This window comes from Heterodontus francisci, unplaced genomic scaffold (assembly GCF_036365525.1).
Source record: "Heterodontus francisci isolate sHetFra1 unplaced genomic scaffold, sHetFra1.hap1 HAP1_SCAFFOLD_419, whole genome shotgun sequence".
In the NCBI taxonomy this organism is placed as follows: domain Eukaryota; kingdom Metazoa; phylum Chordata; class Chondrichthyes; order Heterodontiformes; family Heterodontidae; genus Heterodontus; species Heterodontus francisci.
In genome coordinates, this window is record NW_027140453.1 from 1,102,059 (window position 1) to 1,174,147 (window position 72,089).

Below are 72,089 nucleotides of genomic sequence, written 5' to 3' on the forward strand. Positions count from 1 at the left end.
AATGTCCTCCTCCTGCTCCTGTCCAACAGACTCGAGAGTGGCTGAATGTCCTCCTCCTGTTCCAGTGTAACAGACTCGAGAGGGGCTGAATGTCTTCCTCCTCTTCCTGTGTAACAGACTGGAGAGGGGCTGAATGTCCTCCTCCTGTTCCTATGTAACAGACTGGAGAGGGGCTGAATGTCCTCCTCCTGTTCCTGTATAACAGGCTCCAGAGGGGCGGAATGTCCTCCTCCTGCTCCTGTCCAACAGACTCGAGAGTGGCTGAATGTCCTCCTCCTGTTCCAGTGTAACAAGCACGAGAGGGGCTGAATGTCTTCCTCCTCTTCCTGTGTAACAGACTGGAGAGGGGCTGAATGTCCTCCTCCTGTTTTTGTGTAACAGACTGGAGAGGGACTGAATGTCCTCCTCCTGTTCCTGTGTAACAGACTAGAGAGGTGCTGAATGTCCTCCTCCTGTTCCTGTGTAACAGACTGGAGATGGGCTGAATGTCCTCCTCCTGTTCCCGTGTAGCAGACAGGAGAGGGGCTGAATGTTACCCTCCTGTTCAAATGTAACAGACTGGAGAGGGGCTGAATGTCCTCCTCCTGTTCCTGTGTTTCAGACTGGAGAGGGGCTGAATGTCCTCCTCCTGTTCATATGTAACATACTGGAGAGGGGCTGAATGTCCTCCTCCTGTTCCTGTGTAGCAGACTGGAGACGGGCTGAATGTCCTCCTCCTGTTCCTGTGTAACAGACTGGAGAGGGGCTGAATGTCCTCCTCCTGTTCCTGTGTAACAGACTGGAGAGGGGCTGAATCTCCTCCAGCTGTTCCTGTGAAGCAGACAGAAGAGGGGCTGAATGACCTCCTCCTGTTCCTGTGTAACAGACTAGTGAGGGGCTGAATGTCCTCCTCGTGTTCCTGTGTAACAGACTGGCGAGGGGCAGAATGTCTTCCTACTGTTCCTGTGTAACAGACTGGAGAGCGGCTGAATGTCCTCCTCCTGTTCCTGTGTAATAGACTGGAGAGGGGCTGAATGTCCTCCTCCTGTTGCTGTGTAACAGACTGGCGAGGGTCTGAATGCCCTCCTCCTGTTCCTGTGTAACAGACTGGAGAGCAGCTGAATGTCCTCCTCCTGTTCCTGTGTAGCAGACTGGAGAGGGGCTGAATGTCCTCCTCCTGTTCATATGTAACATACTGGAGAGGGGCTGAATGTCCTCCTCCTGTTCCTGTGTAGCAGACTGGAGACGGGCTGAATGTCCTCCTCCTGTTCCTGTGTTACAGACTGGAGAGGGGCTGAATGTCCTCCTCCTGTTCCTGTGTAACAGACTAGAGCGGGGCTGAATGTCCTCCTCCTGTTCCTGAGTAACAGACTGGAGAGGGGCCGAATGTCCTCCTCCTGTTCCTGTGTAACAGACTGGAGAGGGGCTGAATGTCCTCCTCCTGTTCCTGTGTAACAGACTGGAGAGGGGCTGAATCTCCTCCAACTGTTCCTGTGAAGCAGACAGAAGAGGGGCTGAATGACCTCCTCCTGTTCCTGTGTAACAGACTAGTGAGGGGCTGAATGTCCTCCTCGTGTTCCTGTGTAACAGACTGGCGAGGGGCTGAATGTCTTCCGACTGTTCCTGTGTAACAGACTGGAGAGCGGCTGAATGTCCTCCTCCTGTTCCTGTGTAATAGACTGGAGAGGGGCTGAATGTCCTCCTCCTGTTGCTGTGTAACAGACTGGCGAGTGTCTGAATGCCCTCCTCCTGTTCCTGTGTAACAGACTGGAGAGCAGCTGAATGTCCTCCTCCTGTTCCTGTGTAGCAGACTGGAGAGGGGCTGAATGTCCTCCTCCTGTTCCTGTGTAACAGACTGGAGAGGGACTGAATGTCCTCCTCCTGTTCCTTTGTAACAGACTGGAGAGGGGCTGAATCTCCTCCAGCTGTTCCTGTGAAGCAGACAGGAGAGGGGCTGAATGACCTCCTCCTGTTCCTGTGTAACAGACTGGTGAGGGGCTGAATGTCCTCCTCGTGTTGCTGTGTAACAGACTGGCGAGGGGCTGAATGTCTTCCTCCTGTTCCTGTGTAACAGACTGGAGAGCGGCTGAATGTCCTCCTCCTGTTCCTGTGTAACAGACTGGAGAGGGGCTGAATGTCCTCCAGCTGTTCCTGTGAAGCAGACAGGAGAGGGTCTGAATGTCCTCCTCCTGTTCCTGTGTAACAGACTGGTGAGGGGCTGAATGTCCTCCTCGTGTTCCTGTGTAACAGACTGGCGAGGTGCTGAATGTCTTCATCCTGTTCCTGTGTAACAGACTGGAGAGCGGCTGAATGTCCTCCTCCTGTTCCTGTGTAATAGACTGGAGAGGGGCTGAATGTCCTCCTCCTGTTGCTGTGTAACAGACTGGCGAGGGGCTGAATGTCCTCCTCCTGTTCCTGAGTAACAGACTGGAGAGGGGCTGAATGTCCTCCTCCTGTTCCTGTGTAACAGATTGGAGAGGGGCTGAATGTCCTCCAGCTGTTCCTGTGTAACAGGCTGGAGAGGGGCTGAATGTCCTCCTCCTGTTCCTGTGTAGCAGACTGGAGAGAGGCTGAATGTCCTCCAGCTGTTCCTGTGAAGCAGACAGGAGAGGGGCTGAATGTCCTCCTCCTGTTCCTGTGTAACAGACTGGTGAGGGGCTGAATGTCCTCCTCGTGTTCCTGTGTAACAGACTGGCGAGGGGCTGAATGTCTTCCTCCTGTTCCTGTGTAACAGACTGGAGAGGGGTTTGAATTGGCCTTCTCTTGTTCTTGTGTAACAGACTGGAGAGGGGCTGAATGTTCTCCTCCTGTTCCTGTTTAATAGACTGGAGAGGGGCTGAATGTCCTCTAATTGTGCTCCAAAGGTCTAACTAAATTTCAGCACCTCAGTCTCAACTGCCGTCACCAGGTGAAGACCTCGGGAGCACTTCAAGTGGCGGCGACATGTAAGTTTTGCGTTCCTATTTTTTGTGTGAGTGTCTATCACTGTGGGAACAGCAGGGACACGGTGATAAAATCCAATGCAACCTCCGTACAAAAACCTCGCTCTACACACCTGGTGGAGGATCAGCAGAAGAGCAGTGACAACAGAGTAAACGAGTCAACATGGCCCTGGATTATAACGGGAACTGGGCCCTTTTCATCTTAAAGATGTCTCAGAGTGGTCCAGCCTGAAAACCTAGAACAATCCTGAGGAAAAGAGAAGAACTGTGTGTCATTTGTGTGGAAATGTGATTACATTTGTGTGGACGACGCTGGCCCTTCTTTCTGGTTTGCAAAGACCAGTCCAATATGACCCTGGCCTGTGAACCACCCCGCCCTGTCTCGTTCAGTTACAAGGGGAACATCTCCCGGGTCTGTTCATGACTGAGTTTGGAGCATCGTGCAAAAGACATAGCTTACTTCGGCGATGGGACCAAGTTGACAGTGTTGGGTAAGGTGACTCTGTATTTCTGTTCCTCCTATCGATCAGAATCTATATCTAGTTTAAAAATCACCAGGAGTAATGTTCAGATATTAGATACATTAAAGGGTTAACTCATGAGGACTGGTTACTCAGACTAAGCTGACAGTCCCTCGAATATAGAACATTAAGGGCTGATATAATGGAGGGGTTTGAGGTGTTGGATAGATAGAGAGAGAAGCTGCTTTCTCAGGTTGGGGCGTGTCCAGAACAATTTAAATTATCACCTTTCAGGGGTGATATCAGGAAGCACTTCTTCACACAAAGGGTAGTGGAAATCAGGAACTCTCTCCCCCCTCCTTCCCTCCCCAAAACAATCAGTTGAGACTGGGGTTCAATTGATAAATTCAAATCCAAGATTGATCGACCTGTGTAAAACAAAAGTATTGAGGGTTGCAGAACCAAGGAGGGATGATGGAGTTAAGAGTCAGATCAACCCTGAACTAACTGAATGGTGGAACAGGCTCGAAGGGCTGAATGGCCACCTCCTGTCCCCATGTTCCTACGACCTTTACGGTCATTTACATAATAGGAACTTCAATGGAACAGACTTAACAATCTAAGGGGATTGAAGGGGATTTTGTGACAGCCCCATACCAGTGTGCTCCAATACCGAAGCATATTTTGGAGATGGGACCAAACTGGTGGTTTTAGGTGAGTGAATGCATTCCTAATACTGGAAAAGTTGATTCAATTTGGGAATTCACGTGAGGTGGTCGAGGGGGTGAAAATATAGAAATTTGGTGAATTAATTACAATTCTTCAGCTTACAAATGGAGACCTACAACTGCCGAATTCGTTTCACTGTAGGGAAGGGGTTTGAGTGGATACATAAGGGAGGGTCTCTAAAATAAACAGAACAAACAGCAATGTAGATACAAATAGAATGATTGCGCTTGTAAGAGAAGAACAAGAGGACACAGACATAGAACGAAAAATGTTAGATTGCATCGTTCAGTATGCAGTTCTGGTCTGCATATTATAAAAGAAATGATGTAGAGGCTCTGGATAAGGTAAGTCAATACAGATTAACAGCTGTGCTGCCCAAACTGTTATAACTATTGGGGAAGGTCGGACAGACTGGGACTCCGTTCTCGAGAGCAGTGAAGTTTGAGGGGTGACCTGGTAGAGGTCTGTACGATTTTGAAAGGGGTTTCGATCGGGTAGACACACCGAAGTTTTTTCCACTTGTGGGGAGACCAGAACGGGGAGAGCATAAATGTCAGACAGTCAGTAATAAATTCAATAGGGAATTCAGGAGAAATTTCTTTACCCAGACAGTGGTGCGAATGTGGAACTCAATACTACAAGGAGTGGGTTTAAAAAAGTAGATTGGATAAAAAAAAATTGAATTGAACGAAGGGGATGAGAGGAATCTCAAGTGGAGTGTAAACACTGGCATGGAGCAGATGGGCTGAATGGCCTGTTTGTGTGTTGTAAATTCTGTATAATTCTATCTATTCCCTCTTAACCTCGAGCGGCAATGAATGAAACCGTTTTGAGACCCAGTATTTTCAAGTTACTAATCGAACTGGTGAGCTATCCATATCCAGTGGACAATGAGGTGTCAAGGGCCCCATGACCTTTCCTCATTCACCCAGGATAATAACGGAATTGAAAGAGTTTAATTTATGACGATGTGTTGTTTAAAGTAGGATTGCAGTAAATTGAGAATTTGAGATTCAGGGGTGATCCAATTGATGTGTTTAAGATAATGGTAGGATCTGATATTTCCTCTGGTGTGATGGGTCCAGAACAAGAGAGCAAAATCATACACTGATAGCTAGACCATTCAGGAGTGATGTCAAGAAGGACTTGTTTCCAAAATGCCCCGTGGAATCCAGAAATCTCTCCCACAGAAAGCTGAGGGGTCAACTGAAAATTTCAAATGTGTGGTTGATTATTTTTTGATCGGCAAAGATGCTAATGGTTATGGAACCAAGAAGGCAGGTCGATGGGGTTATGGTACAAATAATTTATAATCTAATTAAATGTCGGAATAAGCACGAAGGGCTGAATGGTCAACTCCTGTTCCCCAGTTGCTATGTTCCTATGGACAAATTTTCCTTATACTTGTCGGTTCTCCCTTATTATGAGGGGCTACTTCGGGAAAGGGCTCAAAGACAGGTGATGTTTTAATACATGAGTTTATCATTGTGCTCTGGTGACATTTATTATTTCGGAGCTGGGACTAAACTCACTGTTTTAGGTAAGATTATGTTTGCACATGTATATATTTATCTATGTAAATACATCTTTTCATCTGTAAGTCTATCTATTTATCTATCTATCTATCAATGTACCTATCTATTTGTTGGACTGTGGATCCATCTGTCTGTCTGTTTGTCCACCTATCTATCTATTTGTTTGTCTAGACATCTGTCTACCCATCGTTGTATTTTGGTATTGTTGTTTAGTGCAGTGCGGGCGGGTATACCAACCTGCTACATTTTGGGGACGTGTCCACGTTGACGATTTTGGGTGAGTTCAGTTTCTTTGTTTTCAGTGAAGCAAGGGTCACCTGTAAACATCTTGCAAGAAGGATTGAATGAATAATTGTGAGGGACTTAGAGAAAATCTCCTATTGTCAGGATTGCCACGGTGGATAACTGATGAACGGGTCCACATATAGACGGGGCAGACAGTCTTGGGAATTCTGTTAGTTATAACTGCAAACTGCCTGGTTAGTCCACGAGTTTACATTAACTTACAGTTAGCTTGCGTTAACCAGAGGCCACTATCAAATATTAAGGAATGGCCCAGTGAGTTTCTTTTCTTCCAGAAGAGAGTTGGGGAATGTTTTTGTGATGTGAGGTGATGATGTGGGAGCAGGGAGTATTCAACCTATGTATTTTGGAGATGGCACTAAATTAACTGTCCAGGGTAAGTGAGATGTTAGTCAAAATACGTCTCTTACTAGCATTGAAAACGTCGACTAGTTTACTCTCTTCAATTTAAAGAAAGGCGAGAGAATGTGAAAACAGGCAAAAGAGTAAGCATTGCATTGAAGAAGCAAGAATGTAAATAGCTAAATGTAGGAGATTGGAGGAGGGCTGGTGAGAGAGGAATTTGCAACCAGAGATCATGGCTGATCTGATGTTGGCCTCGATCCCTCTTTCCTACCTGTTCTCCATAATCCTTGGCTCCGCTCTCTATCTCAGTTTGAATGCATTCACGGGCTCAGTCTCCACAGCGCTCTGGAGGAGGGAATTCCAAAGATTCACGACTCCCTGATCGAAGACATTCCTTCTCCACTCCGTCCTAAATGAGCGACCCCTCATTCTGAAACTGTGCCCTTTAATTCTACATGGGAACATTCTCTCAGCCTTTACCCTGTCAAGCGCCCTCAGAATCTTAGAATTTCCCAGAAGATCATCTCCCATTCTTCTTAACTCCAGATGGAGAGCAAACAGCAGACAAAACTGGAGGGAGATGGGAAATTAGATTTAAAACAGTGAAAAAGAGACAGAGACAAGGAGATCAATTGTAACAGAATATAAGATAAAGAGCAATAGGGTGGAATAATGAATATAACACAAGGCAAAATGTTCCAACTATGTTCATTAACTATTGTGTATCGAGTTGAAGAAACGTGAGTTCTGATACAAAAGTGTAACATTGCGTCAGGCAACGATGGTTATACTTTTGGGGGTAATTCAAAACTCATGGTTTTAGGTAAGTGAGATAGAATCGAATTAGCTCTTTAAAGGAAAGTGGAATCAGAGGGATGTCTAGTTGAAATTTAAAATTATTCAAACCTAGTTGCGGAACTGAGAACCTTATATATAAACATACACCTTGTATTCGTGTTCAGACTTCATGCATTACTTCCGAGCCCCATATGGAATATTTCCTGAAACAAACTAGAGACGTATTGTGCATGTGGAAATCGACATGTGATAAGTACCTTGGATATCAGAGGTTGAATGGCCTAATCCAGTCCCTAATGTAGCTAAATCGGCGTAATGCGAGTTGATGATAGGAGTGAGGTACAGGGACAAATACGTGACAATCAAGAAATTTAGAATAAAGAGTTGAGGAAGCTGGAAAGTACCTTCGTTAAAGAAGGATTGACGAGGAGTTGAGCAAGGGAGTTAAGCTGAACCTCGATGAATCGCTGGTTAGGTCCCAGCTGGAGAATTGTGGGTGTCACATGTTAGGATGGATGTCAAGGCCTTAGAGTGGTTGCACGAATGATTTATTCGACTGGTTCCAGCGATGAGGGTCTTCAGTTGCGTCTAGAGACTAGAGCAGAGAAAGTTTAGGGGGGATTTGACAGAGGTGTCCAAAGCAATGAAGGCTTTGGACACAGTACATGCTCAGAAACAATTTCCAATGCTCGAAGCGTTGGTAAACAAAGGGCACAGAGTTAAGGTAATTGACAAAATAAACAGGGGTGATATGAAGAATAAAACAATTATGCGGTGTGTTGTTATCTGGAATGCGCTGCCTGAAAGGGTGGTGCAAACAGACTCAATAGTAACTTTCAAAAGGGGGACTGGACAATTACTTGAAGGGGAAATTATTTCTACTGGTGGATGGGTCAATAAACAAAGGTCAGATATTTAAAATCATTGACAAAAGATCTACAAGGACAATTACTAGATTCCTTTTCACTCAGAGTTGTCAGAATTTGGGACACTCTAACTGAAGCAGAATGCTGACTCTATGTTTAAATAGAAGTTACAGGAACATAGGATCATCGGTACACAGGAGCAGGAGTAGTCCATTCGGCCCCTCGAGTCTGTTCTGCCAATCAATGCGATCATGACTGATCAGTGACCTAACTCCATCTACCCCCATTGCCCCATAATCCCTTAATAGCTATGGTTAACAAAAATCTATCAATTTGAGATTTAAAATTGACAATTGTTCCAGCAGAAGAGAGTTCCAAACTTCTACCATCCTTTATGTGAAAAGATGTTTTCTAATTTCATGCCTGAAAAGTTCTGGCTCTAATTCTTAAACTCTGTCCCGGAGATCTAGACTGCACAACCAATGGAGATCGTTTCTCTCCATCTACATCATGCATTCCCCTTAATATCTTGAAAACTTTGCTCAAACCACCCTTTAACCTTCTCTTTTCCAAAGAATAGGAAATGTCGAATCTTTCCTTGCAATTTAACCCTTGGCGTCCAGGTATCAGTCTGTTTAATCTACATTACACTTCCCCCAAGACCAGCATATCCTTCCTAATGTCTGGTGCCCATAAATGCTCAGAGGAACTCCAGATGTGGTGTAACCAGGGCTTTGTATAGCTGAAACAAGACTTCTACCTCATTCTACCTATTAACTATTTTGCTTTACTCGTAACTGCTTTCTGAAATAGCCACGCAGTTGTCAAGGGCAACTAGGGATGGGTAACAAATGCTGGCCTTGTCATCGACGCCCACATCCCATGAAGGAGTTTTTTAAAAGCGCCTCAACCTCCTCCAGCACCCTACAACCCTCCCTATCCCTGTAACCTCCTCCAGTCCCTTACAACCCTCTCTATGTCTGTAACCACCTCCAGTCCCGACAACCCTCCCTATGTCTATAACCTCCTCCATGCCCCTACATCCCTCCCTATCTCTGTAACCTCCTCCAGCCCCGACAACCCTTCCTATCTCTGTAACCTCCTCCAGCCTCTACAACTCTCCGAGATCTTTGTGATCCTGAAATTCTGGACTGTCCGATTTCCATCAATCCACCATTGAGAGCTGTGCACTTAACCACTCAGCTCTGCACCTTTCTTTCCATCCACCTTGACGATACGAAGATACATGATCTTTTTGCATGTCGGATCCTACTCGAAGGGCTGAACGGTCAATTTATGCTCTCGTGCTGCTGTCAGCCAATATTCCTGTACTTGTCGGTTCTCCATTGTTGTGAAAGGCTCTCTTGGGATAGAACCACAGAGAGTTGAGAGGTTTTATTCAGGGATCTAGGTTTTGCTCTGCTGAATCGGAACTGGATCTAAGTTTTAGGTAATATCCCATCTACATAAATGTGCAAATATCCATTGTTCGATCGATCCACAATGTATCTGTGCATCCATCTTTGTGTTTAGATATAGATACATTACTTGTTTGAGACTGTACCTGTCTACCCAACGCTGTGTTTTGGTACTGTTGTTTAGTATAGTGTAGGCGGGAACATCCAGACTCTACATTTTGGGGAAGGCTGGACTCTAACAGTTTTGGGTGAGTTACATGTTTATTCGATTAAGCCAGGATGGCTGGTTTCATATTGCCTGTGTCATGCAGATGTTCTGTCCATGGCTCTGTGCTCCTTTTCTCCAGCAGGAGAGATGAGAATGACAAGGGAAAAAGGTAGGTAAGGCGGTTTCCCGTTACTTTCGTCAGAACAAGACGATAACTGAACCCCTGCTGTTGACCTTGCTCTGAATCACACGTGAACCATCTAGCTAACTGAACTAATAGGTCCCCATCCTACATGCACAACTTACTTAATAATTATGACGAACTCCAAGTAAAATTTTCCAATATTGTCAGAGCTGTTTCTGTGGACATCTGACGAACTGGTCCATACATTGATGCAGAGCCAGTATTGGGAATGTTGCTAGTTTTAATTGCCAAACACCCTGGTTAGTTTATGAGTTTACTTTGGCCTATGTCACTCAAAGGCCCATATCAAATATTAATGATCGGGACAATGCAAATAAGCAGGACACTGTTGAGTAATGTTGTGACATGGTGATGTGGGAGCAGGAAGTAACCATCCATCATATTTTGGAGATGCCACGAAGTTAACGGTCCTGGGTGAGTAGAATATTAGATTAGAGATACAGCACTGAAACAGGCCCTTCGGCCCACCGAGTCTGTGCCGAACATCAACCACCCATTTATACTAATCCTACACTAACCCATATTCCTACCAAACATCCCCACCTGTCCCTATATTTCCCTACCACCTACCTATACTAGTGACAATTTATAATGGCCAATTTACCTATCAACCTGCAAGTCTTTTGGCTTGTGGGAGGAAACCGGAGCACCCGGAGAAAACCCACGCAGACACAGGGAGAACTTGCAAACTCCACACAGGCAGTACCCGGAATCGAACCCGGGTCCCTGGAGCTGTGAGGCTGCGGTGCTAACCACTGCGCCACTGTGTCGAAATATATCAGTGGCCTCAATCAGCACTGAAATTGTTGGGCAGTTTGCTCCCTTCCGTTTGAAGAAAGGGGAGAGAACATGAAATTTGGAAAAATAAACAGTAAGCATTACAGTAAAGAAGCAAAGGTTAAAACAATTAAACATAGAGGAAAGGCGAGGTGGAGAGTGGAAGAAGGCTAGGGAGGCAACCATATGCAGAGAGGCACAGATTGGGAGCAAAATACAGACAAAAATGAACAGGAAAAGTCATTGTTAATTCGTGCTGGGATGCATTTATTGCCCACCCATAATTGCCTTCTGAGTGGTTTGTTAGGCCATGTTTTTATTCTTGTCATGGGATGTGGGCATCGATGGCAAGGCCAACATTTGTTGCCCATCCCTAATTGCCCTTGAACTGAGTGCTTTGCAATTTCAGAGGGCAGTTAACAGTCAACTGCATGCTGCAGGTTTGCAGTCCCATAGAAGATGGTAGATGGGTTTTTATGACAATCGACGACAGTTTCATGGCACCCTGACAGATTTTTATGAATCAGCTGAATTTAAATCCCATCTGCGGCCATTTGAATTCACACAACCAGAACACTAGCCCGGGCTGCAGGATTACTAGCCCAGCAACATTATCATTTTGCTGGCGTCACGCCTGCGTTCAATGTGTTTTAGGTATTTCCACAGTGTTGTTAAGGAAGGAGTTCCTTTTTTGACCCATTTTCTCAGAGGGCGGATTATTCATTTTCAAACATTGCTCGAATCCCCCCAGAAATGTGTCATCAAGCCAGTGGTGATACTGAACACGAGCCTCCTCTCCCCACCCCCACCCTACTCCATCTAAACTTCTATTCCTTTCTCCCTGATGTCAGGTGCATGGCGATGGGGGTTGGTGTGCAATGAGATCTGCAGGAATGATAACAGCACCGCACACATCAACACGACACCTGGGAAACTTGCACTAGTTTGGCAAACATGGGTCTCTCTGAGTGATAAGATAAGAGATAGCAGTGTGAACGATTTACTGTCTAGAGTAAGTGGCTTCTGTTTGAGGTCCCGTGGCCGGTATGTCCTGAGGTCCTGCACGTTGTACAAGAGAGAATGCGGATCATGAAGCGGGTAAGGGATGGGGGAGGGGGAAGGGGAGAAGGGGTGCAACAGAGAGATGGAATGGAGAGAGAGAAAGCAAGAGAGAAAGCAAGCAAGAAAAAAACCATGAAAGGAAGGAAGGGAGGAAGGACGGAAGGACGGAAGGGAAGGAAGGAAGGAAGGAAGTAGAGGAAAGGAAGGAGGCTTGAGTGGATGAATGGGCCTGTTACTGTGTAAGCAGCTCAAGAGGGGCTGAATGGGCCTCCTCTTCTTCCTGTGTAACAAGGTCTAGAGGGGCTGAATGGCCTCTTGCTGCACCTGTGTAGCAGGCTGAGAAGGGGCGGAATGGCCACCTCCAGTTCCTGCTAACAGTTTTGAGACGGAATGAACGGCCTTTAATTATGGTCCAAAGGACTAAAAAACTTTCAGCAGCTCAATCTAAACTGACTTCACCAAGTGAAGCCCTCGGGAGTCTTTGAAGAAGCAGGGCCTTGCAAAATTCGCGTTCTTTTTTGTATGAGTGTCTATCACCGTGGGGACAGGGGGGACACTGTGATAGAATCCAATGCAGCCTCCGTACAAAAACCTCGCTCTACACACCTCGAGGAAGATCAGCAGAAGAGCAGTGGCAACAGAGTAAACGAATAAACATCTCCTCTGGATTATGGCGGGAGCTGGGCCCTTTCAATCTTGTAGATGCCTCAGAATGGTCCAGCTTTATAACCTAGAGCATTCCTCTGGAAAAGAGAATAACTGTGTTATTTGTGTGAAAACTGGTTACTCTTTTACCCCTGAAACACCACCCCGGTGTCTTGGGACCAATATTGATCCCTCAACCAACATCACAATGATCTGCTCATTAATTTCACTGCTGTTTGATGGGACTTCCTTGGTCCAATATCAGTTGCTCTGTCTCCCTGTGGTGACCACTTCCTAAACAAACTGCTTCATTGGCTGTAAGCTGCTTTGTGTGTCCTGATTGTCTTGACCAGTGCTTCCTAAATGCTGAGCAGGTCACTTTTAGCAAACTGTTTTCGACCGGGTTCGTGTAACATGATTTGCTGATGTGCGACAACAGCACCACTCAATTTCGGGACCGGCACCAAACTGACGGTGTTAGGTAAGATAAAGGGGTCTTTTGTTCTCTCTACCTTCATGTCTAGCTGTGTGCATTCCAAGCTTACTGCCCCCCCCCCTCCTCCCCGGACAGTTTAACGAGTTAGGCAGCCGGTTAGATCTGTCTCATGACCGCCGAGAATTGCGCCTAATTTCCCTCCTGCCACAAGCATCCGTTTGTCACTTTGGCGCGGTGTTTCTCTCCCCGGGACGACACTGGCCCTTCCTTCTGGTTCGCAAAGACCAGTCCAACGGGACACCCGCTTGGTGATGTGTTCCACGGTAAACCGCCCGGCACAGACCCGTTCAGCTGCAAGGGTAACAGTTCCCGGGCCAGTTCATGACTGGGTTTAGGCCACTGTGCAGGAAACATAGCTTACTTCGGCGACGGGACCAAGTTAACAGTTTTCGGTAAGGGACTCTGTTCTTCCTATCAGATCAACATCTAGGTTTATATGCGGGGAGTAAGTTCAGATATTAGATGCAGAAAGGGGTTAAATCATGAGGACTTGGTTACTCAGACTAAGCTGACAGTCCCTTGAATCGAGATCATTAAAGGGCTGATATAATCGAGGTGCTTGAGGTGTTGGATCGATAGAGAGAAACTGCTTCTTCAGGTTGGGGGGAGTCCAGAACAATTTAAATTCGAGCCGTTCAGGGGTGATATCAGGAACTCTCCCCGCACCCCCCACAACAAAATAATATGCTGTTGAGGCTGGGCGTCGATTGATAAGTTCAAATTCAAGATTGTTAGATTTTTGTTAAACAGAAGTATTGACAGTTACAGAACCAAGGTGGGATGATGGAGTTAAGATTCAGAACAACCCTGATCTAACTGCATGGTGGAAGAGGCTCGAAGGGCTGAACAGCCACCTCCTGTCCCCCTGTTCCAACACCCTTTACGGGCCATTGAAACAGTCAGAACTTCAATGGAATAGACTTAACAATCTAGACTAGAGGGGGATTTTGCGACAGCCCCATACCATTGTGTAATGCTAGAGAAGCATATTTCGGAGATGGGACCAAACTGGTGGTTTTAGGTGAGTGAATGCATTCCTAATGCTGGAAAAGTTAATTCAATTTGGGAATTCACGTGGGGTGGTCCAGGGAGTGAAAATATGGGAATTTGGTGAATTGATTTCGACTCTTGAGCTGCCAAAGGGAGACCTACAACTGCTGAATTCACGTCACTGGATGGAAAGGGGTTTGAGTGGGGACATAAGGTAGGGTCTCTAAAATAAACAGTGTAAACAGCAATTGCAGCTGCAAATGAGAACAGAACAAGAGGACACAGGCACAGAACGAAAACTGTCAGATTCAATTCTTCAGTATGCCGTTATGGACTGCATATGATTAAAAAAGCAGAGGCTCTGGATAGAGCAAAACAAAACATATTTACAAGTGAGCTCCCAAAACTGAGAGGATATAACCACAGGAAAGAATGAAGAGGCTGGTGCTGTTTTCTCTAGAAAAGAGAAGGCTGAAGGGAATAACCTGATCGAGGTATTTAAAATTATGACAGAGGCAAGATGATTCTACTTGTTGGGGAGACCAGAACCAGGGGACCATCAATATAAGACAGTTACTAATAAATCCAATATGGAATTCAGGAGAAGCCTTTTCAACCAGAGAGTGGCGAGAATGTGGACCTCGCTACCACAGGGAGTGGGCTGAGGCGAATAGCAGAGATGTATTTAAGAGGGAAGCTGGATAAACATATGGGGGAGAAAGGAATAAAAGGACCTATTGATGGGGTGAGATGAAGAGGGTGTGAGAAGGATAATGTGTAGCATTTAATCGGCTAGGATGTAGTGGGCTGAATGGCCTGGTTCGGTGCTGAAGTGTCGATATGATTTGATGTATTCCCCATTAACCTGAAGCGTTTAAATGGATGAGAAATATCAAAAGGGATTTTTTAAATTTGTGAATGGAGACTGGGTGTAGAATGCACATTGAACGGCCTGGGAAACGTGAGCTGAAAGTCCAGGGCAGATTGCGAATGATCTTTCCTCATTTACCAGAATCATGCCGGAATTAAATTGTGGGGGCAGGTTGCTTAGAGATGTTGAGCATTGGAGATTAAGGATTGATCCAACTGATGTGTTTAAGATAATGAGAGGATTCGATAGGGCAGATAGAGCTGCAATTTACGCGGGTGTCAGAGCCCAGAACAAGGGTGAGGGTGGAGGGGAGCATTAGCTTAACATTAAAGCTTGGCCGTTCAGGGGTGATGCCAGAAAGGACATAACTGAACAAACGGTGGTGGAAATCTGGGCCTCTCTCCCCTATGAAACTGCTGAGGCCACAGGGTCAATTGTCACTTCCCAATCTGAGAATGATAGAGCCTTGTTAGGAAAAGGGTTTGGAACACAAACAGGCTGATGGGGTTACAATACAGATGAGTCATGACCTCACTGAATGTCGGAACAAGCTCGATGGGCTGAATGGCCTACTCCAGCGACAGCATTTCTATGTTCCTTTGTGCCAATACTCCGGGAGGTTCTTTCTAGTTGTGAAAGGCTCCTTCAGGACATGAATCAGAGAGAGGTGAGAGGTTTTGATGCAGGGATTTAGCTCTGTGCTCTTCTGATATTTACTACTTCGGAGCTGGTACCAAGTTAACTGTTTTAGGTACGTTACCGTCTATATAAACATCTATTGTTCCATCATCCATAATGTATCGGTCTGTGTATCCATCTTTATGTTTATCTATCGACGTAGCTACTTTTCTGTCGGTGTATATGTCTATCCAAAGGTGTGTTCTTTGGTACTGTTGTTTAGTATAGTGCAGGCGGGAGCTACCAGCCTTTACATTTTGGAGAACGTTCGGCTCTAACAGTATTGGGTGAGTTAGACTTTCATTCAATGAAGCTAGGGATGCTGGGTTCATCTTGTCTGTGCAGGCTGGTGGTCATCTGATGGACTGGCTCTCTGCTCCTTTTCACCAGCAGGAGAGAGGAGCATGAATGGGGAGGAGTGTCTATGAGGAGGCTTCCCCTTGCCTTCCCCAGACACGGTGAGAAATGAATCCGTTCTGTAAGCATTTTTCTAACTGGCACGTTCGGCACCTGAGCTATCTGGTCCCCAACTTGTGTGTAGAAGTTAATTAATAACTATGAACAACTCCATGTAAAATCTTCCAGTATTATAAGCACTGTATCTGTGGACATCTAACATATTCACAGATGGATAGATAGACGGTACTGTGAATGTTGCTAGCTTTAATGGTCAAGCCCCCTCTCCCCCACCTCCCCACCCGGTTATTTTATGCGTGTACTTTGTTGTATGGTCAGCTCATGTTAGTCAAAGGGCAATATCAAATATTAATGAGATGGACACTGAAAACTGGCAGGGCGCTATTGAGGAATGTTTTCGTGTTGTGACATGATGATGTGGGTGCAGGAAATACCCAGCTATCATATTTTGGAGACGGCACTAAGTTAACAGTCCTGGGTGAGTGAGATATTTGTTGAAACATATCAGTGGTCTCAGTAAGTATTAAAACTGTCGGCCGGTTTGCTCCCATCAGTTTGAAGAAAGGGGAGAGAACGTAAACTTTAGAAAAAAACAAAGAGTAGCGAAGCAAGAGTTAAAACAAATAAACATAGGGGAATGGCGAGGTGGAAATGGAGGAAGGCTAGGGAGGCAAACCATATCTACAGAGAGACAGATTGGGAGCAAAATGCAGGCAAAAGGGGACAGAGAATTAGAGAGAAAAAGTTTGGAGAGGTAGAGACAAAGACAAAAGAAATGACAAACAGAGGTAAAGAGGGAAAGGGCGGGGTAATGAATGCCACCCAATACAAAATGATGCAACTGTGCTTAATTAACCGGCGTGTAGAGAGTTAAAGATTCCCTAGCTTTGTTACAACTGTGTAACATTGTGTCAGGGAACAATGACTACACATTTGGCGATGGCACAAACCTCGTGGTTTTAGGTAACTGATTAACGTGGCGTCAGTGAGAATCATTCCGCACGGTCTGATATGGTATAGTCTGATTGAAATTTACAAGATTAATATATGAAGATAACGCTAATCATATTTCCTATTCAGGTGACATCCGTTTCTTAACAATGACCGATTGTGTGTGTGGAAATCAACAAGTGATAGCTATCTGAAAAAGCAGACTCTGAATGGCCTACCACTGCCCCTAATGTTACTCTATCAGTTTAATGCGAGGAGTGAGATAGAGAGAGAGCTAGGTTAAAAAAAGAGACAAGATGTTTGAAATGACCAGTTGATGATTCTGGAACGCACCATCATTGATTAAAGATTCACGAGGAGTTGAGTAAGGAAGTGAGGATTAACATTTACAAATCACTGGTTCGGTCCCAGCTGGAGTATTGTGTTCAGTTCTCGGTACCACACTTTATGAAGGATGTCGAGGCCTTAGATTGGGAGCAGAAATGATTCACCAGAATTGTACCAGAGATGAGGGACCTCAGATAGTTGTAGAGACTGGAGAACCTGGGCTTGTTCTCCTTTAAACAGAGAAGGTTAAAGGGAGATAGAATAGAGGTGTTCAAATTAATGAAGGTTTTGGATCGAGTTAATAATCAGAAACTGTCTCCATTGGTAGAAGGGTCGGTAACCAGAGGACACAGGTTTTGAGGCAATTAACAAAAAGGACCAGAGGCGGGATGAAGAGACATTCTCCCACAGAGGTAGTTACTGTGATCGGGAAGGCACATCTGAAATGGTGGTGGAAGTTGGTTCAGTCGTGACTTTCAAATGGGAATTGGATAGATACTCGAAGGGAAATATACTGGACTATGGGAAAACTCTTTCATAAAGTCAGCACAGGACCTTCGGGCCGAATGGTCTCCCCTTCTGCGCTGCATATTTCTATGATTCTATGAGCTTGTTCATTGAGCCACAAATATAAATTAGGAGATATATAAATTAAGGAGATGTGATCTACAAACCCTTTCGAGGACAGGGTCCAAGTGTGATATAGGCAAGACCTGCACCTCGCCTTCTGAGGTTTTGTTACAAGGGTCTCTCACTGTGTTCTGGCAATCAATATTACTTCGGAAGCGGTACCAAGTTAGTTGTGACAGGTGAGTCCAGGAATGTTAGGCCAATTCTGAGAATGCATGTTGTCTGAAATGGTCGGAAAGATGTTTAAGGCTCCGGGTTCATTGGTGAAAGACATTTTTCCAATGCATTTAAGACACAAACAGAGACAGAGAGAGAGAGAAGGAGAAAGACTGATTCTTGAACTGGATCTGTGTTTAAAGAAGGGAAAATTTCTCCCATTTAGCTGATCATGGACAAACAAACAAGAGCTGTATTATTCACTCAAATATTCGGCAACCTTTCAGGGACCAGTATAGTTTAGTAACAGGGCTGAAACACTGTGTTCTGGAAGCTACGAGTATTTCTTCGGTGACGGGACAAAACTGACTGTGTTGGGTGAGTTGGACGTTCTTTGAAAAAAAAATGATTGTAGCTCACGCTGTTTCTGAGTTTCAGTTTGCAACTGAAATGTTGCATTGACAAATAACAAAAAAATTTCAGGCAGCATTTCCAATGTGCATAAAAGGCAGAATAGATGGAAAATACTAAGATGCACAGGGAAATACATTTTTTTAATTCGTTCGTGGCATGTGGACCAGAATTTATTGCCCATCCATAATTGCCCTCTGAGTGGTCTGCTAGCTCATTTTTTTTCATCAGATATGGGCGTCGCTGGCAAGGCCAAGTTTTTCTGCCCAACCCTAATTGCTCTTGGACTGGGTGGTTTGCTGTTTCAGAAGGCAGTTGAGAGTCAACTGAAGTCTGAAGTCACTTATATGACAACAGGCGGGGTTTTCTGACAATTGACGATAGTTTCATGCAGTTAAACCAGACTTTCATTTATCAGTTGAAGTTTAATTCCTCTAGCTACCCCCGGGATTTGAACCAGAACATTACTAGCACAGTGACATTATCACTTTGCAACCATCGCCCCTGCACTCAATGGGGTGTAGGTCTTTCCGCAGTCCTGTCAGGGAGGGAGTTGCAGATTTGTGAACCGTTTTCTCAGAGGGCAGATTATTTGTTTCCAAAAAATGCTGTCATCGTTCTTCCCCCAGAATGAGTGAAATAAAACATCATAATTACATTTAATTATATAGAATTTACAGTGTGTCAGCAAGCCAGTGGTGAAACTGCACACGAGCCTCCTCTCACCCTTACATCATCTAATCTTCTATTCCTTTCTCTCCCATGTCTTTTTCCAATTTACTCCTTGAAAGCATCTCCAAAATCCATCTCAACCCATTCCCTGTGGTAGTGCATTCCACATTATTACCACTATCTGAGTAACGAACTTCCCTTTCTATTCCTCACAATGATTTTCTAATTAACATTATAATGCCCTTAACATAAAGAGTCAAATCTCCAGTGCATTCTGTGTGAGGTTTTGCATCAGTGCACCAGCTTCATTGCTCTTCGACCTGTAGTTATACTATTGTCATGTAACATTGTGTACAGGAAATACTCTGTATTACTTCGGTGACGGGACAAAATTGATTGTTTTAGGTGAGCACAGAACTGAAGCTTTTGTTGTTTTCGTTAATGAGGATCCCTGAGATTCTCAGACGAAATTAGATGCTCTAAAATACATCATGTTCTCGGTCACAGGATCACCTCGCCGATTTATATTGGCAGCCGGACCTGCAATATCTTGGTTTAAACATCTTTCACCTTTGTTTTCAACTCACCCCAAGGCCTCGCTGTCTCCCTGTCCCTGCAACGTCCTCCGGCCCCTACAAACCTCCCTATCCCTGTAACCGCCTCCAGCCTCTATAACTCTCCTTATCCCTGTAACATCCTCCAATCCCGACAAATCTCGCTGTCTCTGTAACCTCCACCAGGCCCTATAACTAACCTTTTGTTCTCCTGTCCAATATCTAGGGTGCATTGCCGCTGTCTTTACATCACACATTAATAGTATGTAAATCTACAATTTGAGTACATCATTTCGAAGACGGTGCATTTTAGCATTTCTAACTTGATGGGAGTTTTAACACTGACAGGCATCACTGTGCTCAAATAACTACGATTATACTTTTGGCGATGGGACCAAGTTAGTAGTTTTCGGTAGGTGAACGGTTTCAGCATTGTATTCATTTTACAGTTTAATTGCTATTATGTTGCCTCCAATGGGGAGTGGCGAGGGTTTAGTTAATGATTTGACCCAATCTCCAGCCTGCCTTTAAAAGAGATTAATTTGCTTCTCTTTTAGAGTAACACTATTGTTAAATTGTTCCATTCACTATCTACTGGGATAGTCAAACTTGATAAAGCCATTTGTTGGTCTATTGTTATATTCTGTGATTGCCCACAACTCTCCATTATTCTAGTTATCAATGGGAATATTAAGAATCTCATTGTAGCTTTTTATGTGAAACTAAAGCCGTACTGGGATGTCGAACATCAGATATTTTGATGGAAAACCCTCTGATTTCACCTCTCGCAGAGGAATCCGTAGTAAAAGTACATGATAATAATTGATTGTAAAAGATCTCTGGAACTCCCTCTTCAACAAAAAGCTGTGAATCCTGGAGGGCGATTAGACCTGACAAAATTGAGATGGAAATAACTTTGTTTGGGGAGGTTATCGAGGGATATCGAGATCAGAATGGTAAATGAAGTGAGGTACAGATCAGCCTTTGAATAGAGGAGCAGGATAGAGGGGCTGAATGGCCGCCTCCTGGTGCAATAGGTTGTCTGGAGGGTAATAGTTTTGTAATGGGAGTGTAACACTGTGTTATGGAAAGACCGAACCATTATATTTTGGCCAAGGGACCAAGCTCACAGTTTTGGGTATGTAAATGTTAAAGACTTTGTTTGTCTAACTAGTCCTTGAAGCGGCCAACACTCCCAGCTTATACACACTACTGAGTCAGCGGCGCTTGAGATGGCTTGGCCATGTGAGCCGCATGGAAGATGGCAGGATCCCCAAAGACACATTGTACAGCGAGCTCGCCACTGGTATCAGACCCACTGGCTGTCCATGTCTCCGCTATAAAGACGTCTGCAAACGCGACATGAAATCGTGTGACATTGATCACAAGTCGTGGGAGTCAGTTGCCAGCGTTCGCCAGAGCTGGCGGGCAGCCATAAAGACAGGGCTAAATTGTGGCGAGTCGAAGAGACTTAGTAGTTGGCAGGAAAAAAGACAGAGGCGCAAGGGGACAGCCAACTGTGCAACAGCCCCGACAAACAAATTTCTCTGCAGCACCTGTGGAAGAGCCTGTCACTCCAGAATTGGCCTTTATAGCCACTCCAGGCGCTGCTTGACAAACCACTGACCACCTCCAGGCGCGTATCCATTGTCTCTCGAGATAAGTAGGCCCAAAAGAAAGAAAAGAAAGAAGAAGGGATAGTCTATCATCATATTCTGTAGTTTCCCATTAGTGTCCAGTTTTCGAATTATCAACCAGCACATCGACAATCTTATTATCCTTTCAAAAATATAGAAAATGCTGTGTGACATTAAACCGACAGAGAAGTGCATTGGGTTGTCCAACGTAGAATGTTATGTTGGAAATGCCTTCTTGTGATTGGCTGAATTGTTTTGGAATTGGGAGACATTCCTCAGGCTCTTTTCTCAGGAGGGTTATTGGGTGGAGTAGAATCCAGGATAGACATGGCTGGAAAGACATGACCCTAATACTTTTGTCAATCCATACTTTATGGGCTTGCAGCCAAAATTAAGTCAACAATTCTGAGCTGTTGCCGCATAAAATTGTTAACCTCACACTAATTAATAAAAATGACCGCTTCGATTTTGTTTTAGAAGATTGTGCTTTGCCTTCATCCGTATAAAATTCAATCCCATTCTGAAACAGAGTTTGTTCAGCTTGTTATGATTAACGTCCTGAAACAGTGATCTTCTGGAATGAATGCTCACTGTTGATAATGGGACAGACTTCTAAAAAAAACAGTTGATGGAAATAATTCGACAAGTATGCATGTTGGACACAAGAATACCACTCGGCCCATCTTACTCGAGTCGGCTGTTGGGAAATGTTCTCCAATTCGCCTCCCTCACCCCTTTTCTTTCTATACAGCCCTGCAATTTTCGCCTTTTTGAACTATGCTCCAATTCTTTTTTGAAGTTCAATATGCAATCAGTATCTATCACATTTTCAGGTAATGCATTCCATATCATAACAAGTCGTTGTGTAAAGAAATGGCCCCTCAATAAACATCTGGATCTTTTGCCAATTGCCTTAAATCTATGTTCTCTGGTTGTGAAATCTCCGGCCTGTGGAATCAGTCTCCCCCTACTGACTCTAACAAAGCCCTTCGTGGCTTTGAAATCAACTATTAAATCTCTCCTTCACCTTCTCTGGGAGAACAATCCCACCTTCTCCAGTCTGTCCACATAACTGAGTCCCTCATTTCTAGGACCATTCCAGTAAATCTCTCTCTGCACGCTCTCCAAGACCTTGACATCCTTCCAAAAGTGTGGTGCCCTGAATTGGGCACGAGACTCCAGCTCAGGCGTAACTGAGGGCCCTGGTAGTTTTACAACTGGCCTGTGATATTGTGTGCAGCTGGGACCTCGATCTCTTACTTTGGCTCTGGGATTACGTTCTAGGTAGGTGAACAAGAATAGATCTCAATATTCAAATTTAATTCCCTCTAAGTGTTCATTCATTGCTTCGTAATTCTGCCAAAACTCACAAACCTGGCCACATACTGGAAAACTTGAGTAAATTTGTATCCCAAGATGCACAATTTTGCAAAGACAACGTTACCAGACTTCTCTGTGTCTACCCTCTGGAACCCCCCAACCCTTTCATAATCTTAGACGCCTCTTTCAGGTCACCTCTAAGCCTTCTCTTATCTATCATAAAGGCTATTCAGTCTTTCCTGATAGGTAAATATGTATGAAGACGAGAACTGTGCACAGTGATCCAAGTGTGGTCTAACCGAGGGATATGGAGACCAGAACTGTGCACAGAGCTCCAAGAACGTCTAAGCAAATTTTACCATAATTTCTCTGCTTTAAAATGGAATGGTGGAGAAAAGGACAGACAAATCTACACATTGCAATTGGTTGAATTATAATTGTTCAAAGGTGTCAGAGCATTCGATGAAGTATCGTGTAATCATTGGTCCCCAGCAGTTTTAATACTGCTTTGTAACACTGTGTTCTGGAAACAGCACACCTCTCCGCTTTGGCGATGGGACAAGATTAACAGTTCTGGGTATGTAAAACCGAGCGATGTGTCCCCCCAGTGGTCAATGTAAAAGCATTAATCTTCACCAATGTAAAAGCAGAGAGGCAAGGCTCAACTAGTAGTGATTATCTTAAAGGCTGAACTCAGGAAGGGCCACTGTCGAGTTTATAACAGATGCAAACCCGAGTCAACGATTTTGAAAGGACTCCAATCAAACACAAGAAGCCACAAAGGACCATTCATCCCTTGAGCCTCTTACACCATTCACTTAAATCATGGCTGAGTTTTATCTTAGCTCCAGCTACCGTCTTTGGTTCCATAACCTTTAACACACTGACCCAACAAAAATGATTGAATGTAATAAACAAAGACTAGATCTAGTCAAGGTTGTAGAAGATTAGATACTAAATGGCAAACTCACCTAGTCTTCCTTCAAGAAAATAACTAAATTGAGTGCATAAGGAATTGACTTACATTTATGCTGAAACACTATTTCAAATCAGAATTCAAAGTGAGAGGTACTTGGCAATGTCCAAACAGTTTAACAATTTCACTACTTGCTTTCTTGGCATACTAAATAAATATAGGGAACAAGCTACTGCATTGGCAGTCTACGGGAACTGTTAGGCAATCCTAGTTTTCTGATCGGAATGTAGCATTGTGGATGTAACTACTAACTTTCATTTTGGCCCCGGTTCCAAATTAACAGTGTTGGGTAAGTTTTAAAAAATGTAACGTTTTGAGTGCGTCAATTAAGTTAGTTGCATATTTACCCATGGCATTGCACTCCAGTACATAACTGCACAGTGCTGTATGTCTGACCCTGCTACCCAGATTTCCCTCGTTGCCCCACTTATTACCAAATTATCGTAATAATTATTATATTTATTTCGCAATATTTCAGCAAGATGTATTCTGAAAACAAGTAGGATAAAGCAGAGAAGATTAAGTGGTGGTGGGAGGATTGATACCAGGGAGAAAGGATTTCAGCTTTGTAGAGAGACTGGAAAAGCTGAATATTGTTCTCCTTGGAGCAGAGAAGGTTAAAGAAGATTTGCCAGTGTGGTACCAGGGATGAATGACTTCAATTGTGTGGAGATACTGGAGAAACTGGGGTTGTTCTCCTTAGAGAAGAGAAGGTTAAGGTGAGAATTAATATCATATTCAAAATGTCCAAAATCATATGGTTTGTAATAGAGTAAATAAGAATAACTCATTTCTGCTGGGAGAAGAGTCGGTAAGCAAAGAGAACAGATTTGTGATTGGCAAAAGAAACAAAGAGGGAGATGAGTATTTGCTTTTACACAGCCAATTGTTGTGATGTGGAATGCACTGCCTGAAAATAGCTCAAACAATGCATTTGATGCATACTTGAAGGCGAACAAATGTAGGGTTATGGTGAAGCAGCAAGAAGCTCTGGGTGTTCGCAGAAGATTGAGCAACCTGAAGGCTTAATTCTAATTGGTATCCCCTGATGCAGTGCGACATAGTACTTGTCTGCATCTTTAATATTGACTAATATCCAATAATAACAGCAAGCATAGCACAGGGCTTCCTTTGCAGGGGATTAGCTAGCATTCCAAAGCACAGAAGTTACATGAAACTTATATAGAACTTTGGTTAGATTGTTGCAATTTCAATGAATTTCGATGTAAAATCCCCAGCACCAACTCCATCCATCTGGAGGGGAGAGACACTCTTGTTAGTTTTAGTGTAGGGTTGTAGCATGGTGCTTCAGGATATGAACAGTATTCTGGAGGGGGCACGAAGCTAAGCGTTTCGGGTGAGTAGCTGACAGTACAAGAGGTCTCAGTTAATGATGGATGGACAGAAGTCTGCTGTTGTTATACGGATGCAGTTCTCTAATTGTGGGGAGGGATTTTAGCAGATGAACACGAGGATTCATTTCACGTGTAGGGGACATTTACGCGGGATTCGTGCATTGTTCTGTCAGTGAGGCGGTGGCTCCTTATTTCTGTAACTTCCTCTGGACCTAAAAGAAACCCTGATGATTTCTCTGTGCTCCTCCAATTCTGGCCTCTTGTGCATCCTGCCCTCCCTCGAACCCACCATTGGCGGCTGTGCCTTCAGCTGCCTGAGCCCTAAACCCTGGAATTCCCTCCTTATACACCTCTGCTTCTCTCCCTCTCTCCTTCTTTGAGAAGTATCTTAGAACCTACTTCTTTGACAGGTCACCTGTCCCTAATATCTACTTCGATAACACGGTATCAAGTTGCTGTCTGAGTTGCTCTGATGGTGTGATTTTTCACTGCATCAACGGTGCTAGTTAAATGCAATTTTTTGTTGTTATTAATCACCAGGTAGGCCTCGCCTGGAGTATTGTGACCAATTCGTGGCGAACACACTTTAGGAAGGATGTCAAGGCCATAGAGAGGGTGCAGAAGATGTTTACTAGAATGGTACCAGACATGGGGAGGTTTCACTTGTGTTTAGAAATGGGAGAAGCTGGGATTGTTCTCCTTGGAGCAGAGAAGGCGAAGGGGAGATCAGTGTTGTTTTATTAAACTTATTCTTAAAATAAAGACACATTCGCAAGTAACCAGGAAAAGCAGACAAAATATAAAGGGAAAATTAATTGAAGACAAACAACAGCGTGGTGAATCCCGGAGGGAGGAAGTCCCAATAAAAGTACAATTGTTAAGACCAAAATTAAACTTGCGTTCAGCCCCTTTGCAAACAGGCAGATTTTGGACAGCAACGTGCGCAAGGCACTTTCGTGTATTGCAGCAAAGGTACCAAACGAACGAGTGCTTGGTAAAGACGCACCATTGTCAAACTGCATCTGTCAATTGCAGCTCAACTGGTTGAGAAAGAGACCAGATCTCAAAATACAGCTTGGGTTTAAGTATTTCAGTGAAGTTACACAGTGGTGACACTCTTACCTCCGAGTCAAAAAAAAAAGCGAATTCCACATTCTCACTATTCTCTGGGTGAAGAGGAGTCTCCTGAAATCTCCATTGGTTCAATATTCAGAACAAAAATGTAACAAAATTAGGCATCAGTCATTATGTTAATGATTGTATCATTTTAATATTCATGGCATTCTCACAGAGTCTTGACTGTAAACCCAAACCTGTTCAGGTATTTCTTTCGCAATATTACGCTCATAGAGCTTTAGAGTTAAAGAACTGACTGTGGAGTGTAGTCACTGTTGTAATGTAGGGAAAGGTTTCAGCCAAAATGCGCACAGCAAGATCCCACAAGCATCATTGCACTAAATGACCAGATAACCGGAAATGGTGGATGTGAAGTGCTGAATGAGGGATAAATATTGGCTCGGACACACTCCCCTTATTTTCTTTGAGCCAATACATTGTTTCTCAAACGGTACAATTTTAAATTGGGTGCAGGAACAGAGAAACCAGGGGGATGTATGTTCATAAATCTATGAAGGTGGCAGGGCAGGTTCAAAAGGCTATCAAAATGCACACTGAATCCTTTTGGCTCTGTAAACAGAGGCACAGAGGGCAAAAGCAAAGCTGTTATCATGAACATTTATAAAACACTGTTTAGGCCTCAGTAGCAGCATTGTATTCCATCCTGGTGCCACCCTTTGGAAAACAGGTTAAGTCCCCAGAGAGAATGCAGAGTAGATTGACTGGAATGGTTCCAGAGTTGAGGCACTTCAGATATCGTGAAGAGATTGTAGAAGCTGGGATTGTTCTCCTTGGAGCAGAGAAGGTACAGGGAAAATTTTAATTGAGGTGCTGAAACTCAGGAAGGCTTTTGATAGAGTTAAAAGGGAGAAACCTTTTTTTCCAGTGGGAGGAGGTTCGGTAACCAGAAGGACACAGATTTAAGGTCGTTGGCAAAAAAAAGGGGGATGAGGAAATATTTTGTTTAAACAGCGAGTTGTTGTGATTTGGAATGTAATGCCTGACATGGTGCTGAAAGCAGATTCAATAGTAGCTTCACTTCAATAGTAGCTTTCAAAAGGGAAATAGAGAGAGTTTGAAGGTACATAGTTTACTGGGTTATGTGAGAAGAACAGGGTGGGGAGTAGGATTAATTGGCTAGTTCTACCAAAGAGCTGGAATTCACACAACAGGCCGAATGGTCCCCTCCTTTCATGTGTGAGTTTATGGTAGCACTAATTATTAAATATTACATTTGGGGGAAGAGACAAGAGTAGGATTAGAATCATAATGCAGCACACAGGGGGGCCATTCCGCCCATCGAGTCCATGCCAGCTCTCTGTCTGGCAATCCAATCAGTCCCACTCCCTCGCTCTATCCCTGTGGCCCTGCAAGTTAATTTGCCTCAAGTGTCCATCCAATTTCCTTCTGAAATCATTCATTGTCTCCGCTTCCACCACCCTTGTAGGCAGCGAGTTCCAGGTCATTACCACACGTGGCATAAAAGTGTCCCTCCTCACATCCCCCTGCATCTTTTGCACAGCACCAGAAATCTGTCTCTTCTGGTCCTTGCACCAACAACTAATAGGTGACGCATTTCTTTGTCTACCTTATCTAAATCCGTCATAATCTTGTACGCTGCCATCAAATCTCCCCTCAATCTCCTTTGTTCCAAGCAGAACAATCCCAGCTTCTCCAACCTAACCTTGTAGCTAAAATCCTTCATCCCTGGAACCATTCTGTTAAATATCCTCTGAACCCTTTCAAGGACACTCACAACCTTCCTCAAATGTGGTGATCAGAAGTGGCTGCAAAACTCTAGTTGTTTCCGAACCAGAGCTTTAGAAATGTTCCCCATAACTTCCCTGATAGGAAAGGGCTCTAGATAATGGGACAAGGTGAGTGATAGCCTGGTTATTGAGAACAGGCTGGCCCAGAGTTCAGGGTAACACTTTTCAGATAGACAGGAGAACCTCTTTCATAGTGAGACAGACTTGTACTTCACTCAATGACTAAGAGGTTGAGATGATCAGTTTCTGCCACTTTGGGTTAAAATGTACAAAAGCAGGTCGAGGTTGCAAACTGATTCTACGTTTTATGACTGATCGGTGTTCGGGAAACAGAGAGGTTTATTCTGGAGTTGGCACAAAATTAACTGCTCTGGCTAGAATTGAAAGGTTGATATTGTTTGGTGGTTTAAAATTCTCAAGACGGGTTTCATACTCATCCATATTCTCTCCATTTACTTTTCCTGCAGGCGAAAACGATACGATTAGGCCTGCCAAAGTTACTGTCTTTGAGCCCTCTCCCGAAGAGATTAGAGAAAAGAAAAAAGCCACTGTGGTCTGCCTCGTAAGCGACTTCTACCCCGACAACATCAAGATCCACTGGCTTGTCGATGGCAAGGAGAAAGATGCCAATGACACGAACATTCACACTGATCTCAATGCCATCCTATCAAAAGAAAATACATCTTACAGCATCAGCAGCCGGCTGAGATTCGACGCCCTAGATTGGGCTCGGTCCAAGAACGTTGAGTGCAGAGTAGATCTCTACACTAACGAATCAGTGCCTACAACAAGCAGTTCAACATTAGCTGTCAAAGCAGGTAAGCACACTAGTGAGACCAATACCATTTTATTTCAGCTTCAAAGAAATCAGAAAGTTGCATTTATATAGTACCTGTGCTCTTATGAAAGTACGAATAAGCAAGTAGATGTATCAGTAAGTCAATAAATAATTAAATAATTCATGAAATAGAACAATATTGTAGTGCAAAGGGGAAGATATGGTTAAACACTCAATTAAAATGACTCTCAATATATTAGAGTACAGTGCGGGACTCAATTGTGATAATCTACATTTACACAGTGATTTCATAAAATATTCTGATGCTGAATGTTTATTGATTTTTCTTTCTTTTCCCAGAAATGTGCGGTATAAGTAAAGGTGAATATCTATCTGCTTCTATCTGTATCTGGTCTCCACACTTTGTAAAGGAGGTGAAGGTCCTTGAGAGGGTGCAGAGGAGATTTACCACAATGGTTCCAGAGATGAGGAATTTTAGCTACAAAGTTACATTGGAGAACCTGGGTTGTTCTCCTTGGAGGAAAGGAGATTGAGGGGCTATTTGACAGAGTTGTACAAGATTATGACAGGTTTACAATAGGTAGACAAAGAAAAGTTGTCCCCATGAGTTGCTGGCATAAGGACTGTGGGGGGGGGGTCACAGTTTTCAGGCTTTGGGAAAAAGATGCACTGGGGGGGGATGTGAGGCAGAAGTGTTTTATGCAGCGAGTGGTAATGACCTGGAAGTCACTGTCTACGAGGGTGGTGGAAATGGCGATAATGAATGATTTCATAAGGAAACTGGACGGACTGTTGAGGGTAATTAACTTGCAGGGCAATGGAGATGGAAGGGGAGAGCTGGACTGATTGGATTGCTCTGTAGAGATCCTGCATGGACTCGATGGGCCGAATGACCTCTTTCCGTGCTGTAATGACTCCATGACTCAAAAAATATTCACCAATAATTCTGGAATTATTACTGTGTCAGACATTTCATGTATATACTCATTTCAACATTTCCAAGCTGTAGTTTTACAGTTATACATACTATCATGCACAACGAGTTTATGAGAAAACTCCTCTGGGAGGGAAAGGCCGTTGGAATTTCGAGACCAGCCTAGTCGAATGATATAACCTCACGGTCCTCTTGGGTTCACGACCTCAGGGAAATATGTTGCCCTGTGATGAGGGAGAGGGGACGCCTGGGGATGGGAGGGGAGGGAGCTGTGTACACCTGTCTTAAAACGTACAATTCCTTGGGAGTTGATAGTGTGAATCTGGCGTGGAGATAAGAGGGACAGTTCCACTTCCCAGAGGTTAAATTAGTTTAACACATCATCTCAAAGAAGGTTCCTCCAAAGTTGCAGTGCAGCACACACGCTGTCTGCTGGCACTGGGAGAGTCAGTCTGGATTATGGGGTTCATGTCTTTGGACTGGGGCATGAACCCACAATCGTACGACTCAGACAGGAGAGCGTTACCCACTCAGCTAGAGCTGATACATACGTGAGCCATAGCTGACACATAAGTTACAGCGGCCCCAATTCAGATCGGCCATATTGCTGAACTCCATTTGTAGTAAGGAATACCCCAGGGCTCCTTGCGTCAAAGGGAGATCAGTTCTGCTTTCGCAGCTCGACCCTTACATTGGGCTCCTTCACTGACACACATTACATTTTCACGCAGTAGCATTTCTTGCCTTGAGAGAACAGAGATTGCAACATTTCCTGTTACATTTATTTTACAGAGGCGAAAATCCAAAGCATGGCAACAGCAAAACTGACATACCTGATCCTCATCTGCAAAAGCATCTTTTATGCAATTTTCATCTCAACAATTGCTTGGAAAACTAAGGTAAGATTAAAATTACTGAAGTTCTTAACATAGGTATTGTCATGGTGAAACTGGGTAAAGAAGTTTCTCCTGAATTCCAGACTGAAATTACGAGTGACTATCCGATATTCACGAGCCCTAGTTTTGCATTCCTATTGCACGCAGATGGAATACACCAATTCACTTTCCATTCATTCCTGCGCCCACAACACTAACCAACCAATTTAATCCATTTGAACACAATTGTCAATGTTCTGGAATTTCCCTTGGAAAATAATTGAACTTATTGTAACTTTACAAGACTTTATATGCAAGGTTAGGAATGCATGAGCAGGAAAGAGCATGTGCATGGTTCGTCTCGATTATTCATGCACATGATGATCTGGTCAGGACAGTGATGTCGAGTCATTGGAGAGGGTGAAGGGGCGATTTACTTGAACGGTAACAGTGTTGAGGGACCTCAGTGATGTGAGGAGAATACGGAAGTTGGGATTGTTCTCCTTGGATCAGGGAAGGTTAAGGAGAGATTTAATAGAGGTGTGCACAATGATGAAGGGTTTGGATAGGACAGCGAATGGGGTAACAGCTTCAAAGAGGCAGCAGGATTGCCCAACCAAGGACACAGCTGTAAGGTGATTAGCCAAGGGAGCAGAGGGGCAGGTGAGAAATATATTTTGAGCCAGCGAGTTGTTGTGGTTGAGAATGCACTGGCTGAAAGGGCGGTGGAAGCTGATTCAGTAGTAACTTTCAAGAGGGAATTGGATGAATACTTGTTTGAGGGGGTGGAGGTAGTGGGGGAGGGAATAGTCTCAGGGCTATAGGGGAAAGAACTGTGAAATGGGACTAATTGGACAGCTCTTTCAAAATGCCAGTATAGGCACGCGGGACGAATGGCCTCCTTCTGTTCTGTATCAGTCCATAATTCCATGACGATAATAACTCCCTCTTTTTTTTATCATATACCAGACGTCTTACAGCAAAAGGTTTGACTGATCGTCGCAAATTAATGAACTCAAAAGATGGATAAGCAGCAGAACACACGAGGGAGCAAGGGGAGAGAAAATACGATTATTGTGAATATCTCGGGGGTGAATTTCGTCTAAACCACTCCCGCTGTACTCGCGTAACTTTGGCGGACAACCCTAAATACCCATCACCACTGCGGGAAACGAACAGAGGAAATTTTAAGCCCCAGTCTGTCTTTTCCACTCGAATAAGTCCTTTCATATTCTCGTCAATGTATTAAATTCCTGTTGTCTCAGTAGGTGAAGCTTTGAGAAACGTGCAAACTTTTTTTCCAGTTTATTTTGTCTGTTTATTAATTGTTAGTCTGTGTTGTTTGAAACGTTATAAAGAAACATACAACCTTACAGGACGAAAGGAGGCCACTTGGCCCATCGTGCAAGTGCTAGCTCTTTGAAAAAGCCAGTTGTTAATGCCAAGGCGATCAATTCCAGCTTTGCTGATCTCTCCATGAAACTTAAGTCCCTCATTCCGTGCAATTCTAGTAAAGCTGTGTATAATATTAAGCAGTAGTAAACAAATTGTAACTTCAAGTTCTGTTTAGTGCAACTATTAATGTCTTTTTTCCCTTTTCTGTTAATGCAAAAATGTTATTACTATTTGTATCAGACACCTCATCGATTGCAGATGGAAAATGCGCTCATAATTGTCCATTATTTGTCGTGGGGTTCTCAGTGGATCCAGTATCGACAGCTCGCTTGTGATCTTCTATATTTTTTTTCTTTTCTTGTTCACTGGTTAAGAAATAAATAGAATATTTCGACAAAGAAAACCGTTTCTCTCCACTATTATTTCAGTTTTACCCCACGCGCTTGGCACAACATTTCCAAACAACATTAAAATATGCAGGTAGACATTAGATTAATTTTATTGGGTAACGGGATCAAGGGATATTGAGCAAAGATGGGGAAATAGGGTTGGTGTGCAGATCTTCCATGATCTAATTGAATGGCGGAACATGTGCCGGGGTTTAATGGACTCCTCACACTATGCCTATGTAATAGGCTCGAGGGGCTGAATTGGACTCCTCCTGTTGCAATGCAACAGGCTCTCCTGGTTTGAATGACCTCCTCCACCCAATTCTATGCAACAGGCGTGAGAGGGCAGAATCGCTTCCTCGCTCTACGTGGCAGCTTCGAGTGGGCTAAATAGTCTCCTGTTTCCCTGTTGCTATGTGTAACCCATCCCTGACAGCCACTGAGAAGGTGTCGATGAACTACTTTCCTGAATACAAATGAATGTCTTTCTAGGCCATTTCAGAGAGCGGTTATGAGTCAACCACATTGCTGTGGGTCTGGAGTTGCATGTAGGCCAGGCCGGGTAACGGCTGCAGATTTCCACCCCAAAAGAACATGAGTTAACCAGATGGAGTTTGATACAAATCTCTCGCAGTTTCAAGGTCGCCATTGCTGATGTTAGCTATTTATTGCACATTTTGAGCTAATTAGCTGATTTGAAATTCCCCAGCGACCATGATGGGATTTGAACTCATATCTTGGGATTATGAGCCCAGCCCATTCCTACCACAATGCTGTCCTTCCAAGCAATTTCACCGATGAGTGCTTTACCAGACTGTTCTAGATTTGGGCAATTTCATCCCCGGCTTTGGCACCCAGGACGCTGCACCCCTCCTTTGTAAATGGTTTGCTCTGAGCGGGCAATGGCGCTCACAGTCGCCAAGGGATTGTCCACGTGGGAGATGGGTAATGACAGGTGGTTGCTGTCTCCCTTCTGCCCTATGGGGTTACTGAGCGATACTGTTGGGGAGGGATCGAGCCAGTCACCTCTGTGTTTAACTGCACCAGACCCAGGCTGTGTTCAAAGAAACCTAGGAACAAGAGGGGGGCCATTTTGATCCTCGCATCTGTTCTGCCATTCAGTGAGACCTTGTCTGAACTGCACCCCAGCTCCATAGAGATTTCAGCACAGAAACAGACCATTCAGCCCGTCTGGTCCATGCCAGTGTTTCAGCTCCACATGAGCCTCCTCCCACCCACGCTTCATCTCACCCCAGCACATCTCCTTCCATTCCGTTCTCTTTCAAGTGCTTTCCCAACTTCCCCTTAAAGGCATCGATGCTATTCTTCTTAAAGTGGTAGCGAGTTCCACGTTCCCACCACTCTCTGGGTAAAGAAGTCTCTCCTGATTGGATTCAATAGTGATGTGTCTTATATTTATGGCCCCATCTCCCCTATCAAACCCCTTCGTAAGCCTAAAGACGTCTATCAGGTCACCCCTCAGCTTTCTTCATTCAACAGAAAAGTGTCCCAGCCTGTTCATTCTTTCCTGATGGCTAACAGTGCACACTGACCTGCATCTCAGGAATATGAACCCATTCTCACTGGCTACAGACATTGAAAGATACCTTCATTATCAGGCTGATTGATGTACGTAGATATCGAGTCAATCTTTAAACCAGCTTTAGAAGGCTACAAGCGTTGCATTTTTGGTAATCGGAAACTCTTTTTTGTCAGTTCTATCTACCCACGATTCTAGCTCCTGGTCTCTCTATCTCACCAGTTCTCTGTCTCTATACGTCCCCTGCCTTTCTCTATGCCCTGCATCTTTCTCTCCTTTTCTATTCCCCACTATCATTCTCCCTCTCTCTTTCTATTTTTCTCTCCCTGTATCTTTCATTTATCCCTTCTTTCTCTCTGTATCTCTTATACAGCCATTCCCCTACCTCTTTTCCTTTCTATCTCATTTCTTCCTCTTTCTGTGCGCTGCCTGCTTAATTCCCCATCACTCACCATGTTTGTCTCTCTCTCTCCCCTCCCCCTCTCTCTCTATCACCTCGCTTACCGTTTTCCAAGTTGCTGACTCCTCAGTATTTTTCATTGTCTGCCTTTCTGTCTCTCTGTAACCCTCTCTCTCTCTCTCTCGCTGCCTGTCTTTCTCTCCATATTCTATCCTGTCTGTCTATTTGTCTCTCTCCATCCCTTCCCCTCTCTTTCCCTCTGTCTTTCTCTCTCTCCATCGCTTCCCTTCTCTTTCCCTCTGTCTTTCTCTCTCTCCATCCCTTCCCCTCTCTTTCCCTCTGTCTTTCTCTCTCTCCATATCTTGCCCCCTCTGTTTGTTTATCTCTCTCTCTCGCTCCCTTGCCCCCTCTTCCCCTCACCCTCTCTCTCTCTTTGTCTCTCTCCCCAGCTCTCCCTAGCTCTTTCTCTCACACACACAATCTGGTCTCGAATCACATCCCTTCCCCTTTTTTCCCAGTACTTGCTCACTCCCCGTTCCAATTCTCCATATATAAAAAAAACAACCCTAAATGCAAAATTTCAGCAGTAACACTGGAAAATATCAATGAGACAGAGCAGAGTCGGCCAAACGTTCACTGAAATCTTACATACTGTATGGGGGTAAAGATTTGGCTTGTTAAAGTGATTGTCTGCTTGAGTGAACCGGAGCGATAATGAGCTGTGACTTTAAAATTCGGTTACAGTGTCATTTCCTCCGGAAAATATTAACTCAAAACAAGACTGGAGCTGGAAAATAACATTGTGCAGCTGCACGGAAAGATATCAAACGGAGGCCGTGGGATGTGAACTTTCAAATGGTGCAGCTCAGCTTTCTGCATGCAGGCGCGCTGCACGGTTTGTAAAGTAGGTCATTGCGCCCGAGTTTCACCCTGTGGTTTAACGGAAAGTGCCACCTGTTATTGTTGCTGTGCTCTCCGCTCAGAGGCTGGCAGATTGAGCCCATGTTTGTCTCATTTCCTACTGGGTGAGACGCTGTCTCTGGGCCCCGTGCACCTGCCCCCTCCATGCAGAGGAAATGTGGCTGCTGGGTCAGTGCAGCAAAGTCTGTGATGCCTATTGCAGCTGAATTTCCTTCTTCAGCATTTTTATATCATTCATTTAGTTATGCTTTCAGTCTTCAGTTCCTTATTTTAATTATCTTTCTTCCTCCCCATCACTCTTTTATCCTTTCTTTAATTCTTCTCTTCCATCAATTTTTTTATTTCATCCAATCAAACTTTCTGTTATTGTATCGACCAATTTTCTATCTTTTGTCATTCCTTTCAATCTACTCCTCTCCTTCATTGTTTATCTTTCTTTCTCTCTATCTCTCTTCCTCTCTGTCTTTCTTTCTTGTTCTGATTTCTTCTCTCCATTTTCTTTCCCTTCTCTTTTTCTTTCTCTACTTTCTCATTCCTTCCCGCCCCCTTTTTCCTAAACTCTTCTCCTTCCTTGGATTTCTCTTGCAGTTCTTCTCTCTTTTCTCGTCACGTTCTTTCAATCTCTTTTTTCCCCCTTTTTCACCCAAACAAACTTTCTTTTTTCCTGCCCCCTGTCCTTCCTCCATCCTGTCTTTCTCACTTGAGCTCAGGATGATGGAATTGGATGAAATGTTGATCTCTGCTGCCACCTGCTGTCTGTGATCTTATATGCAGGTCCTGTCAATGAGAGTCCAATGTCAATCTGGTGTACAGAAAAATAGATAGATAGATGGATAGACGGATAGAGAGTTAGATGGATAGATAGACAAGGATTGACTGATAGATAGAAAGGGATTGATAGATAGATATAAATATAGAAAGCTATTGATAGATATAAAGAGAGTTGTATGGAGACATCAATTGATAAAGTGGTAGATAGATAGATACTAATAGAGAGATAGGGCGTTAGATAGAAAGATCGATCTCTAGAGACATATATAGGCATATCATATCAGATCATGTAGACCTATATAGACATATAGGAGATATAGATGGACAGAAAAGTCAATAGATAGAGATATCAATAGATAGAGAGGGAGATACAGGGAGAGAAATCGAGATGAAGAGATAGATGGATATAACGAAATAGATGGATAGAGGTATCAATAGATAGACAGAGTGTTGGGTAAATAGTTAGTTAAAGAAAGTTATGAATAAATGGATAGATGAACTGTTGGAATAAATGGATAGGTCGATAGTTGGATATAAAGAAAGAAAGTGATGGATGGAGAGAGCAATAGATAGATAGAGTGATATGTGGGTAGATAATGATAGAGAACTAAATAGAAAGATCGAGCAATGCAGGTATAGATATATATATAGGCATATAAGATAGATAGAGATACAGTTGGATAAAGGGATCAATAGATAGAGAAATAGATAGACAGATTGATAGAGAGATGGCTAGACAGATAGATAAATAACTGGATAGAGAGAGTGAAAGAAATGAATTGGGAGTTCTACAGGTGGTTTAGAGAATAGATAGACAGAGGGATCAACAGATAGATTTGTAGATAAATATTGATGGATAAAGATTCTATATAGAGAGTGAAATAGGTAGACAGACAGATAATTAGATAGCCATAGACAGACAGATAGGTAGGGAGACAGATAGATAGATAGACAGACAGATAGACAGGCAGACAGATAGATAGATAGATAGATAGATAGATAGATAGATAGATAGATAGATAGATTCAGAGAAACAGAGAGAAAGAGAGATGGTGCAATAGACATTCTGATAATGAACAGAGGTGTGATGAAAAACAATACCGTGATGTGGGGGTAAATGCTACTCTGGCACATGCATTTATTGTTTAACTGCTTGTCTTAAAGATGAAGTGTTGTTCTTCTAAAGGAATCACTACCACACCATTCGTGCAAAATTTTATTGACCTTACAAACACTAATCTACACACAGGAAACAGATTTCCACGCCCCTTTGTGTGAAGAAATGCTTCCTGACATCACTCCTGAATAGCCTGGCTCGATGTTTGGGTTTAAACCAACTTGTTCTGCCCCCGTGCCCCGCCCCCAACAACAGGATATAGTTTATCTCTATCTATTCTATCAACACATTCAGTCATTTTAAACACCTCAGTCAGATCACCGTTTAATCTTCTATACCTGAGGGAATAAAGAGTCAGCAATGTAAACATGTTGGGTGTTGCATTTCCTTCACACTTGATTGACTGATCAAATATATTTTCAGATTCTCCAACCACAGGGAATCTATCATAGAATCAGAGACTGGTTACAGTACAGAAGAAGGCCATTTGGCCCATCGAGTCAATTCCAGCTCTCTGCAAGATCAACCCAGCTAGTGCAACTCCTCCTATCTCCCCTGTTAATTCAATTCGTCGCCCTAACTACCTGCAAATTCCTCTGTACTGCTTTCTTTCCATGTTTTTTTGTGGAAAGACTTTTTCAGAACAACACAGCAGCAGAATCGAATTATACAGAGAGACACAGAGACAGGAAACACGCAGTCAGGATGTGCGGTTATCAGAGTGCAGCTGCAAACGTTTAAACAGCTTAAGAAAGAAAAACAGGCTGGTGAGTGGGTTTAACAGTGCGTGAATCACACGTAGAAACCCGCCCACATTTGTATTTTCCACTCCTAGGGCTGAGGCTCAAAAGAAGGTTGAAGTGTAAGGTCGCAAAGTGTTACGCTACTGGGCTAGTAATCTAAAGGCCTGGGCTAATAACTTGGTGACGTGAATTCGAATCCCAGCAAGGTGGATAATGTAAGTTCACTTAGTTAGATAAACATTCACTCCCTCCACCACCGACACACAGTGGCAGCAGTGTGTACCATCTACAAGATGCACTGTAGCAATGCACAAAGTCTCCTTAGACAGCACCTTCCAAACTCGCGACCTCTACCAACTAGAATGACAAGGGCAGCAGATGCATCGGGACACCACCACCTGCAAGCTCCCCTCCAAGTCACACACCATCCTGACTTGGAACTATATCGCCGTTCCTTCACTGTCGCTGGGTCAAAATCCTGGAACTCCCTTCCTAACAGCACTGTGGATGTAACTACCACACATGGACTGCAGTGGTTCAAGAAGGCAGCTCACCACCACCTTCTCAAGGGCAATTAGAGATGGGCAATAAATGCTGGCCTGGCCAGCGACGCCCACATCCTATGAACGAATTTAAAAAATGATAAAAAGCTGGTCTCAGTCATGGTGAGCATGAAACTACTGGATTGCCTGAAAAACCCATCTCTCACTGAGAGTAGGAAATCTGTCATCTTTAACCGGCCTGGCCCAAAAGGTGACTCCATTCCTGCAACAATGTGGCTGACTCTGAAATGACTGGGCAAGCCAGTCGGTCAAACAAAAAGCTGTGCTGGGCACCCACCCAGCATCCCTTGTTAACATTCCCTATTGACCCTCCATCCTAAACTCCTCCAAAATGCTGATGTGCCCGCCGTGTTATTTCCTCCCATCCTCAGGAGCCCCTTTCGACTCTGTTCCTGCTGTGTGTTTCTCATGTTGTTTTCAGCTCAGTATCTGTTTTGTATTTTCTCCTGCGAGCTGGCGAACTGCAATGCCTGGTGAAATGTTGTGTAAAGGTGCGAAAAGCAGAGTTAAAAACACAGCGTATCATTTCCACAGATCTTTTTATTAGCCTGCTTGATGTCACAAGAGAGAGAAGGGTGCATCATGAAGAAGCTCAACTTAAAGAAATAAAGCTCAGTGTGCAAACGGGTCAAAGATGGACAGGAGACATCTCGACTAGTTAAAGTAGCTTAACCAGCTCAGCTAACCAGCTGACAAGTGGTTAAATGAATTGAATAGAAATTGAGACATAAATTTTAATTATGTTATAATCCAAATCCTCTAAAAGACCTAATGGGTTTTGCCAGTTGCCAAACTGTTATTAACCAATAGAAAATTACAACATATCAATGATAGGGATATGACCCAATAGCCTCCTCCTCCTTTCCTATATTTTTTCAGGATATGTTGTGACGAGTGCCCTGTTGCAGAGTTTTTGGCCCCGGCTTAGTTAATCGAAACTTTTCGTCAACTTTCCCGAAATCTGGAAGGGGAAAAAAAGGAAGGAAAAAGATTGAGTCAGTCATGGAATATTTCTTACACAATGCCCTGGGAAGGATTTCGAGTCAGTGGAAACACATTTCATGGCATTTAAAAAGATCCAGAGGAAAGGGTGAGTTTTTCTTAAACTCAGAGCGTTGCTGTCATCTGGAAAGCAATGCCGGAAAAAGTGGACAATTGGATTAAGACTTGAAAGAGTAAATTTTGCAAGGTGATGAGGAAAGGGTGGGGGAGTAGGGCTCTCTCTCTGTCTCCCTTAAACGCTCCCCTCTCTCTCTCTCTCTCTCTCTCTCTTTCTCTCTCTGTCTCTCGCTTTCTTTCTTTTTGTCTATGTGTTCCTTTCTCTGTCTGTGTCTCTGTGTCACTCTGTCTCTCCGTTGTACTCTCCTCTCTCTCCCTCTCTCTTCCTGTCTCTCCCACTATCACCGTCTCTCCTGCATGTTCTCTCTGTCTATTTCTCTCTCTTAGGTTCTCTCTCTGTCTGTTCCTGTCTCCCTCTCTCTGTGTCTCTGTGTCTGTCTGTCTTTCCCTTAAATGCTTCTCTCTCTCTCTCTTTCTCTTCCTCTCTCTGTCTGCCTCAATCTTCCTTTCTCACCCTGTCTCTCTTTCATTGCCCAAAACTGTTTCTTCTTAATGTATGTAATACAGACACACTCTCTCTCTGTTTATCCCTCGTATCTCAATTTCACTTTATTTCTGTCGAATTGCCTTTCTCTCTCATTTTATCTCCCCAGACTCTCTCTCTCTCTCTCTCTGTATCTGTCACTCTATGTTTATCCATCTCTCTCTCTTTTTATCTCTCACTCTCTCTCACACACACAACTTATCCTTAGCTATCCCTTTCTCTCACTGTCTCCAACTGTCTCAGCATTTCCCTCACTGGTTTTGTCACTCCAGCTCTTTGTCTCTCTTTCTGTATATCTCTCTCTGTCTTTTTCTTTCTCGCTCTCTGTCCCTCCACCCCTCACACTCTCTCTATTACTCTATAGGTACATCTCTCTCATTCTCCTTCTCTATCGCTCATTCTGTCCTCATGTGAGAGGGTAGGGGCGATTCAGGACCCCTTGGTGCAGGATCTAGATGGATTGCAGTCGAGACAGTGGTGCTAATAGTGTGGTTTCACTGTCGATTCACATGCACAGTGACATGGACTGGGTTCAGTGATTCACCCGATGTCTGGGGAATGTGCCTCACTGAGGCCTAAAACCTGGAGAGGATTGAAGTTTACAGAATAGAGAAGTGGGTCCGTTTTACACTTCAGCAAAGTGTCCTGGTAATTCTCATACCTTCCCCTTGATCAGCACGATGGTGATCACTGCCATATGCAGGAAGCTCTTGGAGATGAGTGAAGTGTAAGTAGCTCTTGCCACAATCTGTTGCCTCTGTATCCGCTCCACTGAAAGACAGACAAGAAAGACCAGAGTCACGCCCTAAAATCCAACTTAATCATTATGTACATTCCGTGAGTGTGTGTGAGTGTGTGTGTGTATGTTTACATGAGAGAGGGGGGGGGGGGAGAGAGAGAGAGAGAGAGATAGAGTGAGAGAGAGAGAGAGAGAGAGAGAGAGAGAGAGAGAGAGAGAGAGAGAGAGAGAGAGAGAGAGAGAGAGAGAGATCATAGCAAACAGATAAAATATTGGAAGTCCTCACCTTTCCCTTCACATAGGCCGGCAAGAAATTTAAAAGAGTAAAAAACTTCAATTATTTGTGCATAAAACACAGTTTTCATATCACACCAAGAACATAAAGTGGGAGAAACTTCTTCACTCTGAGATTTGTGCATTGCATCCAGGCTTCTGTCTCTCTTTCTCTCCCTGCCTCTCTCTCCTCTCTCACCCCCACCCCCGTCTCTCTCTGTCCCTGTGTTTCTCTCTGTCTGTCTCTGTCTCTCTTTCTCTCTCTCTCTCTCTCCTAGTCTCTCTCTATCTCTATCTGTCTGACTCTTTCTCTCTGACTGTCTCTCTCTCTCTTTTGGTCTCTCTTTCTCTTCCTGTCTCTCGCTGTGTCTCTGTTTTTCTCTTTCTCTCTGTCTCTCTCTCTTCTCTCTCTCTGCCTCTCTCACTATGGCACACTCTAGCTCTGTCTCTCTTTCTCGCCTTGTCTCTGTCTCTGTCTGTCTCTATTTCTGGCTGTCCCTTTCTCGATTTCTTTCTTTCTACCTCTCTCTCTCTCTGTCTCTGTGTGTCTCTCTCTGTCTCTCATTCTCTTCTTATCTCCATCTCTGTCTTACCCCTTTTATCTCTGTCTCTCTGTCTCTGTCCCCTCTTTCTCTGCCTGTCTCTATCTCTGTTTCTTTCTGTCTCTCTTTCTCACTGTCTCTGTCTTTCCCGCTGTCTCAGTGCCTCTCTCTCTCTCTGTCGCTCTCTCTCTCTCTGCCTCTCTTATGCTTCTCTTCTCTCTCCCTCTCTCCCTCTCTCTCTGTGTCTGTCTCTCTGTCTTTGTCTCTGTCTGTCTGTCTCTCTCTGTCTATCTCTCTTTTTCTCTCTGTTTCTGTCTCCCTGTCTCTCTTTCTGTCTGTCTCTCTCAATCTCTGTCTCTCTCTCTCTCTGTCGCTGTCTTTCCCTCTGTCTCTCTGCCACTCTGTGTCTCTGTCTTTCTCTCTGTTTGTGTCTAACTCTCTCTGTGTCTCTGTCTCTCGTTCTCTATCTCTCTCTCTTCCTTTCTCTCCTTTTCTCACTGTCTCCGTTTCTCTGCCTCTCAGTGTGTCTCTCTGTCTCTGACTCACTGTCTCTGTCTCTCTCACTCACTCACTTTCCTGCTGTCTTTCTGCCTCTCTCTCGTTCTGTCTCTGTGAGTGTGTGTCTCTCTCTCCGTCTCTTTCTCTTCCCGTCTCTCTCTCTCTCTCTCTCTATCTCTATCTCTATCTAACAATCTATCTTTCTCTCTTTCTCTCTGTCTCTCTGTCTCTCTGTCTTTCTGTCTCTGGCTCTCACTGTCTCTGCCTCTCAATCACTTTGTTTCCGTCTCTCTATCACTGTCTCTCTCTGTCTCTCTATCTCGTTTCTCTCTGAATCTCTCAATCTCTTTCTTTCTCTCTGTCTTTCCCACTCTCTCTCTGCCTCTCTCTGTCTCTCTTTCTCTCGGTCTGTGTCTCTCTCACTGTCACTGCATGTCTTTCTCTGTCTGTCTTTCTCTGTCTGTCTGTCTGTCTGTCTCTCTTTCTCCTTTTCTCGCTGTCTCAGTTTGCATGTCTCTCTGTGTGTCTCTCTCTGTCTCAGTCTCTCTCTCTGTCTCTGTTTCTCTTTGTGTGTGTGTCTCTCTCTCTGTCTTTCTCTCTTTCTCTCTGTCGGTTTCTTTCTTTCTCTCTGTCTCTGTCTCTGTCTCTCTCTATCTCTCTTTATTTCTCTCCTTTTCTCTCTGTCTCTGTCTCTGTCTTTCTGCTTCTCTGTGTGTCTCTCTCTGTCTCTCTCTGTCTCTCTCTATTTCTCTCATTTTCTCTCTGTCTCTGTTTCCCTGTCTCTATGTGTGTCTCTCTGTCTCTGTCTCTGCTTCTCTCTCTCACTGTCTCTGTCTTTCGCACTGTCTTTCTGCCTCTCTCTCTTTCTCTCTCCTGCCTATCCTGTCTCTCTCTCACTCAGTGTCTCTCTCTCAGTCTCTCTCTCTTTGACCATGAGTCTCTCTCTTTATGTGTCTCTCTCTATCTCTCCTGTTCTCTCTGTCTCTGTTTCTGTCTCTCTGTTTCTCTCTGTCTCTGTCTCTGCTTCTCTCTCTCACTGTCTCTGTCTTTCCCACTGTCTCTCTGCCTCTCTCTGTCTCTTTCTTTCCTTTCCTGTCTCTCTCTCTCTCTCTCTCTCTGTCTCTCTCAGTCTCTCTCCCTTTGACCATGTGTCTCTCTCTGCATGTGTCTCTCTCTTTCTCTCCTTTTCTCTCTGTCTCTGTTTCTGTCTCTCTGTTTCTGTCTCTCTCTGCCTCACTCTCTCTCATTCACTGTCTCTGTCTTTCCCGTTGTCTCTGCCTCTCTCGATCTGTCACACATTTGTCTCTATCTCTCTTCCTGTCTCTGTCTCTCTCTCTCCCCTTGTCTCTCTGTCTCTCTCTTTGTTTCTCTCTCTCTTAGTCTCTCTCTCTCTGTCTCTCTTTCTATGTCTTTCTTTCTGTCTCTCTCTCTCTCCATCCATCTTTCTCTCTTTCGCTCTGTCTCTCTGTCTTTCTGTCTCTGGCTTTCCCTGTCTCTGCCTCTCTTTCTCTCTGTTTCTGTCTCTCTGTCACTGTCTATCTCTGTCTCTCTATCTCGTCTCTCTCTGTCTCTCTCAATCGCTTTCTCTCTTTCTCTCTGTCTTTCCCGCTGTCTCTCTGCCTCTCTCTGTCTCTGTCTTTCTCTCTTTCTCTCGTTCTGTGTCTCTCTCACTGTCTCTGCCTGTCTTTCTCTGTCTGTCTTACTCTGTCTGTCTGTCTGTCTCTCTTTCTCCTTTTCTCTCTGTCTCTGTTTCCATGTCTATCTGTGTGTCTCTCTCGGCCTCTGTCAATCTATCTGTCTCTATTTCTCTTCCTGTCTCTCTTTCAGTCTCTCTCTCTATCTCTATTTCTCTGTGTATGTGTCTCTCCCTCTGTCTCTGTCTTTCTCTCTATCTCTCTGTCCGTGTCTCTCTTTCTCTCTGTCTCCGTCTCTGTCTCTGTCTATCTCACTTTATTTCTCTCCTTTTCTGTCTGTCACTGTCTCTGTCTTTCTGTTTCTCGGTGTGTCTCTCTGTCTCTGTCTCTGCTTCTCTCTCTCCCTGTCTCAGTCTTTCCCACTGTCTCTCTGCCTCTCTCTTTCTTTTCCTGTCTCTCTGTCTCTCTCTGTCTCTCTCTCAGTCTGTCTCTCTTTGACCATGTGTCTCTCTCTGTTTCTGTCTCTCTCTTTCTCTCCTTTTCTCTCTGTTTCTGTCTCTCTGTTTCTGTCTCTGTCTGCCTCTCTCTCTCTCTCATTCACTGTCTCTGTCTTTCCTGTTGTCTCTGCCTCTCTCGATCTGTCACACATTTGTCTCTATCTCTCTTCCTGTCTCTCTCTCTCTCCTTGTCTCTCTGTCTCTCTCTTTGTTTCTCTCTCTCTGTCTCGGTCTCTCTCTCTCTGTATCTCTTTCTCTGTCTGTCTGTTTCTCTCTCTATCTATCTATCTTTCTATCTTTCTCTCTGTCTCTCTGTCTTTTTGTCTCTGGCTTTCCCTGTCTCTGCCTCTCTTTCTCTCTGTTTCTGTCTCTCTGTCACTGTCTCTCTCTGTCTCTCTATCACGTCTCTCTCTCTGTCTCTCTCAATCTCTTTCTCTCTCTCTCTCTGTCTTTCGCGCTGTCTCTCTGCCTCTCTCTGTCTCTCTTTCTCTCGGTCTGTGTCTCTGTCACTGTCTCTCTCTGTCTCTCTATCACGTCTCTCTCTCTGTCTCTCTCAATCTCTTTCTCTCTCTCTCTGTCTTTCGCGCTGTCTCTCTGCCTCTCTCTGTCTCTCTTTCTCTCGGTCTGTGTCTCTCTCACTGTCTCTGCCTGTCTTTCGCTGTCTGTCTTCCGCTCTCTGTCTGTCTGTCTGTCTCTCTTTCTCCTTTTCTCTCTGTCTCTGTTTCCATGTCTATCTGTGTGTCTCTCTTTGTCTCTGTCACCACTCTCTCTGTCTCTGTTTCTCTTCCTGTCTCACTCTCAGTCTCTCTCTCTGTCTCTGTCTCTCTCTATCTCTCTATATTTCTCTCCTTTTCTCTCTGTCTCTGTCTCTGTCTTTCTGTTTCTCTGTGTGTCTCTCTCTGTCTCTTTCTCTCTCTCTATTTCTCTCATTTTCTCTCTGTCTCTGTTTCCCTGTCTCTCTGTGTGTCTCTCGGTCTCTGTCTCTGCTTCTCCCTCTCACTGTCTCTGTCTTTCCCACTGTCTCTCTGCCTCTCTCTCTCTGTCCCTCTCTTACATTTCCTGTCTCTCTCTCTCTGTCTCTCTCTCAGTCTCTCCCTCTTTGACCATGTGTTTCTCTCTGCATGTCTCTCTCTCTCACTCTCTCTGTCTCTCTCTTTCTCTCCTTTTCTCTCTGTCTCTGTTTCTGTCTCTGTGCTTCTGTCTCTCTCTGCCTCTCTCTCTCTCATTCCCTGTTGCTGTCTTTCCCGTTGTCTCTGCTTCTCTCGATCTGTCACTCATCTGTCTCTACCTCTCTTCCTGTCTCTGTCTCTCTCTCTCTCTCCTTGTCTCTCTGTCTCTCTTTTTGTTTCTCTCTCTCTGTCTCTCTCTCTGTCTCTCTTTCTCTGTCTGTCTGTCTCTCTCTCTCTGTATGTCTGTCTCTGTGTCTCTCTCTGTCTCTATCTCTCTGTCTGTCTCTCTCTTTTTCTTTCTGTCTGCCTCTTTCTCTATTTCTTTCTCTCCCTCTCTCTTTGTATCTGTGTGTCTCTCTCTTTCTCTCTGTCTCTTTCTCTGTTTCTTTCTCTCTGTTTCTCTCTGTTTTTCTCTCCATCTATTTCTCTGTCTCTCTCTCTCTGTCTCTTTCTCCGTGTGTCTGTCACTGTATCTCTCTCTGTCACTATCTCTTTGTCTGTCTGTCTGTCTCTTTCTCTTTCTGTCTGTCTCTTTCTCTATTTCTCTCTCTCTCAATCTATCTCGTTCTCGGTCTCTCTCTCTGTCTCTCTCTCTTTCTCCCTCTCTGTCTGTCTCTGAGTGCTAACCATTTGGGTGAACATAAGGTTATTGATGGTTACTGAACCGAGGCGTAAAATAGAGTAATGGTAGAGATTTAGATTTATATAACAGAATGGTGGAACAAGCTTGAACGGCTGAATGGCCTCGGCCTCTTCCTGTGTTCTTCAGTCTCACCTATTATGTAGACTTCCCCAAGCTATGAATTCCCTCATCCCTGGAACCATTGCCGTGAATATTTTGTGCACCCTCTCTAACGCCTTCACATCCTCCCTAAAGGCTGGATTGATAAAGGTTCAGTATAGCTTCCTTGCTTTGGGCTCGGGTGGAGCGGAGGTGATTCCAGGCATTGCAGACACTCACCTGCCTTACTGCTGATCTTGGCATCTTGAGAAATCTCTGCGCCGGCTTTACTGTAATGGGTCACTTTGCAGGAATACTGCTTGCGGGCCCCATTCGGCCATGGGAACCCTCACCCTACTGGTCCACGCTGTCGCGGCCTGCATCATCCTTTACCTGCCTGTCAGTCAGCACATCCTTCGTCTCGATCTCCTCGTTGCCCCCCCGCCCAGGAGAACTTAACGTAGTCCGAGAAGAAGCCACTGGCCAGGCAGACAATCGTGGCTTTCATAGGGGCCCTGATTTCTTCATCCGACAGCTCAAAAACGGTCACAGTGGGATGGTTAACCTCTTGGTCTGCCTCTGTGGGAGAGCAAAACATGAGTGTTAGGAACGGTGGGGATGGAAGCGGGGTGGGGTGGGGGGGAGGGGTTGTGGCGAGGGGTGGGGCGTGTGTTTACCCCAGCGTCCATTCTCCTTCACCACAACTTCGACAGTTTGTTGTAGACTCTGTAAAAGAAAGGAGGGAGGGGAAAAAACAGGGAATTACAGACCAGTTAGCCTTACATCAGTAGTGGGGAAAATGCTGGAGACTATTATAAAGGATGTGATAACAGAACAGAGATAGGGAGGGTTATCGGGGCTGGAAGAGGTTACAGAGATAAGGAGTGTTGCAGGGGCTGGAGGGGGTTACAGAGATAGGGAGGGTTGTAGAGGCTGGAGGATGTAACAGAAATAGGGAGGATTCAATTTAGTTATACAGCACTGAAACAGGCCCTTCGGCCCACCGAATCTGTGCCGACCATCAACCACCCATTTATACTAACCCGACACTAATTCCATATTCCTACCACATCCCCACCTGCACCTACCTATACTAGGGGCAATATATAATGGCCAATTTACTTATCAACCTGCAAGTCTTTGGCACGTGGCAGGAAACCAGAGCACCTGGAGGAAACCCAAATGGACACAGAGAGAAATTGCAAACTCCACACAGGCAGTACCCAGCATTGAACCCGGGTAGCTGGAGCTGTGAGGCTGCGGTGCTCGCCACTGAGCCACTGAGGGTTGCAGGGGCTAAAGAGGTTACAGAGATAGGGAGTGTTGTAGGGGCTGGTTGAGTTACAGAGCTAGGGAGAGCTGTAGGGACTGGGGGAGGTAACAGAGATAGGGAGGGTTGCAGGGGCTGGTAGAGTTTACAGATATAGGGAGGGGCTTAGGGGCTGGAGGAGGTTACAGAGATAGGGAGGGTTGTAGGGGCTGGAGGAGGTTACAGAGATAGGGAGGGTTGTGGTGGCTGGAGGAGGTTACAGAGATAGGGAGGGTTGTAGTGACTGGAGGAAGTAATAGAGATAGGGAGTGCTGATGGGGCTGGAGGAGGTAACAGAGATAGGGAGTGTTGTAGGGGCTGGTAGAGTTTACAGATATAGGGAGGGGATTAGGGGCTGGAGGAGGTAACAGAGATAGGGAGGATTGTAGGGGCTGGCGGAGGTTACAGAGTTTGGGAGTGTTGTGGTGGCTGGAGGAGGTTACAGAGATAGGGAGGGTTGTAGTGACTGGAGGAAGTAATAGAGATAGGGAGTGCTGATGGGGCTGGAGGAGGTAACAGAGATAGGGAGTGTTGTAGGGGCTGGTAGAGTTTACAGATATAGGGAGGGGATTAGGGGCTGGAGGAGGTAACAGAGATAGGGAGGATTGTAGGGGCTGGAGGAGGTTACAGAGTTTGGGAGGGTGGTGGTGGCTGGAGGAGGTTACAGAGATAGGGAGGGTTGTAGTGACTGGAGGAAGTAATAGAGATAGGGAGTGCTGATGGGGCTGGAGGAGGTAACAGAGATAGGGAGTGTTGTAGGGGCTGGTAGAATTTACAGATATAGGGAGGGGATTAGGGGCTGGAGGAAGATACAGAGATGGGGTGGGGTGTAGTGGCTGGAGGAGGTAATAGAGATAGGGAGTGCTTTAGGGACTGGAGGAGGGAACAGAGATAGGGAGGTTTGTAGGGGCTGGAAGACGTTACAGAGATAGGGAGGGGTGCAGGGGCTGGAGGAGATAACAGAGATAGGGAGTGGTGTCGGGGCTGGAAGAGGTTACAGAGATAGGGGGCTTTAGGGGATGGAGGAGGTTACAGAGATAGGGAGGGTTGTAGGGGCTGGAGGAGATTACAGAGATAGGGGTGGGTGTAGAGGCTGGAGGATATTACTGAGATAGGACGGGTTTTAGGGACTAGGAAGAGGTTACAGGGATAGGGAGGAGTGTGGAGGCTGGAGGTTACAGTGATAGGGAGGGCTGTAGGGGCTGGAGGTGGTAACAGAGATAGGGAGGGTTGTAGCGGCTGGAAGATGTTACAGAGATAGGAAGGGGAGTCGAGGTTGGAAGAGGTTACAGAGATAGGGAGGGTTATCAGGGTTGGAAGAGGTTTCAGAGATAGGGTGGGTTGTAGAGGCTGGAGGAGGCTATAGAGTTAGGGAGGGTTGTTTGGGTTGGTAGAGTTATCAGAGATAGGGAGAGCTGTAGGGGCTGGGGGAGGTAACAGAGATAGGGAGGGCTGTAGGGGCTGGTAGAGTTTACAGATATAGGGAGGGGTTTAGGGGCTGGAGGAGGTTACAGAGATAGGGAGGGTTGTCGGGGCTGGAGGAGGTTACAGAGTTAGGGAGGGTTGTAGGGGCTGGAGGAAGTTACAGAGATAGGGTGGGGTGCAGGGGCTGGAGGAGGTTACAGAGATAGGGAGGGTTGTAGTGGCTGGAGGAGGTTACAGAGATAGGGAGGGCTGTCGTGGCTGGAGGAGGTAATAGAGATAGGGAGTGCTGTGGGGGCTGGAGGAGGTAACAGAGATAGGGAGGGCTGTAGGGGCTGCTAGAGTTTACAGATATAGGGAGGGCTTTAGGGGCTGGAGGAGGTAACAGAGAAAGGGAAGGTTGGAGGGGCTGGAGGAGGCTACAGAGATAGGGTGGGGTGTAGTGGTTGGAGGAGGTTACAGAGATAGGGAGGGTTGTAGTGGCTGGAGGAGGTTACAGAGATAGGGAGTGCTGTAGTGGCTGGAGGAGGTAACAGAGATAGGGAGTCTTGTAGGGGCTGGTAGAGTTTACAGATATAGGGAGGGATTTAGGGGCAGGATGAGGTTATAGAGTTAGGGAGTGCTGTAGGGGCTGGAGGAGGTAACAGTAATAGGGAGGGTTGTAGGGGCTGGAAGACGTTACAGAGAAAGGGATGGGTGCAGGGCCTGGAGGAGATAACAGTGATAGGGAGTGTTGTCGGAGCTGGAAGAGGTTACAGAGATAGGGAGGGTTGCAGGGGCTGGAGGAGGTTACAGAGATAGGGTGGGGTGTAGGGGTTGGAGGAGGTTAAAGAGATAGGGAGGGTTGTAGTGGCTGGAGGAGGTTACAGAGATAGGGAGGGTTGTAGTGACTGGAGGAGGTAATATAGATAGGGAGTGCTGTAGTGGCTGGAGGAGGTAACAGAGATAGGGAGTCTTGTAGGGGCTGGTAGAGTTTACAGATATAGGGAGGGGTTTAGGGGCAGGAAGAGGTTACAGAGTTAGGGAGTGCTGTAGGGGCTGGAGGAGGTAACAGTGATAGGGTGGTTTGTAGGGGCTGGAAGACGTTACAGAGATAGGGATGGGTGCAGGGCCTGGAGGAGATAACAGAGATAGGGAGTGTTGTCGGAGCTGGAAGAGGTTACAGAGATAGGGAGGGTTGCAGGGGCTGGAAGAGATTACAGAGATAGGGATGGGTGTAGAGGCTGGAGGAGGTTATTGAGATAGGGAGGGTTTTAGGGACTAGGAAGAGGTTACAGGGATAGGGAGGGGTGTAGAGGCTGGAGGTGGTTACAGAGATAGGGAGGGCTGTAGGGGCTGGGGGAGGTAACAGAGATAGGGAGGGTTGTAGAGGCTGGTAGAGTTTACAGATATAGGGAGGGGTCTAGCGGCTGGAGGAGGTTACAGAGGTAGGGAGGGTTGTAGGGGCTGGAGGAGGTTACAGAGATAGGGAGTGTTGTGGTGGCTGGAGGAGGTTACAGAGATAGGGAGGGTTGTAGTGACTGGAGGAAGTAATAGAGATAGGGAGTGCTGATGGGGCTGGAGGAGGTAACAGAGATAGGGAGTGTTGTAGGGGCTGGTAGAATTTACAGATATAGGGAGGGGATTAGGGGCTGGAGGAGGTAACAGAGATAGGGAGGATTGTAGGGGCTGGAGGAGGTTACAGAGTTTGGGAGGGTGGTGGTGGCTGGAGGAGGTTACAGAGATAGGGAGGGTTGTAGTGACTGGAGGAAGTAATAGAGATAGGGAGTGCTGATGGGGCTGGAGGAGGTAACAGAGATAGGGAGTGTTGTAGGGGCTGGTAGAATTTACAGATATAGGGAGGGGATTAGGGGCTGGAGGAAGATACAGAGATGGGGTGGGGTGTAGTGGCTGGAGGAGGTAATAGAGATAGGGAGTGCTTTAGGGACTGGAGGAGGGAACAGAGATAGGGAGGTTTGTAGGGGCTGGAAGACGTTACAGAGATAGGGAGGGGTGCAGGGGCTGGAGGAGATAACAGAGATAGGGAGTGGTGTCGGGGCTGGAAGAGGTTACAGAGATAGGGGGCTTTAGGGGATGGAGGAGGTTACAGAGATAGGGAGGGTTGTAGGGGCTGGAGGAGATTACAGAGATAGGGGTGGGTGTAGAGGCTGGAGGATATTACTGAGATAGGACGGGTTTTAGGGACTAGGAAGAGGTTACAGGGATAGGGAGGAGTGTGGAGGCTGGAGGTTACAGTGATAGGGAGGGCTGTAGGGGCTGGAGGTGGTAACAGAGATAGGGAGGGTTGTAGCGGCTGGAAGATGTTACAGAGATAGGAAGGGGAGTCGAGGTTGGAAGAGGTTACAGAGATAGGGAGGGTTATCAGGGTTGGAAGAGGTTTCAGAGATAGGGTGGGTTGTAGAGGCTGGAGGAGGCTATAGAGTTAGGGAGGGTTGTTTGGGTTGGTAGAGTTATCAGAGATAGGGAGAGCTGTAGGGGCTGGGGGAGGTAACAGAGATAGGGAGGGCTGTAGGGGCTGGTAGAGTTTACAGATATAGGGAGGGGTTTAGGGGCTGGAGGAGGTTACAGAGATAGGGAGGGTTGTCGGGGCTGGAGGAGGTTACAGAGTTAGGGAGGGTTGTAGGGGCTGGAGGAAGTTACAGAGATAGGGTGGGGTGCAGGGGCTGGAGGAGGTTACAGAGATAGGGAGGGTTGTAGTGGCTGGAGGAGGTTACAGAGATAGGGAGGGCTGTCGTGGCTGGAGGAGGTAATAGAGATAGGGAGTGCTGTGGGGGCTGGAGGAGGTAACAGAGATAGGGAGGGCTGTAGGGGCTGCTAGAGTTTACAGATATAGGGAGGGCTTTAGGGGCTGGAGGAGGTAACAGAGAAAGGGAAGGTTGGAGGGGCTGGAGGAGGCTACAGAGATAGGGTGGGGTGTAGTGGTTGGAGGAGGTTACAGAGATAGGGAGGGTTGTAGTGGCTGGAGGAGGTTACAGAGATAGGGAGTGCTGTAGTGGCTGGAGGAGGTAACAGAGATAGGGAGTCTTGTAGGGGCTGGTAGAGTTTACAGATATAGGGAGGGATTTAGGGGCAGGATGAGGTTATAAAGTTAGGGAGTGCTGTAGGGGCTGGAGGAGGTAACAGTAATAGGGAGGGTTGTAGGGGCTGGAAGACGTTACAGAGAAAGGGATGGGTGCAGGGCCTGGAGGAGATAACAGTGATAGGGAGTGTTGTCGGAGCTGGAAGAGGTTACAGAGATAGGGAGGGTTGCAGGGGCTGGAGGAGGTTACAGAGATAGGGTGGGGTGTAGGGGTTGGAGGAGGTTAAAGAGATAGGGAGGGTTGTAGTGGCTGGAGGAGGTTACAGAGATAGGGAGGGTTGTAGTGACTGGAGGAGGTAATATAGATAGGGAGTGCTGTAGTGGCTGGAGGAGGTAACAGAGATAGGGAGTCTTGTAGGGGCTGGTAGAGTTTACAGATATAGGGAGGGGTTTAGGGGCAGGAAGAGGTTACAGAGTTAGGGAGTGCTGTAGGGGCTGGAGGAGGTAACAGTGATAGGGTGGTTTGTAGGGGCTGGAAGACGTTACAGAGATAGGGATGGGTGCAGGGCCTGGAGGAGATAACAGAGATAGGGAGTGTTGTCGGAGCTGGAAGAGGTTACAGAGATAGGGAGGGTTGCAGGGGCTGGAAGAGATTACAGAGATAGGGATGGGTGTAGAGGCTGGAGGAGGTTATTGAGATAGGGAGGGTTTTAGGGACTAGGAAGAGGTTACAGGGATAGGGAGGGGTGTAGAGGCTGGAGGTGGTTACAGAGATAGGGAGGGCTGTAGGGGCTGGGGGAGGTAACAGAGATAGGGAGGGTTGTAGAGGCTGGTAGAGTTTACAGATATAGGGAGGGGTCTAGCGGCTGGAGGAGGTTACAGAGGTAGGGAGGGTTGTAGGGGCTGGAGGAGGTTACAGAGATAGGGAGATTTGTCGGGGCTGGAAGAGGTAACAGAGATATGGAGGGTTGTAGGCGCTGGAGGAGGTTACAGAGATCAGGAGAGCTGTCGGGGCTGGAGGAGGTTACTGAGATAGGGAGGGTTGTTGGGACTGGTGGAGGTTACAGAGATAGGGAGGGTTGAAGGGTCTGGAGCTGGTAACAGAGATAGAGAGAGCTGTAGGATCTAAAGCAGGTTACAGAGATGGGGACGGGTCCAGTGGCTGAAGGAGGTTACAGAGATAGGGACGGGTGTCGGGGCTAGAGGAGGTAACAGAGATAGGGAGAGCTGTAGGGGCTGGAGGAGATAACAGAGTTAGGGATGAGTGTAGGGGGTGGAGGAGGTAAATGAGATAGGGAGAGCTGTCGGGGCTACAGGATGTTACAGAGTTATGGAGGGGTGCAAGGGCTGGAGGATGTTGCAGAGATAGGGAGTGTTGTAGGGGCTGGAGGAGGTTGCAGAGATAGGGAGGTGTGTAGGAGCTGGAGGAGGTTGCAGAGATCAGGAGAGCTGTCGGGGCTGGAGGAGGTTACTGAGATAGGGAGGGTTGTAGGGACTGGTGGAGGTTACAGAGATAGGGAGGGGTGTCGGGGCTGAAGGAGGTTACAGAGAAATGGAGGGTTGTAGGGGCTGGAGGAGGTTGCAGAGGTAGGGATGGGTGTTGGGGCTGGAGGATGTTACAGAGATAGGGAGGGTTGTAGGGGCTGGAGGAGGTTCCAGAGATAGGGAGGGTTGTAGGGGCTGGAGGAGGTTACAGAGTTAGGGAGGGTTGTAGGGGCTGGAGGAGGTTACAGAGGTAGGGAGGGTTCACGTGGGGTTGCATTTTGCACTGATCTTACACTGTTAATCCACTTCCGTTTCCAAAGTACACGTGGTTATAATTTCCCGTATTCACGCCACCACATTGCTCACGTAAAAGGCCTTTAAACCATTACTCTGTCAGTAATGAGCCGCCTCTGAGACAGAACCCTCTCTGACCCTCATTGCCCGAGTCCCAGTCCAGAGCTGCAAGCCGATCATCCAGGGCAACACTACCACCAGGACTGAGAGAAAAGGAGACTTAGAACAGGAGTGTGTAGGAAAACGAGGGAGTGGTAGTTGATTGAACACAAACGAAGGATGGCAAGGAGAGAGGGGGCAAGCAGAGACAATCAACAGGGAAAGGGAAGAGGGCAAGTAGAGAGAGAGATAAGGATAAGAAATAATGAGGATGAGGAACTTAGTGGCAGAAACTGTGAACGAAAGAGAAATAAAGTGAGTTCACACAAGATGACACCAAGGATGAGAGACTTCAGTTAATGTGGAGAGACTGGAGGAGCTGGGATTGTTCTCCTGAAGAGAAAGTTCAGGGGAGAATTAGCAGAGACGTTTGCAATCGGTCATGGTTTTGACAGAGGAAATGATGCAAAACTGTTTCCCGTGACACAAAGCAGTGAGCTGTTGTGATGTGGAATGCACTACCTGAAAGGGCGGTGGGATTCACTCATAGTATTACAAAGAGAATTGGGTCAACAGCTGAAGGGAGGAATTACAGGTCTATGGCGATAGGGTGGGAGGGAACTGGGATCAATCAGACAGCTGTAGAAAAGAGCCAACCCGGGCACCATGGTCAATGGTCCAGAACTGTATTGCTCTCTCTGACTGAATCTCTCTCTCTCTCTCTCTCTACCTGAATCTCTCTCTCCTTTTCTCTCTCAATCTCTATAAATCTCTCCCTCGCTGATTCTCTCCCTCTCTCCCTGAATCTCTCCCTCTCTCTCTGAATCGGTCCCACTCTCTCTCTCTGAATATCTCCCTCTCTCTCTCTTGGGTTCTCTCCCTCTCTCCCTGAATCTCTCCCTCTCTCTCTGAATTGCTCTCTCTCTGACTGAATCTCTCGCCCTCTCTCTGCCTGAACTTCTCTCTCCTTTAGTCTCTCAATCTCTGTAAATCTCTCTCTCTCTTGGGTTCTCTCCCTCTCTCCCTGAATCTCTCCCGCTCTCTCTGAATTGCTCTCTCTCTCTCTCTAAATCCCTCTCTCTCTCTCTCTGAAACCCCCCCTCTGAATCGCTCCCACTCTCTCTCTTTCTGCCTCTCTCTCTCTGAATTGCTCTCTCTCTCTCTCTCTCTAAATCTCTCTCTCTCTCTGAAACACCCCCCACCCTCTGAATCGCTCCCACTCTTTCTCTCTGCCTCTCTCTCTCTGAATTGCTCTCTCTCTCTCAGTCTCTCTGTCTCTCTCTGAAACACACCCCTTCCCTCTGAATCGCTCCCACACCCTCTCTCTCTCTCTGCCTCTCTCTCTCTCTGAATATCTCCCCCTCTCTCGAAATCAATCTCTCTCTCTTTCTGAAAAAAATTCTCTCTCTCTGCCTCTCATTCTCTCTCGGAGTGTTTCTCTCTCAATGTGTGATTCCATCTCTGTGTTTATCTCACTGGCTTTCTGTCTGCCTCTCTACTGCCTGTAGTCTCTCTCTCTCTCTGTTTCTGTTTATTTTTTCTCTCCATTTCTTTCTCTCTCTCTCTCTCTCTTCCCTCTCTCTTTCTCTCTGTTTCTTTCCATCTATCTCTGTATCATCACTCTCTCTGTGTTTCTTTCCCTCTCTCTCTGTTTCTTTCCCTCTCTTTCTACATCTGTCTCTCTCTCTGGTTCCATTTTTTTCTCGCCATTTTTTCTATCTCACATTTTTCTCTGCTTATTTCCCTTTCTGTTTATTTCCCCCTCTCTGCACCAAAGAGACACAATGATCAAATGGCCTCTTCCAACACAATAATAAGATTCCATCTGGTCAGACACGGTAAACTCAGAGATATTATTGTGTGTACCGGCTCCTTTTGCCCCCAACTCAACCTCCAGCACCTGGACTCGAGCATTACTTACCCAGTACGGTGAGTCGGGTCCTACCTCCGAAGGTAGCTGGATCGTTCACCACAGAGAGTGAACCCCCCATTGAAAACTCCTACCCCAGCAAGCCTCTCGCCTTGCCTGGGCAGTTTGCTATCTCTTCAGGGGGCATGTGCCCCATGAGATGGTCAACTCAAGATTCTGTCTGCTCCTGCCTTTCCTGACAGTGGAGGCGCCTTGCTGCAGGGGTGGGGAGATCCTGGGCACTGGGGCAGGCAGTCGGGTAGCCTGTGAGAAGGGCAAGCGGACGGTGGAGTTCTTGCATGGGCTGAGCACAGGAATGTCACACGGTGCTATACTGACCTCCCACGATGTAGCAAAGCAGTTCAATAAAACCTCTCTCACCCACCCCCCCCCCCACATCTCTCTCTCTCTCCCTCTCATTTTTCAGTCCCTTTATCTATCACTTTAAATTTCCCTTTTAATCACGTGTCCTTCCCTTTTATTAGCTATTATCCCATTGGAACTCTCCTGCTTCCATAAATACTTTCTCACCTCCATATTTTAATCTTGTTCTCCATGTGTAAGTCTCTCGACAAGTCTTTCTTTCTCTGTGTCTCTATTCCTGTCTCTGTCTGTCTCTCTCTCTCTATCTCTCCCCGTCCCTCTGAAACCCTTTTTGTCTCTGTCTCCCTCTTTCTCTGTCATTCCCTCTCTCTCTCTCTTTGTATCTCTGTCTCTCTGTCTCTCTGTCTCTCTCTCTCTCTCTCTCTCTCTCTCTCTGTCTCCCTATGTCTCTATCTCTTGCTCTCTCTCTCTATCTATCTACCTCTCTCTTTGTCTCCCTTTCTGTCCCAGTCTCGCTGTCTGTCTCCCTCTCTCTCTATGTCTCTCTATCTTTTTGTCTTGCTCTCTGTTTTGCTTCATCCTTTTATTCTTTTTCTCCCTTTCTCTCTCTATCTTTGCCTGTCCCTGATGTTCTTCCTTTTCTCTCTCTGCCTCACATCTCTCATTGCCTCTCGCTCTCTGCCGCTCTTTGTCTCTGTCTCTCCCAGTCTCTCCATCTCTGTCTCGCTATTTCAGTCTCTCTCTTTCTGTGTCTACAACTATCACACTGTATCTCTGTCTATCTGTCTCTCTCTGTCTCTCTGTCTGCCTCTCTCTCTCTCTCTCTCTCTCTTTGTCTGCCTTTCAGTATCTCACTGCCTCTGCCTGCCCCTCTTTCTGTCTCTCTCTTTCTCTCAGTCTCTCCATCTGTCGCACTACCTCATTCTGCTTCTCTTTCTCTGCTGAACAGTATCTCACTCTATCTCTGTCTACTGTCTCTCCCAGTCTCTGTCTCTCTCTGTTTATGTCTGTCTCTGTCTGTCTCTCTCTCACTATCTCTCTCTGTCTACCTCTCCCTCTCTCTCTCTCTTTTTCTCTCTCTTTCCCTCTGTCTCTCTGTCTGTCTGTCTCTCTCTCTCTCTCTCTCTCTCTCTGCCTCGCTGCCTGCTTCTCTCTCTCCCTCTCTCTTTCTGTCTGTCCCTATTTCTCGCTCTGACTCTCTTTGCCTCTTTGTCTTGTTCTCTGTTTTCCTTCCTCCCTTTACTCTTTCTCTCCCTTTCTGTCTCTCTGCCTTTGCCTGTCACTGATGGCCTTCGTTCTTCTCTCTCTGCCTCTCATACTCTCTCTGTCTCTCTGTCTGCCTCTCTCTCTATCTCTCTCTCTCTGTCCCTGTCTCTCTCTCTCTGACTGTCTTTGCCTCTTTGACTTGTTCTCTGTTTACCTTCCTCCCTTTACTCTTTCTCTCCCTTTCTGTCTCTTTATCTTTGTCTGCCACTGACGGCCTTCGTTCTTCTCTCTCTGCCTCTCAGACTCTCACTGTCTCTGTCTGCCCCTCGCTCAGGCTCTTGCTTTCTCTCTGTCACTCCATGTGTCTCTCTTTGTCGGCCTAACACTATTTCACTCGTTCTCTGTCTGTTGTCTCTCTCTCTCTCTCTCTCTCTCTCTCTCTCTCTTTTTCTTTGTCTGCCTCTATCTCTCTCTCTCTGTCTCTCTGTCTGCCTGTCTCTCTCTCTCTCTCTCTCTGTCCATCTCTCTGCCTGCCTCTCTCTCTCTCTCTGTCCCTGTCTCTCACTCTGCCTCTTTGTCTTGTTCTCTGTTTCCCTTTACTCTTTCTCTCCCTTTCTCTCTATCTCTCTATCTTTGCCTGTCTCTGACGTTCTTCCTTCTTCTCTCTGCCTCTCACTCTCTCACTGTCTCTGTCTGCCTCTCTCTCTGTCTGTCTCTTTCGCTCTGTCTCTCCATCTGTCTCACTCCCTCTCTCTGTCTCTCTTTCTCGGCCTAACGGTATTTCACTCGATCTCTGTCTGCTATCGCTCTCTCTCTCCCTCCCTCCCTCCCTCTGTTCCTCTGTCTGCCACTCTCTCTCTGTCTCTCCTTGTCTCTCTCTCTCTGACTCTCTCTGCCTCTTTGTCTTGTTCTCTGTTTCCCTTCATCCCTTTACTCTTTCTCTCCCTTTCTCTCTCTCTTTATCTTTTCTTGTCTCTAACGTTCTTCTTTCTTCTCTCTGCCTCTTAGACTGTCACTGTCTCTGTCTGCCCCTCTCTCCAACTCTCTCTCTCTCTCCGTATCTCTGTCTCTCTCTGTCTGTCTGTCTCTCTCTTGCTGTCTCTCTCTCCCTCTGTCTCTCTCTCTCCCTCTGTCTCTCTGTCTCTCTGTCTGCCTCTCTCTCTGTCTCTCTGTCTCTCACGCTATCCAACTGCCACTCTCTCACTCTCAGTCTGCCTCTATCTCTTTCTCTCTGTCTCTTTCTCTCTGTCTCGCTCTCCCTCTGTCCCTCTCTCTCTCTCTCTGTCTGCCTCTCACTCTTTGCCACTTTCTCTCTCTGCCCCATCTCTCTTTCTGACTCTCTGACTTGTTCTGTTTTCCTCGTTCTCTTTACTCTTTCTCTCCCTTTCTCTCTCTCTATCTTTGCCTGTCTCTGGCGTTCTTCCTTCTCCTCTCTGCCTCTCACTCTCTCACTGTCTCTGTCTGCCTCTCTGTCTGTTTCTTTCTTTCTCTCTGGCTCTCCATCTGTCTCACTACCTCAACTGTCTCTGTTTCTGTGCCTAACACTATCTGACTCTATCTCTGTCTACTGTCTCTCTCTCTATCTATCTGTATCTCTCTCTCTCTCTCTCTCTCTCTCTCTGCCTCTCTCTCTCTCTCTCTCTTCCTCCCTCTGTCTCTCTCGCTGCTCCCTCTCTCTTTCTGTCTACCTCTGTCTCTCTGTGCGTCGCTCTCTCTCTCTCTCTCTTTCTTTCTCTCTCTCTCCATCGTTGTCTCTCTCTGCCTCTTTGTCTTGTTCTCGGTTTCCCTTCCTCACTTTACACTTTCTCTCCTTTCTCTCTCTCTATCTTTGCCTGTCTCTGACGTTCTCACTTCTCTCTGCCTCTCATTCTCTCACTGTCTCTGTCTGCCTCTCTCTCTCTCTGTATCTCTCTATGTCTCTGTCTCTCCATCTGACTCACTACCACATCTGTCTGTCTTTCTGTGCCTAACACTATTTCACTCGGCCTCTGTCTACTGTCTCTCTCTGTCTATCTGTCTCTCGCTCCGTCTCTCCCTCCCTCTGTTTCTCTGTTTGTCTCTCTCTCTGTTAGTCTCTCTCTCTCTTCCTTTCTCTCTCGCTCTGTCCCTGTCTCTCTCTCTCTGCCTCTTTGGCTTGTTCTCTGTTTTCCTTCCTCCCTTTACTCTTTCTATCCTTTTCCTCCTATTTCTTTGCCTGTCTCTAATGTTCTTTTTTCTCGCTCTGGCTGCCAGTCTCTCACTGTCTCTGATTGCCTCTCGCTCTTTCTCTCTATCACTCTATCTGTCTCACTACCTCACTCTGTCTCTCTTTCTGTGCGTCAACTATCTCACTCTATCTCTGTCTACTTTCTCTCTCTGCCTACTTTCTCTCTCCCTCTCTGTCTGTCTGTCTCTCTCTCTCTGCCTCTGTCTCTCTCTGTCACTCTCTCTGTCTCTCCCTGTGTCTCTCTCTGCCTCTCTCTCTCTCTGTCTGTCTCTCAGTCACTCCATCTCTGTCTCTCTCCCTCACTCTGTCTATCTTTTCCAAACGCTATATTACTCGATCTCCATCTATCTGTCTCTCTCTCTCTGTCTCTGTGGGTATTTGTCTCCGTGTTTCTCTCTCCATGTATCTCTTTCTCTGCCTTTCTCTCTCTCTCTGTCTGTCTCTGTCTGTCTCTCTCTCTCAGTCTCTCGCAGTCCCTCGATCTCTGTCTCTCTGCCTCACTCTGTCTCTCTTTTTCAAATACTATATTACTCGATTTCCGTCTATCTGACTCTCTCTCTCCATCTTTGTGGGTTTCTGTCTCTGTGTTCCTCTCTCTATGTGTCTCTTTCTCTGCCTTTCTCTCTCTCTCTGCCTCTCTATCTCTCCCTATCCCCCTCTATCTCTCTGTCTGTCCCTCCCCTCCCCACCCGATCACAGACTGCCTTTTTTGCATTCCTTCACTCTCAAACATTCATTTAAGTTGCTCAAAACCTATTGCGCTTCTCATGTTTGCCGGTTCTGATGTGAAGCGGTAACTCTGTTTTATCTCTGCAGATCCTGCCTGATGCACTGAGGGTTTCTGACGTTTAATGTTCTTGTTGCTGAAATCCCATCTACAGCTACCCCCTGTTGGTGGGCAATGAGAGCTGCACCTCCATCTACTGCTGCCCCCTGTTGGTGGGCAATGAGAGCTGCACCTCCATCTACTGCTGCCCCCTGTTGGTGGGCAATGAGAGCTGCACCTCCATCAACTGCTGCACCCTGTTGGTGGGCACTGAGAGCTGCAACTCCATCTACTGCTGCTCCCTGTTGGTGGGCACTGAGAGCTGCAACTCCATCTACTGCTGCTCCCTGTTGGTGGGCAATGAGAGCTGCAACTCCATCTGCTGCTACCCCCTGTTGGTGGGCAATGAGAGATACACCTCCATCTACTGCTGCCCTCTGTTGGTGGGCAATGAGAGCTGCACCTCCATCTACTGCTCCCCCTGAAAGTGGGAAATGAGCACTGCGGAAAGATAAATGTTGATTGTCAACACAAACAGTTACGTGAGGAAAAGATCCCTTACATTGAAATAACGCTATCAGATTCAGTAACAGATACATCTTCCACTGGAAGCTGTGTTTGTAATCTGTAAATCAGCGAAACAAGAGCTTTGAGTCTTGTGAGCAGCTACATGAAGACTGAAGTCAGTGATTTAGGTTTGCACAACTTCTCCCTCCCTGCTTGGAAGTCACGCCCCTGTCTCTATGTTTGGCTGCAAGTATAAGTTGTTGTTGCGTTTGTTGCTCTTCGTCTTCTGCTGAAGTTGTTGCTGCATTTGTTGGTGTTTTTCCTGAAGTAGTTGTTGTATTCGTTGGATTTAATCTTTCTCTTTCCCTCTGTCTCTCTGTCTGTCTGTCTCTCTCTCATGTCCCTTTAAGATCTTAGGATGCTAATGAGCTAAATTCCAGCACGTGTTCACGTGACTCTGTGCCAGAGTCACTCTGTAACTGTAGCACCTACAGGCAGGTCCTGTAAAAAGTTAGCTCAGTACTGTGTATGATAGTTCAGCTGTAAATAAACTTGTTTATGATCTTCATCCAACTGGACTCCACGCATCTCATATATGTTGCATCAAACAACATTATGAACTCACAACACTAACAGCTAATATGAAGGTGCAGAAAGCAATTCGGAAGGCGAATGGTATGCTGGCCTTCATTGCCATGGGATTTCGTACAGGGGTAAAAATGTCTTGTTGCAATTGTATAGAACCTTGATGGGACAGCACCTCTAGTATTGTGTACAGTTTTGTTCTCCTTATCGAAGGAAGGACATACTTGCCATGGAGAGAATGCAGCAGAGATTCACCAAAATAATCCCTGGCATGGCGGGTTTGTCTTAGGAGGAGCGATTACAGAAACTGGGTCTGTATTCTCTGGAGTTCCAAAGAATAAGAGGTGATCGCATTGAAACTTACAAAATTCTGACAAGACGTGACACGACGAATGTGGATAGCGTGTTCAGTCTGGAATCAGGATACACTGTCTCCGAATAAGGTGCAGGCCATTTAAGACTGAGATGAGGAGGAATTTCTTTAACTGAGAGAGTTGTGAATCTTTGGAATTCTCTACCCAAGAGGGCTTTGGAAGCTGACTACATTGAGCATGTTCGAGACAGAAAGCGATTGATTTCTAGATACTAATGACATCAAGGGAGATGGGGATGGGGGGGGGGGGAAATGGCTCAGAGGTAGATGATCAGCCATGAGTCGGTTCGATGTGCCAAATGACCTACTCCTTCTCCTACCCCCTATGTTCCTATGTTGTGTCCTGAATAAGCAGGGAGCAGGCTGTTGTGTGTTTGACGGTCCTAGAGCGCTCTCTGCTGTTCCTGTGGAGAATGAAGATAGTGTCAGGAGATGAAACCTAAATGTTTTTAGTGATCATTCCTTCCTGATATTTACATCTTCTCAATTTGGGTCACATCCCCGTTAATCATTCATAGACAGACAGAAGGTTTTAGGAAACATAAGCAGGCTATTAGTGACATCTTTGCCAGTGCCTCTATATTTATTCTCTCACTTTTATTCTCACGGGTCCCTTCTTATTGTCACAAACTCCATCGCCCTGCACAAAAATCAAGTCGCTGTACAGCGCAACTTTATCTCCCACAGGTAGTGGCGGGACTTTGGAGGATAGTTTGTGAGTTCACATCTGGGAAAGAGAAAAGGACACCAGCACACTCTGGGTTGTCGAGAAAGAAGAATGGAAGGGAGGACTGAAGGAGCGAAGGAAATTATAAAGTACAGAAAGATTTTTAAGTCGCATTATTTTTGATAAAGTTCCTTACAGTGGGAGATGGTCATCAGACCCAGTAACAGATACATCTTTAACTGGACCTTTCCCTGTTCATCAAGTCATCTTTCCAAACCATTGAGGAAAGCAAAGTCGTGAGGGACGTTTGGTCACGCCCCCTTCTCTCATTCAACCAATCGGAATTAGCATGGTTGTCAATTCGCAATTGCTCTTTTTGTATTTGCCAATCAGAAACGCGGATCTCCACATCTGGATTTCCCAATTGGATACAAGTGCCTGAGCGAAACTGTCACATGTGGATGGCTCTTCAGATGTAACAGGCTCGATGGGGCTGAATGGCCTCACCCATTTCCTATTTAACAGATTCGAGGGGCTGAATGGGCCTCCTCCTGTACCTGTGCAGACTGAGAGGGGAACTGAATCGGCCTCCTCTTGCTCCTGTGCAACAGGCTCAATGGGGCTGAATGGCTTACTCCTGTTCATACTAATAGGCTCAAGGGGGACGAAGTACCCTTCTCCAATTCCTACTAACAAGCTCTACATTGATCAATAGCCTCCTCCTGTCTGTGCGCAATGAGGCAGGGGAGTAATTGGCCTCCTCATGTTCCTTTGTAAGAGGCTCTAAAAGACTGAGAGACCTCCTCCTGAATTCTTCATAAACAGTTTTCCAGGCAGTTGTGTGTTACTGGTCCTATAGGGCCCTCTTCTTGGAGAAATTCGCTGTGATGCATTTTGGCTGAAGGGATAGGCAAAGGCAATATAGACTAAAAGGCAGATTTTGAAAGAGTTTGCAAGGAACCGTGGACCTGAGGCTGCATATGCATCGATCTTTGAAGGCGGCAGCGCATGTTGAGAGAGTGGTTAGTAAAGCAGATGGGATCCTGATCTTCATAAATGGAGGTATTGAGTACAAAAGCAGTGAACCTTTATAAAGCTCTGGTTCGGCTCCAGCTGGAGTATTGCGTCCAGTTCTGGCCACCACATTTAAGGGAGAATGTGAGGCTCCTTATTAGGGTGCAGAGCAGATATACGAGATTTGCAGAATGATCTCCTCCTGTTTCTATGTAAGGGGACAAAGGGGCTGAATGGCCTACTCCTCTTCCTTTGTTCCTAACAAAGAGAGTTGTGTGTTTGATCATCTGAGTGAAAGAAGACATCGTGTTAGTGGATAAAACCCCAATCGTTTTTCTGATATTCTCTCCTGATAGTTAAAACCTCTCACTGTGGTGCCACCCTTCTTAATCTTTCATAGAAAGATAGAAAACTTATCAGCACAGAAAGAGGCCAGACTCTTCACCTCTGCACCTGTGCTCTCAATTTTATTCTCACCCGTCTATTCTTACTGTCAAAAATATGATGGCCCTGCATCAATTCAAGTGGAAATACCGCGCTATTGTATGTCCAACAGGTGTTTCCTGCTGCCTTTGGGGTTTTTGTTGACCTGCTCCAGCTCTCTGAGTCACTGTGAAGACTCCAGGCACAGAAATACACGGCCGAGTGATTCTCCCGCAGGCTGGTGGACTCCAGGTTGAACTGGGTGCTAGTTGGTCTCTCGGCAGTGAAACCGTCCACCGCCTTCTCTGGACTTTTGTGATTAGTACCCGTGGAGTAAAACATAACCTGAGGCTCCTTCCCCGGGTATTGTCTGTACCAGATCAAGGGAAGAGTACTGCTCCCCTCCACAGTGCACTTCAGTTCCACTTCCTCCCCCACAACTCTGGAGACAGCGGCAGGAGTCTGGAGGATAGTCTGCGAGTTCACACCTGGGAGAGTGTGGGGAAGAGGAAGAGTTCAGTAAACAGGGGATTTCTAGGAAATTAAAAGGAAGGGGGAATGAGTATAGGAAGGTTATGAGAGAAAATGTTGGTATTTCAGACTCACTCACAGTGAAAAAGGATTATCAGAGCCAATGACTGATACATCTTCCCCTTGAAGCTGTTCTCGAAGTAAGCAAAGCAGCGAGAACCAGAGTGTAAGCCTTGTGAGGGTCCAAACCTGCTCTTTACAAATCATTGAGGAAAATATGAAGAGCATGAGGAAGTGATGCAGTGTTGGACACGCCCCCTTCCACCACCCAACCAATCAGAATGGACGTGGTTGCTTCTGATGGTTGAGTGACTGGAGTAAGTGTTGTTAACATCCCCAACAAGGGTGTCTGTTACTCAATTTTTAATTTACTGATTAGAATTCTCCAATTGAACATATCCAGATTCCCAACGAGCCTTATCGGCATTCCCACATTAGCCACATGTAGATTTCCAATTTATAGACATCTGGATTCCAGATTATCCACACCTTCATCCCCGAATAGCCAGAGGTCGATGCCGTGTGTCTCCTGGCAAACGTTGTAAGCAACACTGGCCTGAGGCAAGTAGGTGCAACACCATCTGTGTGGCACTGGGCTCCTTACCTATTCTGCAGCAGGGCTATGCACATTACTGGGCCATTGGCAAGTTTAAGTTGCACTGGGTGTGCCGGTGCCTGAACCCGTGTAAACTGGGCATCAGCCTAGGCCTCTGGCTTATTATCGCAGTGACATTGCAACTAAGCCATTGTTACCCTTGGACCAGGGACGGTTCAAGAGACATTTACCAGAATGGTGCCATGGTTGAGAGACGGTTGTTATATGGAGAGACTGGAGAAGCTGGGACAGTTTTCCTGGATCAGAGCAAGCTAATGGGATGTTTTAACCCTGGAGGTACAGCCGTTCGATAGAGTAGTTAGGGAGAAATGATATCCCCTGGCAGGAGCTTCAGAAGGTAGAAACTTCACATATAGCATCAACAGGCAATTAGGAAGGTTAATGTTATGTTATCCTTTATCGCAAGAGGATTTGAGTACAGGAGTAGTGAAGTCTTGCTTCAATTGCATAGAACCATGGTTAGACCGCACCTGGAGTGCTGTGTGCAGTTTTGGTCCCCTGACCTTCGGAAGGATATTATTCCCATAGAGGGAGTGCTAAGAAGGATCATCCGACATGTTCCCGGGATGGCGGGTCTGTCCTATGAAGAGAGATTTGGGAAACTGGGCCTGTATTCTCTAGAGTTTCGAAGAATGCGAGGTGATCTCATTGAAACCTACAAAGTCCTTAAAGGGATAGACAGGGGAGATGCAGGTAAGAAGCTTCCTCTGGTTGAAAGAGAAGGTAATTCAGACATTAGAGTGTTTAAAATGGGTGCAGAGAAAGTATTAGATTGGCTGTCTGACCAGAAAGTGGAGAAAGCACCAGCACCAGATGAGATGAGGGAAGTGAGGATGGAAATCGCAGAGGCGTTGGCCATAATTTTTCAGTCTTCCTTAGACTCAGGGCTGGTGCCAGAGGACTGGAGAATTTCAAACGTTACACCCTTATTCAAAAAAGGGGGAAAGATAAGCCCAGCAACTACAGGCCAGTTTAACTTTGGTGGTAGGGAAACTTCTAGAAAAAATAATTCGGGACAAAATCAATAGTCACATGGACGAGTTAATTAATGAAAGACAGCATGGATTCCATAAGGGAAAATCATGTTTAACTAACCTGCTGGATTTTTTTTGAGAAGGCAACAGAGAGGGTTGATGAGGGCAATGCTGTGGATGTGGTATACATGGACTTTCAAAAGGCGTTTGATACAATGCCACACAACAAACCTGTGAGAAAACTTGTAACTCGTGGAATAAAAGGGACGATAGCAACATGGATACGAAATTGGTTTAGTGACAGAAAACAAAGAGCAGTGGTTAATGGATGTTTTTTCGGGCTGGAGGAAGGTTTGCAGTGGAGTTCCCCAGGGATCATTATTAGGACCTTTGCTTTTCCTGATATATATTAATGACCTAGACCTTGGTGTACAGGGCACAGTTTCAAAGTTTGCCGATGATACGAAACTTGGAAGCATTGTGAACTGTGAGGAGGATAATGTCAAACTTGAAAAGGACATAGACATGTTGGTGGAATGGGCAGACAGGTGGCAGATGAGGTTCAATGCAGAGAAATGTGAAGTGATTCATTTTGGTCGGATGAACAACAGAGAATAAAGGGCACAACTCGAAAGGGGGTGCAGGAGCACAGGGGCCAAGGTGTATATTTATTTCAGTCATTAAGAGTGGAAGGACGGGTTGGGACAGTTTTACTTGGAGAAGAGAAGGCTGAGAGGTGATTTGATGGAGGTTTTCAAAATCATGAGGGATCTGGACAGAGTAGATGGAGAGAAACTTTTCCCACTCGTGAAAGGATCGAGAGGGCACAGATTTAAAGTATTTGGTAAGGGAAGCAAAAGTGACATGAGGGAGAACTTTTTCACACAGCGAGTGGTGAAGGTCCAGAATGCACTGCCTGAGAACGTGGTGGAGGCAGGTTCAATTGAAGCATTCAAGCGCGAATTAGACAGTTAAATGGAAAGGAAGGATGTGCAGGGTTATGGGGAGAAGGCAGGGGAGTGGGACTGAGGGAATTTCTCTTCCAGAGAGACAGTGCGGGCACGGTGGGCCGAATGACCTCCTTCTGCACTGTAACAATTCTGTGATTCTGTGGTTGAGAAGTCTAGAACCAGGGGGCTCAATTTCACGACCACAGCGAGTAAGTTAAGGCCAATAGTGGAGATGCATTTAAGGGGGAGATTAGATCAGGACATGAGGGAGTAAGGAATAGAAGGAGGTGCTGATGGGCTGAGATGCAGAGAGATGGGAACAGGATTGTAAACCATGGCGCGGAGTCAACTCCCCCTTGGCCCCTTTATTTCCTTCACCCACTTAATCCTGGCCGTTACGTGGGGCTTCGTCCTCTTAATTCAGACTCAGGCTGGGTGTTTGGGATATTGGGGTTACAGGAGAGCCACCCTCCACCTAATCCACCAGCGACAGTTAATGGCTTAGTACAAAGAGGAGAAAACTCAGTCCTTTCTTTAACTGCCAAGTTACTTTGTTCACGTTGTTGTACAATGTAAGAATAAGGCTTATACACTTGGTTAGACAAAAGCATGCAACTCAAATTGGGTTATACAGTTAATAACAAAGCTAGCTGGAATTGACAAGCACACCCACGAGGTTCCTCTGACCTTTCCCTGACCTCGTCACAGAAAACAAACGATAATTCCCGGAAAGGGGAGAGCTGATGCTGGCCAGACGTTCTGATCTCTCTCTCTTTGACGTCGTCACCGTGTTGCTCACGCAGGGTCTTCCACTTCCACGATGGTTGGTCTCTGGAGTTTCTCGCTGGCTCTATGCCTGAGATTCTCCATACTTATTCTCTTTCTTATCTCTTCAAAACTGTGCTGTCTCTTTTCTGTTGGTTTAGGCCTGCTCACCTCGTTCGTATCTTCTCCTTATTGTCCCAGGCCCAAAGACCCCGGTATCACACCGTTTCCAAATAAGGCTCTATTCCTGTGATTTCTCCCTTGTCTGTCACATAAATTAATTAGTTCAAACTGGTTTTCACCAGCACAGGCCAGTGTCTGAGCTCAGGTTACTTTAGTTCATGTGCTATCCAGCAGCTTGTAACAGATTCTGTACTTCTTGCAGCCCATGGCCAAGGGATGATGTTGTTTATTTTGGGTAACTGTTTCGAACAGCCAGGCCAGGCTCGATTGATCGAATGACCTTGGTCAGTGCTGAATGATTCTATAACTATCGAAGACGCATCAAGGGGCTTGTTTGTTTTAGTCAGAGAAAGACTTATTTTCCCTGTCTCCTAAACGAGAATTGAAGGGTTAAATTCTTGCCTGGGCCGAACTCCCAGATGCTTTAAAAGTTGTTCAAAAGACACCGAATGTCTGAAAGACAAGTTGGTTAACAATTGTCAACAGTTGCTCAAAACCGCCAAATTAGGAATCTGTTCCAGTGAGAGACCTATCTGAGGAGTTGTCTCGTATTTGCATTGTATGAATCATCAGGGGCATGTAGAATAGGGAGGTCTGTGCAACTCCTTGTCAGAATCCTCCGTCCATTCTTTCAACAGTATCATGAACCCATTTACCCTGCCTTGTAATCTGTTCTTAAAATGAAGAGGCTACCTTCACGAAAAGAGCCTTATCACATGGATGGAGCATTTTAACCATTAATATTGTATTGATATAATCTGAATCGAAGGAGAACAAGAAGATGCAACAATATCAACAAAATAGCAAATCATGATATATCACTGATGTAACTGCGAGATGTAAACAATGACGTTAGATATATGATAAACAACAGAGGGATGAATATACACTTAGACAGATAAGAGCCAGATAAGTCGATCGATGACAAATATATATCGATTTCAGAGTGAATAGAGATAAATAGATAAATAGAGATATATATCGATAGCTGGAGGGATCGATAGAGCGATGGATGGATAGACAAATGGAACAATAGATAGATAGATGGAGCAATAGGTAGATATATAGATAGATAGATAGATAGATAGATAGTTAAATAGATAGATAGATAGATAGATAGATAGATAGATAGATAGATAGATAGATAGATAGATAGATAGATAGATAGATATAGACCCCAATCACTGACTCCACTCACTGACTCCTCTCACTGACCCCGCTCACTGACACCACTCAGAGACTCCACTCACTGTCCTCTCTCACTGACTCCACTCACTGTCCTCTCTCACCGACCCCACCCACTGACCCCTCTCACTGACCCCGCTCACTGACCCCACTCACTGACCCCACTCACTGACTCCACTGACTGTCCCCACTCACTGACCCCACTTACTAACACCACTCACTGACTCCTCTCACTGACCCCACTCACTGACTCCACTCACTGTCCACACTCACTGACCCCACTCACTGACCCCACTCACCGACTCCACTCACTGACCCCACTCACTGACCCCACTTACTGACTCCTCTCACTGACCCCAACCACTGACACCAGTCACTGATTCCTCTCTTTGGCCCCACTCACTGACACCACTCAATGACTCCTCTGACTGACTCAACTCACTGACTCCACTCACTGTCCACACTCACTGACCCCACTCACTGACGCCACTCACTGACACCACTCACTGACTCCACTCACTGTCTAAACTCACTGACCCCACTCACTGACCCTACTCACTGACTCCACTGAGTGACTCCACTGAGTGACTCCACTCACTGACTCCAGTCACTGACCGCACGCACTGACCCCTCTCTCTAACCCCGGTCACTGACCACACTCACTGACCCCGCTCACGAGCCCCGATCACTAATCCCGCTCACTGACCCCACTCACTGTCCCCACTCACTGACCCCACTTACTGATCCCACTCACTGACTCCCCACTGACCCCGCTCACTAACCCCACTCACTAACCCTGCTCACTGACACTACTCACTGTCCCCGATCACTGACACCACTCACGGACTCCACTCACAGACTCCACTCACTGCCTCCACTCACTGACTCCGCTGACTGTCCCCACTCACTGTCCCCACTCACTGACCCCACTCACTGACCCCTATCACTGACCCCGCTCACTGACCCCACTCACTGACCCCACTCACTGACCCAACTCACTGTCCCCACTCACTGACCCCACTCACTGACACCACTCACTGACTCCACTCACTGACCCCACTCACTGGCCCCATTCACTGACTCCTGTCACTGACCCCACCCACTGACACCAGTCACTGACTCCTCTCTTTGACCCCACTCACTGACCCCACTCACTGACTCCACTGACCCCACTCACTGACCCTACTCACTGACCCCACTCACTGACACCACTCACTGTCATCACTCACTGACCCCACTCACATATACCACTCACTGACTCCTCTCACTGACCCAACCCACTGACTCCACTCACTATCCATACTCACTGAGCCCACTCACTTACTCCGCTCACTGACACCATTGACTGTCTCCACTCACTGACCTCACTCACTGACTCCACTGAGTGACTCCACTGACTGACTCCACTCACTGACTCCAGTCACTGACCGCACGCACTGACCCCGCTCAGTAACCCGGTCACTGACCCCACTCGCTGATGCCACTCACTAACCCCGCTCACTAACCCGGCTCACTGACTCCACTTACTGTCCCCGCTCACTGACTCCATCACTGACCTCACTCACTGACTCCACTGAGTGACATCACTCAGTGACTCCACTCACTGACTCCACGCACTGACCCCACGCACTGAACCCACTCACTAACCCCGCCCACTGACTCCACTCACGGACCTCACTCACTGACTCCACTGAGTGACTCCACTGACTGACTCCACTCACTGACTCCAGTCACTGACCGCACGCACTGACCCCGCTCAGTAACCCGGTCACTGACCCCACTCGCTGATGCCACTCACTAACCCCGCTCACTAACCCGGCTCACTGACTCCACTTACTGTCCCCGCTCACTGACTCCATCACTGACCTCACTCACTGACTCCACTGAGTGACATCACTCAGTGACTCCACTCACTGACTCCACGCACTGACCCCACGCACTGAACCCACTCACTAACCCCGCTCACTGACTCCACTCACGGACCTCACTCACTGACTCCACTGAGTGACACCACTCAGTGACTCCACTCACTGACTCCAGTCACCGACCGCACGCACTGACCCCGCTCAATAACCCCGCTCACTGACTCCACTGAGTGACTCCACTCAGTGACTCCACTCAGTGACTCCACTCACTGACTCCAGTCACTGTCCGCACGCACTGACCCCGCTCACTAACCCCGCACACTGACTCCACTCACTGACCTCACTCAATGACTTCACTGAGTGACACCACTCAGTGACTCCACACACTGACTCCACTCACTGACCTCACTCACTGACTACACTGAGTGACATCACTCAGTGACTCCACTCACTGACTCCACGCACTGACCCCACGCACTGAACCAACTCACTAACCCCGCTCACTGACCCCAGTTACTGATCCCACTCACTGACTCCCCACTGGCACTGCTCACCAACCCCGCTCACTAACCCTGCTCATTGAATCCACTCACCATCCCCACTCACAGACACCACTCAAGGACTCCACTCACAGACTCCACTCAGTGCCTCCGCTCACTGACTCCGCTCACTGACTCCACTTACTGCCTCCACTCAATCTCCCGGCTCACTGAATCCGCTCACTGACTCCACTCACTGCCTCCACTCACTGTCCCAGCTCAATGACACCACATACGGACTCCACTTACAGACTCCACTCACTGCCTCCGCTCAGTGACTCCACTCATTGACTCCACCACTACATCAACTCACTGTCCCCGCTCACTGACCCCACTCACTCCTCCACGTACAGACTCCACTCACTGCCTATGCACACTGACTCCACTCACTGACTCCACTTACTGCTTCCGCTCACTGACCCCACTTAGTGACCCCACTCACTGACCCCACACACTGATCCCACTCACTGACTCCACTCATTGACTCCACTCACTGACCCCATTCAATCTCCCAGATCAATCCCAAAAATAATCCTTCATTCTCCAGATGTATCCCAGTAATTTTCCCTCATTGTCTCTATCTCTGTCTCCCTCTCTGTCTCAGTCTCTTTAACTCTGCCTGTCGTTTTTCGTCTCACTCTCCTCTCTCTCTCACTAGATCACTCTCTCTTTCACACACACATACACTCTCTTTCTCTCTCCAACGAAGTGGGTGTCCTTGTCCTGTTGATGTATATCAAGCTGGATCTACATGATCTCCTGCTCTTTCAGTTTTCTCACTAAATCCTTCTCAAAGCCATTACCCGGTCCATGGTCCAGGATCCCCCTCTGCTGTCCCTGTGGAGAAAGAAAACGCAGTGAAATAAAACCACACCGTATCCATCCATCCATCCATCCATCTATCTATCTACCTTTCTATCTCTCTACCTATCTATCTTTTTCTCTATCTAATTAACTCCCTATCTCTCCATCTATCTAACTATCTATCTATCTATCTATCTATCTATCTATCTATCTATCTATCTATCGATCTATCGATCTGTCTTTATCTGATCTTCACTTCACATTTTAAAACCTTTAATAATCTCTCAGACCGCTGAAAGTTCACCCTTCAGTCTTCTCCTTTCTGGAACAAAGATTCCCGAAGTTCA

The 72,089-nt window shown here is 46.1% G+C and overlaps 1 gene segment (V, D, J or C); it reads left to right on the forward strand.

The window, feature by feature from the left end:
* Positions 1 to 9,671: 9,671 nt before the first annotated feature.
* LOC137359855 (T-cell receptor beta-1 chain C region-like) lies at positions 9,672 to 32,005 on the forward strand. The segment is given in 5 exon segments: positions 9,672 to 9,753; positions 28,067 to 28,417; positions 28,738 to 28,758; positions 30,125 to 30,231; positions 31,177 to 32,005. Coding segments are annotated over 5 exon segments (561 nt in total).
* The last annotated feature ends 40,084 nt before the right edge of the window (positions 32,006 to 72,089 follow it).